This window comes from Panicum virgatum, chromosome 6N, assembly GCF_016808335.1.
Source record: "Panicum virgatum strain AP13 chromosome 6N, P.virgatum_v5, whole genome shotgun sequence".
Classification (NCBI taxonomy): Eukaryota; Viridiplantae; Streptophyta; class Magnoliopsida; order Poales; family Poaceae; genus Panicum; species Panicum virgatum.
In genome coordinates, this window is record NC_053150.1 from 31,274,263 (window position 1) to 31,344,609 (window position 70,347).

The following is a 70,347-nucleotide window of genomic DNA, read 5'->3' on the forward strand; positions in this document are numbered from 1 at the left end:
ACTAAAAGGACAGGGGCTGCCGACCAAAGGTCGAAGCCAAAACACCTTCGCCCTAAAACTTAAGTGCAACAAGCACTAAAAGGCAAGGGGCTGCCGACCAAAGGTCTAAGCCAAAACACCTTCGCCCCAAAAACTTGAGTGCAAAAAGCACCAAAAGGCAAGGGATTGTCGACCTAGCATCGAAACCAAACACCTTCGCCCTAAAAACTACAGCACAACAAACCACAAGAACCTTCGCGCAGCTTCAATCAGCACGTGCAAGGTGGGGGAGACGTTTTTCTCAAAATAAAATTGCCCGTGCCGCTTAAAGCACGCGGACTTTCACAGCTTCGACTAGCATGTGCAAGGTGGGGGAGACGTTTTTCCCTCGAAAATAATTTGCCCATGCTGTCTAAAGCATGTGGTTACGAAACCCAAACAGCCTTCACTCATCCCCAATCACCACGAACTCTCGAGGGAGACATTTTTTCAAAGACCGGCAGTCGAAGCCAACAAAAACAGCCGCCACGCACAAAGCAAGTGCAAGAAACCGCGAAAAAGAAGAAAGCAGAACAAACACAGCGACTATTTACATAAGACTAATAGTGTCTTCCCTAACTAAGATATCGTCCGTCACAGTTCAGATACTCCTAGCACCGCTAGCGTTCAAAAACTTGCCAACACTCACACCCGGGTGGGCGAAGCTGAAATGCTCCCAATCTGTCCAGAGGGCAGCAACACCATCGCGCCCGACTCGAAGCAGCGCCAAAGAAATCGTTTGACCTACCGGCACAACAGCCTGGCCAGGGTGGGAACATTTACATCAGAATTCACGTCACAAAATATCAAGTTCATTTCACAAAAACTGCATTCCTAGACCTCCGGGTTGTCCTCTTCTTCGTCGTCGTGTCCAGATTGACCAGATGTTCCCGCAATCTCTCCAGCCTCTAAACCTTCATCGACGAAACCCTTCACGGCCTCGCGAGCGCGCTTGGACTGCAAAACAGTACAATTAGATCACATTGAAGCACACAAAGAAAACAAACTCGAAGGTTACCGCCCGAACCTCCTCAAGGCGTTGACGTGCTATGTCCCGCAAGGCTTGACGTCCCGTGGACAGCCAGAACTTTCGCAGAAAAGTTTTCTTCACGGTTTGAATCTGGCTCGAGCAAGCCTCCAACTCCGAAGACTCTGAAAGCTAATATCCGGGAGCGGCAATCTTGATCAGATCTTGACAGCCTTCATGCTCAAGCAAGGCGAATGCATTCTTGCACGAGATAATAGCCGAGTTGTCTGAAATATCAGTCAAGATATTTCCCAAAACGGCGAACTCTTTCAGCATCCAGTCAAGAAGCCCATTTAAGCCAAGACCGTCGGACCTTAGCAAAGGCTCAGGCTCAGCCCCGAAGGTCGCGAGCACATCTTTGTAAGCCTCGAAGATTTCAGAGCTTTTCTCAACAATTTCATCAGTGGCCTCGGTCAGCAACTGCACGTTATCACGGGCCTCCTCCTCCAACTTTTCAATAACCTTATCCTTTTTAGCACATTCACCCGAAAGTTGAACAGCAAGACCCTCCGCCTTCCTGGTCTTATCAACACTCTTCTTAATCTCCTGCCTTAGACCCTCGATGGTGGCCTCCTTCGAGTCCAATTCTTTTTGCATTTCATTAACAACAATGTCGTCGCGTCGCGCCCTCTCCTCTAATTCCTCATTCTGCTTTTTCCGGGAATCTTCAAGAGTTTGAAGCAATGACAGTTCCTTCTTCAGCCTCTCATTTTCCTCAACTAAACGAAGCCTCTCTGCAGAGCCTTCGAGCATCTTGTCAAACTCCACCTTCGCTCTCTTCAAAAGAACCCTTCCAGCAAGAAAGGCCTTTGCATTCATGGCCGCAACCACACAGCCAAGATCTCCGGTCCCATGAGCTTCAAGCTCGCTTTTAAAACCTGCACAAGCCATAGCTGTTAAGCAAACCAATAGTGTGCAAACCACTAGAATAAAGTAAAAAATACCTTCTACATCAAAAAGTTCCTTCTCAAGTTGACGCTTCTCAACGGCCGAAGAAGTCCCCTCCGAAGGTAGAGGAACCTTCGTGGATCCAAACTCGATCTCATGAGATAGCTCCGCTATCATCTCAGCAACTTCTACTTCACAAATCCAAGGAAGATAAGGATCAATATCTGGTCCTTGAAAATTAAGAGGACGAGGCAGTAGAATCCCACCTAGTTCGTTGAAACGAAGGTGACCTTCGTCGCGTGTGTCATCTCCAATCAAAGCCTCCCCCCCCCCTCGTCCCTCCGGGCCTCGGCACCAACGGCACCAGCGCCTTCGGTTTCCATGCCTTCCAAAACCCTCGAAGGCTGTACGCTCGGGGTAGCGACAACCGTGCTGGCAACCTTCGTAACATCCTTCACCGGGGCCGGAGCCGGCTCAGCATTGGCTGCTGGCGAAGGCAAGATAGGATCGACGGCAGCACCCTCGTCATCCAAATCAAGCAAACTAACGCTTCGAAGCCCACCACCCCTTGAGGGATTCAGCTTGACAACTACATCCCCGACGTTGTCCGGTCCTGAAAGAAGAGACCCAAACTAGTCAAGGTAAAGCTCCATCGACTCCCCTCGGAGCGGGGAGTGACTTATTGTCTCCTCTAGCACCCGCATAAAGGACTCGCTACACATCTCCCTAGGGCCAACATCACGAAGGTATCGAACTAAGCGATTACCTTTCTTAGTCGAAGGCACCTTCGGAGGCGGTCGGGGCGGCCTCGAAGATGAAACCTTCGGTTCAGCTTTTGGGGCCTCAGCAGCCGCAGAAGAAACTTTCCTCTTCTTAGCGGCAGGATCTTCGCTCGAGGTGCCCTTGCTTCTTTTTTCCGGTTTCTTGGGCTCCATCCGGTCAGGGTACCTCACTCCCATAACCGCAAAAGAACGATTCACCCGAGAGCCACTAGAGCAGCAGGCAACTAAAGATTCATGCTCTTTCAATAGATAGGGACCTGCTAGTTCCACAGCCATTTCCTCGACCTCCGCAACAATGGCCTTGTCACTCTTGCCAGGCGGCTTCACAAGCTCAAGCTTCAGAAAGGGAACACTTTCCTTCAAAGCGCGAACCTTAACCTTCGCAAGGGGATTTGGATCCCAGCCGGCAGACAAGGGCCAGATATTTGCACAAATAAACTCCTCAATCAAGTCCCACCCTCCAATCAACCCAGCCGCTGACCCAAAGGCACCCACACAATCTTTGTAACCAACCGCGGACCTCCGGAAATCGGCCTGGCTGATGTGTTCAACCGGAAGAACCTTCGATGCCAGAGGATAAGAAACCTCGCCCGTCTCGTCGGCACTCGGAAAACCAATTTTGGCATAAAACCAAAATTCGGTCCAGTCATCATCCCATCGGTTCTTCTGGCAATATGAGAGCTCCACCCGCTCGATCCTTTGAGATTTGTTGGGTCGTCGCGGCATGAAGGTGCAGCAGCCACTCTGAGCGCTAAAAACCTCATCTTTGTCCGCAAACCGCACCTTACGGCCCTGTGGGTGAAGCTCGTACAAACGACAGAAGGCATCAACCGAGACAGGTCCCCCGAAGGTCTTCATAGCCCAGAAGAACTTTGAGAGCATAACGATAGCATTTGGTGTCAACTGGTGAATCTTCACTTTGAACCTAGCGAGAATCTCCGGAACCACCGGATCAAGGGGGAACCGAAGCCCGGCGACAAAAAAGTCGCGAAACACCACACACTACCCATCCTCGGGATTGGGTGTTTCCTCCCCCTACGGCAGCCGGCAGACACCCACCGGAAAATACCCCCTCTCAACATACGACTCAATCAGAGCCGCGGACATGATCGAAGGTCCAAACCTCAGAGTCGGGGCAGGCTTCTCTTTCTTCATCAGCTCCGAAGGATCAACGTCCACGTCCGAAAAGGATTCTTCCCCTCCCGAAAGATGCTCCGCCTTTTTGGGCAAAGCAGCACCTTCGGTAATGTCTTTAGCAGTGATCTTAACTCTAGCCATCCCTGCGCCAGCAAACAATACCAGTAAAAAAAACTTACAAATGATGCAGACAATGCGAAGATCTCCCGGCTTGCAGATCACCAAACCAAATCGCTCGAAGCTCCCGGCAAATCACAGCACCCCACGTAGCAAGCTCAAAAATCCGGCAGAGCTTCGCTACGATCAGAAGGCGTGAAAGCGACGCCTCACCCCCCCCCCCCCACCTTATATAGGGGGGTGAAAGTGAGCAGTAAACAGCAATGGTAAAATCGAGAAGGATACCAAACGTCACCCAATGAAAAATCGACACGTATATAAAAGTTACCTTCGGCTCGTCCCAACCTCCGACGGAGGGAGACATTTTTTGGTTGCAGGTGATAGAGGCTTCGAGGGTTCTGCCCGTCGGAGTCGGCCCTTGCCCGCGAGGGGCTACTGTTGGGGATCACCACCGCACGTACCGGAGGTTACCCTAGACTGCAGGACGGAAGCCGAAGGTACCGAAGGTCGCCAGAGCCCGGAGGTCACCCTTCCGGCCGAAGGTCAAGTGATGCGGCCGAAGGTCAAGTGATGCGCCCGAAGGTTTTCGGATGAAACCAAAGGTCCTCGAAGCCCGAAGGTCACTCCGAAGGCCCGAAGCCTCAGGGACTCCCCAAAGAATCAAGAGGGCTTCCGAAGGTCCAGCGCTAATCCGAAGGTTGCAGAGGACCTTCGAGATAGCGTCCCGACCACAAATCGGATAGAGTAGACAACTTGTACATTCTAACCCGTAAAATGACCTACGGGCCGGGATATTCGTAGAATATTCTGGGCAGATAGGGGGCATTGAGGTCATTATGTAATAAAGGTCGGGGGTATAAATACCCCATAACCAACCTGTACTCGACACGTGTTTACATGAGGGCGAAACTCTACTATTTTGCTCAGTGACACCTTCGTGTATGCATTTTGGTTGGGCTGTAAAGAAACAAAGAACCCAACAACCTACATCAATGTACAGCCGGTGTACAGCACAGAAACCGAAAATATGTATACATGCATTGATGGAACATAATTCAGACCATCCAAAAGGACAAAATCAATCCCTAGGATCAAATGGACGGTCCGAATAAGATCTATTATAGCTCCCTGGTGTATATTATCTTAGTCCCTAGGAGACGAGCCCTGCCCCGTTGGTCCTATCGTGATTTGGGTTTCTTTTTGCAAGGAACCACAGGAACACCTCTCCTATCTCACATGAAAATGGGAAACGGAAGGGAGGGAAAAAGCAGTTGGATAATCCCATATTTTAAAAAAAAAAAGAAACATGCTGGCCAAGTCCAAGGCAAGGAAAGTTGGCTGTGAAAGCTGAAAAGAATCCAGAAGGAGAATTTTCTAGGGATTTTATTTTTCGCAGCATTATTAAAGGACGCCGTCCCGGCACCTTCGGATTCAGTATTGGATTATTGCAGTACGATTTCGAAACTGAGAACAGGGCAGGGAGAGATTGTTAAAACCACAGGATAATCATTCCAAGACAAATGGTACGTTCTTGATACGTCGTGTCCGATTGTCCGTGATGCGGCGACACGAGTGCGCCACGTGCACAAAGTTGGCGATACACGTGCAGCCTTTGCCGGGGGTCATGTACACGCCCGACAACGCGAGGCCGTGCGCGAGCGGCGCACCGTCGCACCAACCCAACCTGGCCAGCACGCATGCCCCGTACCGACCTCTCCCGATTCCAGCCACGCGACGCCTCCACGTACACCACAACAAGACGAAGGCGCAAGCGACCCTGTGCAGGGGAGGGGCAGCTGGATTCAATAGCTACTGGTAGCCAGAAAATTCTACCTAGCCGTCGACAGCACCAACAAGTGTCTCGCTCGCTGGAACAACTCTATATAAGTAACCATTCACTCATTCTGAAAGCAACAGAGATTAGCCTTTCACCCAACACGAATCCCATAGCTTGAGGTCGCTCGATCGTCGGGTGCAGCAGCCGCTTGTTGGAGCCTGCAGGAAGCAGGAGGAAGAGCAGTGGTGGTGTAGCCATGGCGCAGCCGCAGCCGAGAAGGGAAGACCAGGAGCTGCGCCAGGCGCAGCAGGGCAGCAAGGCCCCGCAGCAGGAGCCCATCAAGTACGGCGACGCCTTCGCCGTGAAGGGCGAGCTGGCCGCGCAGCCCATCGCGCCGCGCGACGCGGCGGCCATGCGGTCCGCCGAGGACAGCGTGCCGGGCGTGCAGGTCCCGCAGGAGAGCGGCGGCGGATTCAGCGCCGCGGCCTTCATGGAGTCGGCGGCCCAGTACAACGAGGCCGTCGGCGCCGTGCGCCCCGGCCAGGCCAGCGACGCCGCCGCCAAGCACGGGATCAACGTCACCCAGGACGCCGTGCCCGGCGGGCGCATCGTCACCGAGTTCGTCGCAGGCCAGGTATGTCGTGCTCTGATGATGATCGATCATGATGAGGCTCCGAGCCAAGACCGCGCTTGCTTATATGGGTGCTCTGATGTTTTGGTTCTGGTGTCCAGGTTGTAGGGCAGTACGCCGTCGCCGAAGCGGCGCCGGCGCAACCGGACGCGGCGGGGGCTAACAACATGGCCACCGGCGGCGCGGGCCAAGGTGACGCTGGCGGAGCTCCCGGAGCGCGCGGCGGGCCAGCGTCGGCGAGGGGCAACTGAGATGTCGCTCCTACATATGTAATCAACATGTTCCGGCCCAGCGTATGAAGAACTCATCATGTGACTGCACAGTGTCTGGACAGACCGATCTACGCAGTAGCTAGTGCTTAGTAGAAGCTTGTTGTGTATCAGTTTGGCGATGTATTCAACTGTGTACTGAAATAAGCAGCAACGGGGTGACTGCCACTGCCATTTTACCCTACCCCATATCGTTACTTGCTTGACACGTTGGGTAAGCCCCCGGCCAGGCACACCGCACACATCGTTCTTTTCATTTCATCAGCTTGCCTGTATGTTGGCCCACTAACGTTTTTTCATTTTTATATTAAAAAAATAAAATTTCAAAAATATATGCCGAATAGGAAAATTTTCAAAAATGGGTGCTTGTCGCCACCCTAATGGGCGACAGGTTGCCTGTCGCCCATCCAGTGGGCGACAGGACCTGAAAGTAAAAAAAAATTACATTTAGGTCCTGGCGCTCAGGGCACATTAAATAGTGAACTTGTAAAATCAATATAAAATCTTAAAAAATCAAAAAAAATACAAACTCAACTGTTCTGGATTCTATAAAACAATATCTACAACTTTTGTTAAATAAAGTTTTTTATTTGATCAATGTATCTTGCTCTATTTTAAATACCAGTTTAATACATTTTTATTTAAATCTTAAGATCCATTGGATGTATATCATATTTGACCAGAGTGTTGAATATGGTGAGCATAGGCTTCTACAAAATTCGTAGGCCCAGAAAATATTTCTAGAATAAGTTTCTAAATTAGATCTTGCAATATGTCTAGTTTAAATGGGTTATTTATCCATGCTGCTATACTGAGTATTAGAAGCCATAACTTTTACAGTACCATTATTTTATTTCCTAAGAGCTATAAAAAAATTTGGTAAATTTTAGATAAGCACAACTAGACCAAATGAATTATTTAAGATTTTTCTAGGTACAAGAACTATTTTTCTTGATTTAGATACATTGATCAAATGAAAAACTTTATGTAACAAAAGTTGTAGATATTATTTCATAGAATCCATAACAGTTGAGTTTGTATTTTTCCTATTTTTCTACGATTTTATATCGATTTTACAAGTTTACTGTTTAATGTGTCCGGGCGCCAGGACCTAAATATAATTTTTTTACATTTAGGTCATGTCGCCCACTCATTAGGAGGGCGACAGGCACCCATTTTTGAAAATTTCCCTATTCGACATATATTTTTGAAATTTTGTTTTTTTTAATATAAAAATGAAAAAGATCCCCAACGTCGATGTCCCGCTAATAATACTTTGGGCTCCCTTTGTTCGGTGCCTGAACAGGCTGGTCGGCCCATTTTTCTATGTCCTTACTCCTTCCTGTGCTTAGCACTTCGGCAAACTAGTCCCGTAGACTCTCTTGATTCTTCGCGCCCCCTTGCTATGCTACAGTTCAAAGGGGCGGTGAAGCAGCCATTCCGTTCCCAGCCTTTATCCGACCGTTCCGGTGCCAGAGGTGAAGAGGCGCCGCAAGATCGAGGGCTAGTGTACATGTTTCTACTGTTCCAAAATAATTTCATATCTAGAGTTTTATCCCACAAAAGATTTTTAATTTGGCCTAACTACCCTAAAAGATAATAGTATTCGGAGTCTTTTTATAAAAAAAACAAAACAATGCCTGGATCCTTCTCATAATGATAATATGTAATTTTTGTAATTTTACGTCGTGCATTGATTTGCGTGTCCGATCTTAGAATTGCATTTATTTTTGGACAAAGGGAGTACTCTTTGCTATTTTAGCGAGATTAGGATTAGAGTCTTGCGCTTTGTCGACACTGATGTAAAGGCGAGCTCATCCTGGTGCCCTAGGGTTCCGAAGACAGGTTCTTTTATACGTCCATAGCATCTCCGATTATTGCAGCAGTTTTTTAGTTTAAGAAACTGCTCCACCAAAAAAGTCGACACCAATGGAGCAGGAGTTGTTCCATAAAAAATTGCTACTTTAATCTAACTACCATAAAAATAAGGGTATTCGGAATCTTCTAATAAAAAAGACATGACAATGTCTGAATTTTCTTCACAAAATATAAAACATAATTTTTCTAATTTCACATTATCCATTGGTTTGTGTGTCCGGTCTTAGAATTGTATTTATTTTGAAAACGGAGGGAGTGCTCTTTTCTATTTTAGCTAGATTAGTGTTAGGATCTTGCGCTTCGTCATGGTGCCCTAGGGTTCCGACGATCAGTTCTTTTATCCGTCTAGAGCATCTTTGATTACTGTAGCAGTTTCTTAAACTAAGAAGCTGCTCCACCAAAAATGTCGGAGCATGAGTTGTTTTTGAAGGTATCGCAACCATACCAAAAAGAATCTTACCAGTATACTCATATATTTTAGAAAATGCTAAACCAAACAAAATTAGTTATGGATGAAATTTATTGTGGGCCCTATAATAACAATGCATGGCGGCCCATCTGGTGCAGCGCAGGAAGAGCCAGTCCAGGGGACGGAAAATTTGGCCAGGGGAGGGGTGCGGTTATATATCATTAGAGGTGATATTTCCACCATCTATGATCTCATATCCTCCACCAATAATATTCACTCTATTTGCTTAGCTGTGGCTAGTGGCTAGTGCTGATTTATTATGAGATAACAGTACTACTGGCTGTCTGGTAGGCTGGTGCTGAATTAGTATGAGAGAAAAATACTGCTGGTTGATTGGCTGACAAGCTGAACTGAGTGATTGATTCCTCCAACGATAATATTTGATGAGCCGTCAGCCCAACAATCCTGTGCATGGCCTGTTTATGGGCTGCCCACACTCAATCCAATGAAGGCAATAAAAATATAAAATTATAAATCCTCGACAAGATTTTGAGTTCACGCAATGTTTCTTATGACAAGTTTTTTCAAGTCAATACCACACTTAACTATATTTGAATATTTTTATAAAATATTTTTAATACAAGATATTTAATTCTAACTATTGCCAATAAATACTTTAATGACTAGAACAAATAATTTCTTTACAGAAAAAAATATAACAAAATGAACAAAGTTATTGTACATGGTGAACATTTGAAAACTAAATATCTCGAACAAATGAGTTCACATCACATAACAATTTAGTCTTATAAATCCAATAAATAATTTAATATTATAAAGAATTTAATATTATGAATAAAATAGTCTACAGAATGAATAGAATATTATCTTTACATGGAGCACAAATTTATCTGCAACATGAAAATATCATCCTTACACGCGAAAAAAATTATGAGCATGTGCGTGAAAGGAAAGGAATTTATGGGCCGAGATGATTTGTGAGTCTTTGACATACATGCCACTAAGAAAGTTTGACGCGCCGTGTATGCCACTAAAAAGTTGAGTGGGTCATCTATGCCATCGCGCTAACTTCTTGTGACACTCATGCCATTTTGGACGGAAAGAGAGCTAACAGACACTAACGGAGATGAGAAAAGACTGTTTTGCCCTCCATGATCTCGAGAGGAGATTGTGCGCTCTGGAGGGATGGACCGTGCGTGCGTGAGGTGAGGAGACAGTGAGTGGACTGTGCGTGCGTGAGGTGAGACTGAGCGCTACGACGGAGGAGAGCGCTGGAAGAGGACGGGGCTCCGCCGCCGTCTCTGAACAACTTGACCGGACAAATCGGTCAAGTATTGACCGGAGAAATCGGTCATCTTGACCGGACAAATCGCTCATCGGTTTTCAGTTAGCCCTCTTTGCGAGTTGTTCGTAAAGATTTTTGCATATAAGCTTTAACCACAAAGCTACAAAATGGAAACTTGGATGTTTAGGCTTCGCAAAGGTACCATTTACTCTCATGGAAAAGGGCAGCATGGTGTTTAAATTTGGATGCAAAAACGGAGCTTGAATGCGTCGGTCAACTGACAGGACAAATAGGTCAGTTTCAATTAGCAGTTAGCCCTCTTTGCATGTTGTTCGTAAAGATTTTTGCATATAAGCTTTAACCACAAAGCTGCAAAATGGAAACTTGAATGTTTAGGCTTCGCAAAGGTACCATTTACTCTCATGGAAAAGGGCAGCAGGGTGTTTAAATTTGGATGCAAAAATAGTTAAATAGTTAAATCCCGGAATGGGTCTCGGTTTTGGGTTCGTGCTGTTGGAGATAGCCGGAGGGGCTGGATTTTGCGTCCGCGCTGCCCTCGCGGCGGCGGCGTGCCTGGGTCGCGCCCGCGCGCCCTGGCTCCTGGTGCGCGCCATCACAGCCGCGGGGCGCCCCTCGCGGCGGCCTGGCGGCGGGCACCCGGGATGCGGCGGCCGGGCAGGCTCGCGGCGGCTGCGCGCCTTCGCGTCGCCGGCGCGCCATTGCGGCAGTACCTGTAGATCTGGAGGAGGCCAGCGGCGGCACCCTGCAGGGGGACTCGATGGGAGGGCTGCAGCGGTCAGGGAGCAGACCCCATAGGCATAAGGGTTACGTTTCCTTTTGCTTTCCACCTAGGGGTAAAAGAGTCTTTTCCATTGATGGGTCCCACCTGTAAGGGTTCCAACTCTGTTAAGTTCTAACAAAATATGGATGGAATGGCATGAGTGTCAGTTAGCGCGATGGCATAGATGACTCACTCAATTTTTCAGTGGCATACACGGTGCGACAAATTTTTTTAATGGCATGTATGTCAAAGACTCACGATTTGTTGGGCTGAATTAGTCTCAAACTACCTTCGGGTGATGGAAATAGAATTTGTCACACGGGCGATCCAAAGGTCTCCCGGGCGAGGAGGACGCGTTGAAGCCTCGCTCCACGCGTGATGCCCATCCAACCGGTCAAATTGGATCCACATATCGTCGAGAGAACAAGCCAAGCCACAAGAGGTAGGCGGCCACGCGTCTGCCGCTTTACAGAAGGCTGAAATGCTCCAGCATACACGTGGCACGACACCACAGGCGAAATAGCGCCAAGGCCATCGTAGGCCTCTCTGCTTCAGAGCAGGTATTCAAGTTGCAGGCGGGGCGGGTTCTTATACGAGCCCGCAAACCCGCCCCGCAAAATCGCCGTTCGCGACTCAAACGCCCCAGCTGCAAAATAGATGTGGGCCTATGCTGTCCACCTTACCAAGTCCGCTGGACCCGCAGGTGCCCGCAAGAACCCGCAGTCTCGCAAACCCACGCCGCCGTCACACTCTAGTCCGCCCGCCACCGTCGCATTCCTCTACTGCTCCGTCTATCTTCCCGGGAGCGGTGCACACCCAGGCTCCCAGCGTGCGCCCCTCTGGCTGCTCTCCCCGCAGGTGCCCGCTCGCGGCACCCACAGCGTCGGCCGGCCCTGAGGCCTCAGTCCAGCGCATCCTCCCTCTTCCCCAAAGGTGATTGCTGGATCTGCTCATCTAGATGCTCGCAAATGTGATTGATCCATGGTTGAACTTCTCAGATGTGCTTTTTTCACTGCCTGCACATTTCGTGCTTCCCCTTGAGTTGCGATGGCCTGAATCTCACGAGAAGTACGATTTGGGAAACAAAAGATCCAGCTCAAACATTGCAATTTCAGGTCATTTTCCCAAGCCAAGGTTTGGGATATCTTACAACAGAAAAAGTTTGTTTATGATTACTTGGATTTTAGGAAGATTTGCCTCTGAAAATGTTGGCTTGTAGACTACTAATGTCGTGGACTATGGAAAAATGTTTCTGACTACTTAGATTTAAGTGCTGCTGGCTAATGTACTGCTTTCAGGAGGATCATTAGTCCTTCAATCATTATTTTTGTACGCACTTTTTTTAGGGTTTTTTTATCCATGCCATTACAATTTTCTAACTTCTGAGATACGCCATTACAATTCACGTATTTTGAAACTTACCATTACAATTCTTCGTTTCTTTGAATCGTGCCATTTTATACGTCTTTGATGCCCTTGGACCCACCTGCAGACTCTCGTATTTTCGTATGGCCTAAAATGCCCCTACTGCTTCTCTCCCTTCAACTCACTGACGTGTGGGCCCCACACGTCAATTTCTTCTTCAACCTCTGGGCGTTGTTTCTTCCCCACACGGCTCACTTCAGCCCTCCCCCGCCGCTGCCGGCGGCCTGCTCCCCTCCGCCCTCACCCCCCCTCCCAGCGAGCTCCTCCCGCCGCTGGCGGCCTGCTCCCCCTAGGGCGAGCTCCTCCCCCGCCTGGCTTCGCACGGGCAGGCCGCCGCCGCGCCCTCGCCCGGGCTGCGGGTCAGCCCTTCTTCAGGCCGCCGCCCCCGAGTGACCCACCGGGGGCGGGGCACAACCGCGCGCCACCGTCGGAGCACCCCTCGCCCAGGCCACCCTATGCAGAGCGCCCCCTGTCGAGGTCGTCCTCCGACCACCCCGCGCCCACCGCGCCCGGCAGGGGGCCTCCGCAGCACGCGTACTCGGCGGCAGCAGAGCACCCCCTGCGGCGGCCCACCAGGAAGAGGTCGTCCTCCGCGCTGGCGTCGTGCCTGGCCGCGACGGCGTTCCTGGTGCTGTCGGCGGGCGGCGCGGGCGCGGCGCTATTCCTGCTGTTCCGGCCGCAGCCCCCCGACATCGCGGTGGCGGTGGTGCGCCTGCCCTCCTTCGCCGCCGCCAACGGCACCGTCGCCTTCACCTTCCAGCAGACAGCGTCGGTGCGCAACCCCAACCGCTCCCCGCTCGCGCACTTCCACAGCTTGCTCCGCGTCGCCTACGCCGGCGGGGAGCTCGGCTCCGTCTACATCCCAGCGGGCCTCATCGACGAGGGGCGCACCAAGGACATGTCCGCAACCTTCGACGTCCCGGCCATCCCCGTCACACAGCAGCAGCAGCAGCAGCCGCAGATGGGGATCACCGCCGCGCAGCAGCAGCAGCCGCAGCCGGTGGCCATCGAGGTGGAGTCGCTGCTGGTTGTCAATGGAAGGGTGAAGATGCTGCGCTTGCTCACGCACCGGGTGCAGCCGTGCAGGCGGCCAAGGTCTGCCGCGTCGCCCTCTCGCCCCTCGACGGCAACGCGGTGGAGGTGAGGTTGAAGGAGGAGCTGACGTGTGGGCCCCACACGTCAGTGAGGGAAGAGAGAGAAGTAGCAGGGGTATTTTGGACCATACGAAAATACATGGGTCTGCGAGTGGGTCCAAGAGCATCAAAGACGTATAAAATGGCACGGTTCAAAGAAGAGAAGAATTGTAATGGCACGATTCAAAATACGTGAATTGTAGTGGCATATCTCAGAACTTCGAAAATTACAGTGGCACCAATCAAAAAAACCCCTTTTTTTAAGGGGGGTGGATCCCCACCAATTATATTTCAGGGAGCTTCTTGCAGCTCAATAAAACCAGGAGTTCAGCAATTTCACAATTTCAATAATAAAGTATTTGTTTACCAATTGTTGATAATAATATTGTTTTGCTTCTAGTTTTGCTATATGGTTCAGATGTCAGTAGCAGTACAAACTCAAGTCTGCAGAGCTCAAGGTTTGTTTCACTATTAGTTTATGATAATTCTTTTGATTTCAATGTACTCCCAGATTAGAAGAAAGGATGTGCTTGAAGTAACAAGAAGCTTTGAAGCTACACCTTTTTTGAAGGAAGAAGAAGAGGCTTTGTGAGATACTAAGTTGTATTGCATGGATTGGATCAGACGTCTTCAGTATACACAGCAACTAACCAAAGATTAGCGTCCAGCATGTAATTTTATTTGTTGCTTTTTCAGTTAGTCACCGTGTAAATCTATACGTAGTGAAGATCGCGGTCGCCGGCAGTAGCGGCAGCAAAAATCTGTCTGCCTTCTCTGCCTGTATGGCAAAAATCGGCCGCAAAAGGCAAGCGGCACTATGCGGGTTTGCCGCTTATGTCCGCGACGGCACTTGCGGCTCGTGCGGACGCGGGGCGGGCAGCCGCAACCCGCCCTGCTTGCAACTTGAGCAGGTATTATAAGCGGTGGGGAGGTGGCTGAATCCGACTTGGAAAAAAGAGGAGTAGGAGAGAGAAGAAAGCGGGCAAGTTTACAGACGCCGACTGACAGCGGGCGAGATGCTCTTTTTTAACCGCGCTCCCGATCCCATCTTTCAACATTCCAACTGAAGAGTGCAGCGCATTAACGGACAAGGGGCCAGCCACCCACCAGCTCAGCAGCTCGGGTGAGCTGGAGCTCAAAACGCCGGCGAGCAGTCAAAATCTACCCTTGCTCTCAACGAGGCCTCTTTGCTTCAACGATACACTCATGTCGTTGAACCTGACGCGAGTACATGATTGAGCTGTTCGGCTGGATATTTTTCGCTGATTTTTGGCTGGGCTGATGACCGTTACACAGTGGTAGCTTGTTACCGTTGTCTCTCATATCTACTGTACCTACAGTAGATTTCAGCCCAGCAAGCACTGGCTGATCAGCCAACCAAACGGCCTGGATGTTGTTATAGATAATTTTTTCAGTAATGCTACCGCTAGAACGTCCGATGTCCATGGAAAAATATCGGACACTACATGGCCGCTTTGTATCCACATCATCCACCTGTGAGAATAATACATTTTCTTCCCCACCGCTAATCACTTTCACCCATCGCAATTGTTTTCTTCCTCGCAACCACTGCTGCACTTCCCCACCTATGATGCAAACTCACTGCGCTCTCCTCGTGTGCAAGGATGGATCCGGATGTCTGAACATCCGAATTATCCGTATTCGTATCCGCTTAAAATATAAATATGGATATCCGTATCCGTATTCAAATTTAATATGGATGTCATATGGATGCATCCGAATTCGATTTTAAGAACTTTTCTCTATCCGATTTCATATTCGTATTCGAAGAATATCCGATCACATCTGTATCCGTCCGTATCCGCAAAGAAAAAACGACTAGTGAGACAATCTTAAACTTATCTTTATACCTATTACTTAATGATGAACACTCTTTAAATTATTTAGAAATCTAGATAACTAATAATATATTTATTAAAATTAATAATGATATAAAAATTAACTTTAACTATTTAATATATTTATTTCATGATTAAAATTATTTAATTCGAGTCAAATTATTTATTTATTTAATGATAAAATCTTTTTTTATATATCTTAATTATTAAGTATTTAAATATTTATTTATTTTACATTTATAATTAGTATTATATATTTAATATAAAAGTTATGCATAGATAATTATATTCTTTTTATTATTAGCTATATCCTAATCCTTTACTCCCTACTTGTATAATGATTTTGATCCGATATAAAATTATTGACAAAATAAACATACTTATGATAGCTCTATGTTTCAAATCGAGAAGGTATCCGAATTCGTATCCGGATTCGAACTATTCGTTTTGTATTTGTATCCGATGAGATCCGCATTCGTATTCTGATTCAGATTAAAATGTGGTAAAAAGTGACATCCGGATCCGATTTCATCCGTATTCAATCCGAATTCATCCTCACTCGTGTGCCTCCGCTAGCAGCCTAGGCTTATCCGTGGCTAGGTCACAGTTGTCTGCTATCTGGTAGCCACTAGCCATCCAAGTCATGCACTCTCCTCACCTTATCAGTTGACCAAGGTTTGCAGCTGTCTTTCCGAACAGTGCGCGCTTGGTTTGAATCGTCCTGTGCCGCAGGCAGCTATCGTCATTTCCAAAACCAATTGGAAGCAGCTAGTGGGGAGGGGAGCTGGGGTTTGCCGGATGTTGATGCAGCTGATGCCCTCAATGGTGGCCCTAGCGGGCTGCTTAGAGCAACTCCAGCAGGATGACTAAATAAGCTTCCATCTCTAAATTTACTTGGTATGTGTAAAAATTTGATCTCTTGCAGGAGGAGCGAATGAGCTGTCATTTTAGTAGTCATTCCAAATTTCTCCCTACGGCCCCTCCATTTTGTGGCCTTTTATTTGGGCTGCCAACCATGGGCCCCATCGATTTCTTTTTTTTCGTTTCCACATAGCTGTGCCCGATCCGAGTGCCAGGGCGAGCGCCCCCGCCCCGCACGCCGCCGCCGCCGCCCCCGCCCCGCCCCCGCCGACGCCACGCCGCCGGCCTCCCTAGCCGCCGCCGCCAGCCCGCCGCCTCCGGTCTGCCTCCTCCCCGGATTCGCCGCCGGAGCCGCCGGCACATGCTTCTTGTCGGCCGCGAGTGCGGGGAGGCGGTCGCGGTGCGCAGCCTGGACCTCCGCGAGAACGACCTCGCCGACGAGATCCCGCAGGTGGGCTCGCTCGTCAACCAGGGGCCCACCGCCTTCAACGGCAACCCGCTGCTGTGCGGCTTTCCGCTCAAGGTCGAGTGCGCCGGTGGGTTGAGGGACGAGCCCAGGATCCCGGAGCCGAACTCCGGCATGAGCGACCCCACGCGGCGGCGGAGGTGGGGATGTGACAGAACTGCCAAGTTAAACGGCTTAATTAAGCGTAATGGCCATCATTTGAACGCATCAGGCGCATTAACTTAATTAAGTGTAACCTGACAGCCTGTTTCCAACCCACAGACCGATCGAAACACACCAGAAGTCTCGCGCAACGGCGAGCACAGACGGTACCAGCATAATATAATTTCACAAAAATAAATAATAATATAAATATTTACAAAATAGCTTTAAATTTAGAATTTACATAAAATAAATGAAAGCAGCGGAAGAGAATATGACCTGAGAGAAGGAAATTTGATTGAGAACCAATAAAACAAAATAATAACTATGAACACGTGAGGACGTCACATCGAGCCCACTGATGCGAATCCTGGTTAGCTTCTATACCTGAAACAGGGTAAACAACAAACCCTGAGTATACTAATACTCAGCAAGACTTACCCGACTATGGGTATCCATAGCCCATTATCTAGACATGCAAGGCTTTCTGGCTGTGGATTATTTGCAGAAAAGCGTCTAAAGGTGGATCCTTACTTTCAATATTTTAGCTCACATTCTATATAAATTAATATCATCTAGGCATTTGCAGAACCCTTTCTAAAACAAACATAATAGAAGATCAATTAGTAATCTCAACATTCCCTTCAACATATACATTAATATTCCATCTCATTACTACGATGTGGTGCTGTGATAAAGGTGCTCATATCCGAGAGCGACTGTCGGCGAATCGATCCGATTTAACCTTGCAAGGTGGACCTAACCAACACGGCACGTATTTGCCCCGTCAGACAATACAAACCAACCATTCCCCTCCCCGCCTCGAACTACAGGACCGCCCCACCATCATATGGTCAGACGAGCTCAACGTGAGACCACCAAAAGTAAACATGTGCAATCACATTTCTCCGCGACTACTCGACTACCCCAGGAGGTGAGTTGGAGTCCTGTACTTTCGAAGCAAGGCAGTACTCGGCTTACCGGTTTCGACTACCTCCTACTCCCAGCATGCAGTTAGTACAATTCAAACTCGATCACAGGGCCAGACAATGAACGGTCCTTAATCGACACAGACGGGCTAGCCTTTCCCCCCCCCCCCCGGTCTCCATTTTCTTTTCTTTCTCCAACCTATTCCATTATTCCATATACTCAAAATAACGATACATTCTATATCTCGCGAGTGACCAAAAATCACTCGACTTCTACCGAGATCTTATTAAGCATAGCATTTCTATCGTCATATACATACTAGTATAACTACAGGGAACCTAGGGATCATGCAACTAGAGTTTCAAGTAATTCCTAAACCTAATGCACAAATAATAGAAACATATATAGATGTCATAAATTGAAGTCATAGGATGTGTACCGGGGCTTGCCTGGGATTAACACTGAGTCAGTGTTAGTTAAATGATACTCGCTTGGCGAGCATCTGCCTTCGGTCATGCACATCGGGATCCATCCATCCATCTTCTAGATGTGTCCACCATTCACCGTCTTCTGGCTCGGCTTCAATGTCACATCCCTCACGTGGTTCATCTATCGTACCTAAATGAAATGCAGCAATGCATATGTATGAATGCACAGTTCTGAGTTGCTCAACAATATAGATGCTATTATTTTTCCTTCACGGTAAAGTTGTAGTCTAACAAGTAACAAACAATCGTATCACATGGGCAATCGTTTATAGAGTAGTTAACTACATTTCTAACTACTCATGGCATCATGATCAACGGCACAAAAGAAGTTCACTAACTGCACAAACAAGCAGTAGTTGATTCCTATAACATGCAGGTCGTGGCCTACTAATAATTAAATAACTCAGTACATAAACAACAACAATTTCAGAAAAAATATTCTAAACAGAAGGTACAAAGAGAAATCTACTCTGTAAAAATCATATCATTTCATGCATCCATTTAATCCAAACAATTCATTCATTCAGATAACTCCTAGAACAAGATTGAATTATACAGGTCAGACCAGAGAAAAACAGAAGCTGAAAATTTAACAGTAGATCGACACAGGGATAAATTAGCTACTGTGAATTTTTCATGATTTTATCTACACAGAATTAATTCTGAGAAAATAAACAAAACAGACATCAATCTAACAAGATTTATTTTTAACTTATGTTCTAGTCATGAACTGGTGCTCAAAATTCATGGACAAGCTAAGCTATTCAAAAAGAACACTCAGAAATATTTTCATGATTTAAAATCAATATAAATTATTTCTCATAATTAAAGTCTACTAAACAAGGATTAAATAAAATAAATAGTTACAAAAATCTATAATTAACTAAATTTTGATAGTGTTGTTCATTTAGTATTGGTAATACACAAAAAAAGTTTCATACATATATCCAAATCAGAACATCCATAAATAAAAGAATATATTATTCTACTAGATCTAGCCAAGACTAGGGTTTCATCTAGTTAAAAGTAATAACTGGTGGTCAAATTTTTACACAAAGCTAAGCATGGCATGAAGTAGCTACCCACCAAAAATAACCCATAGATAGGGAGTAGAACTCCTAGAATAATTATAACCTATGTAATCTAATCTTTTTCCTAGATTAAAATACAGAAAGAAAATAAATATGTGCATGTAATGAAAGTTGTAGATCTTGTTGCAAGTATTCCAAAACATTTTGATTTGAATTTTTCTTATTTTTGTACGAATTTCTAGGTATTTTCAAAGTTTGCTGTTTTTGAAAACAAAAGAAAAAGGAAAGGAAATCTTGCATCTAGACCCCTGGACTTCTATTTCCTTCTCACTGTGGGTCCCTGGCCGGGTTGGAAAACAGAGGAGGGGCGGGTGGCCGGAATCCGGCGCTTGGGCTCGTCGGCGGCGAGGGGGAAGTTGGGGGAAAGTGTGAGGGGGCTCGTGCGCACCTGTGGGTGGTGGTTTGGGGGCTCGGGGTGGTCTGTAGTGGTGGCGCCACGGCGAGCGGCGGGCCGGCGGCGAACTGAGCCGTGGTGGCGGCGCTCCGGCGAGGTGTAGAGGTGATGGCTGGGCCCGGGAGCTTCGTTGGGACGAGTGCAAACGGATTTGGGGGTTGGTGGGGTTCGGCGCTGGCTCGAGCGGCGGCTCGGCGTGGAGGTGCGGGCGGCGGCCATGGCGGCGGGGCGAGACAGCGCGGCGCGCGCGGCGACAGCGAGCGGAGGGCGAAGGCGTGCGCATAGCGAACAAGAAGGCGAGCTCGAGAGGGTTCGGGAACGGGCGACGCGGCAGCAGGAGGTGAAGGCGCTCGGCGCGAGCGGCGTCGTGGTCAATTCATCCACGGTGACCACGCTCGGAGAAGAGAGAGCTACACGTGTGGCTTGATATTCTTGACTCAATTTGAATTTTCAAATCTTGTTTAAGACTCCTAATTGAGTGCTAATTGAGGGGTGTTACAATCCTACCCCCTTAAAGAAATCTCGTCCCGAGATTTAAGTGGAGAAGAAGTAAAATAGAACAATCGATAAACTCAGGGACAAGGATCGGCAGATGTGGTGCTAGTTTCTAGATTAATCAACGTAGTTGGGTTTTAATGGTATAAACATTGCCAGCTGATTTGCGAATTCCTTGCTCGACATGGTTCCGAAAGACATAAGTTTCATAGCAACTCTACTGTCATTGGCTAACTGGAGATTAACCGCGCCACTATGCGAACTAATCAATTATTTTTCCACACTAAAAAGCTCCAGGGCTTCAGCTTTTGCAGCAAGTGACTGTGGATAATATATGTGGACACAATCACCATCAAAGTCGGCTGAAAAGGTCCGGTTGATTATTCCCGTACTAGCAGAAAGTAGGATTTTTACAAAGAAGAGAGATTCTAAGCTTCTCAACGAATATGAATCAAGGAAATTTCTGAGAAGAATCAAATTCTCAATTTGGTGGTGAATCTAGATAGAAAAGACATCAAGGTGACTTTTAAGGAACTCAGGGAAACCGGAAAGAAAGGACATTAAGACAAGTTTTCTCAGGAATATTCTTGCTCGATATTGTTTGTTAATTAACTTGCATGATGCAGGATGCACATGTTGCCATGCATGTTAGTGTACTATTATCCCAGAAACTCAAACCTAAAACAACCCGTTCACGTCGCTATTTGTCTAGGGCCTACCCCCTTAAAATTCGACGAAGTAGAGAAAAATATTTTAAGGGTTGCAGGAAAAGATAGTCGTAGCAAATCATATCCACACGCACTTAAGCACCAGCGCGCACCCAGTGGCTCAACGTATGGCTACAGTCCACACGAGGCCCTAGGTCCCATCGCGGCACTATAGTTCGAGGGACAATCACCACCACGTACAAAATCATAGGGAGCAACTCAAATAACACAAGTAATCAGAAAAGATTTACGGATTTTGAGATCAATATAAGTTCTACAATTAGTTAGTCGGCCACCTGTATTTCCCATGTTAAACCCATACCTATGCACCGTGGGATTATGCCATGCAACAAATATGCGACCTCATTCATGTTTATTGAGCAAGAATGTAAGCAGATCGGAGTTAGGTGTAGGAATCAAGACGATTAGAATTGAACGAATATGAACGCTAGAAGAACATCATGATGCTTCTGATCATCGAGAATAGCCGGAGGTGCGCTGTGGAACAAATGGATCACCACTAGAGTCACTGATGAGAGAAGCAAGACGGTCGGTCTCAGACATGGCAATGAGGTTTTGGTCCATGACAGCTGGGCCCGAGCCCACGTATCAGGTACAAGTATCTACATAAGCATAAACTACCTGCTCCATCCTAAGAGATAATATTAATACTAAATATTAGTACTCTACTACTCAGTTATTAGAACTACTAGCTTACTCCTTAGAGCTGACCCTGAGGCTGAGGCCTGACCTACGTTCAAATAAAACTAGGGCGCCAGAAGCTGATCGAACAACTATTAAATACTCTAGTGGAGGTATTTTATGTGCATGAAGTACTAAACCAAGAATAGCTAGTCGAACAAATGGTCCCAAAGATGAGGACATACGATTTCCAATTAACACTGACCAAATGTAAAAAACACCAATATTTGAATAATTTGGAAGGATCATTGAGCCACAGATAGGAAAATTTTAGCTCATGCGATGGTATGTTAAGAAAATTGGCTAGGAGATTCTTCTTAAGATAATATCCTTATTCGGACTTTCGAAGATAAAGAGAATGTTAAGAAAGACCTTACCATTACTACCGAGTCGTAACTATAAGCATCGAAAGCACTTGATCAAAGGGCCAAGTTTAGTATGGGGATCCATATAAACATTCCCCTAAGGTCGTTAAAATTTCTATAATATGTAAATCTATAATTTCTCACATCTTTCTCATAATCAAGTTTTTCAGGAAAAATTATTTGGATAGCTAGAAGTTGGACCGATAGTAGTGCAGCGCAAAATTTCAAAACAACGATATATGCTCTTAATGAACGAGTGAGTATTGGATGCACCAGAAAAACCACCCAAAACTCCACACATGATGATATGATGATGCATGCTCGTCTAATTTCGTCCTCTCCAAATTTGCCAACATAATTATATGGCAATATACGTGAATATTCGGTGGCATACATACGTACTCTCCCTATTATATATCTAGTCGTTTTGTACTCATTCTAACTCACGCAATCGTTTGTTAGTGTACCTGTAGAAAATCACATGATATACATATATATATATATATATATATACACGGTTTAATTTGACAGTCCTTTCGAAACCGACATTCCGATCGAAACAAACACCAGTAGTCCCACGCGAAGGTGAGCGCAGGCAGTACAGACATAACGAGTACATATAAATACGATTACAATACCGAGTAGAGTACATTAAGTTCTACAGACCTGGTTTAATTACATAAATAATGTACAAGAGCAACTTTATTTTAAAACAAAGTCCGATATGGAAAGCTGACGTCTATAATACCTGAAGCGCCATATCGAATCACACACTCAGCCCACGGGTGTGTGATTTGGAAACTAGCAATGACTAAGCATCTGGTCCGGCCACCTCCCAACCATCCGCGCCAAGCTGTACAAACTTAGCACAACAAGGGCAGAAGTCGATCCCATCCTGACCTGAAATAGTTTGAGCCACAACCCTGAGTATACTAATACTCCGCAAGACTTACCCGACCATGGGTATACATAGCCCACTATCTAGACATGCATGGCTCGCTGGCCGTGGGTTGTTTTGCGGAAAAGCAATTAAGAGTGAGTCCTTACTTTCAATATTTTAGCTCAAGATTAGGAATGGTTACCTGTTTTCTACGGTTTGCATTTCTATACCAATCAGTGTGGAAAAACAATTGATTAGGTACAACTATACTGATCATCTCATTCTCTTCCATATCCTTACTACGATGTGACTCGGAGATCAAGGTGCTCATGTCCGCGAGCGACTGACGGCGAATCGATCCGATTTAACCTTGCAAGGTGGACCTAACTAACACGGCATGTATTTGCCCCGTCGGACAATACAAACCAACCATTCCCCTACCCACCTCGAACTACAGAACTGCCCCACCTACATATAGTCAGCCGGGCTCAACGAGAGACCACCAAAAGTAAACATATGCATCCCAATTCTCCGCGACTACCCGACTCACCCTAAGGGGTGGTGATGAAGTTCTGTACTTTCGAAACAAGGCAGTACTCGGCTTACCGGTTTCGACTACCTCCTACTCCCGGTATGCGGTTAGTACAAATCAAACCTGATCAGCAGGGCCGACAACGGTACGGTCCTTAACCGACACAGACGGGGCTAGACAGTTCCCGTCCGGTCTCCAATTCTTTTCTTTTCCTCCATATTCCAACATTCTATAATCAAACCATAAAGACATCCTATAGCTCGCGAGTAACAGGACATTACTCGACTTTTAACGAATCCTAATTTTAGCATGGCAAGGATAACGACATATACATACTAGTATTCCGACCAATGGAACCTAGGAATCATGCAACTAGGGTTTCATCCAAGCCTAGAAACTTAATGCATAAGTAAGTAAATACATATATAACATTTCATAAGTTAAAATAATAGGTTATGCTCCGGGGCTTGTCTGCGGGCTGCTGCTCAGTGCTGGTGTCAACTGGGCCTTGGGCCGGGTCGTCACGAAACTCCTGCTGGGCTGGCTCCGTCTGCTCCTGCGGCTCCACGATCACCTCGTATACGACTTCCTCGGTCGCGGATTCTATATGTATGCATATGAAACAATGAGTAAATGTCATGCATATGAGACAATGAGTAAATGCCAACATGACTTTGCCATTAGATGATAAACATTAAACAAATTAACAATTTACATAAAATGATGCAAGTATGGTGATAAATAACTTTAAACCTAAGTGCTAGGAACAATTAGAGGCCAAATTATCAATTAGAGCATGATTTACTATAAAATAAAATATGACTAGCAAGGACATTATTATTTGCCTCTTATAATTTGTATAAAAATATACATGTAAAATAAATATTATTATACCTATACACATATTTAAGTTTGGTTACATATCATATTCATATAATAAACTAGGTCCTATGAGTATGAAAATTTTATGGTGGATCACTCATGTTTAAAGTAAGCTACTGCAAAAATTTCATAATTTTTAGATTAACAGATCTATAGAAATTAATTAAGCAAGACTAAACACAATCTAAATTATTGCAGGGGTAAAAAGGTCATTTTTCCACTGTGGATATTTTTCCTCCATAGATCTTACTCTAATAAATCCAACAAAATTTATTTCATATTTTTCGCATTTTTCGTTGAATTTATATGGAATTTACAATTCACAGCCGAAATAAACACAAAATAAATAAAATCCCCCCTTACCCCACTGACCAGCGGGCCCCACTGGTCAGTGGGAGGGGCTTCTTCCCCTGCTCGGCCACGCACGGCGCGGCGTGCGGCGGCGCACTAGGCGCAGGCAAGGGGCCCTCGGCGGCGGCGGCCGGTGGCGTCCCGCGCGGCGGTGCTCCGGCGAGGTGTAGAGGTGATGGCTGGGCCCGGGAGCTTTGTTGGGACGAGAGCAAACGGATTTGGGGGTTGGTGGGGGTCGGCGCTGGCTCGAGCGGCGGCTCGGCGTGGAGGTGCGGGCGGTGGCCATGGCGGCGTGGCGGCGTGGCGAGACAGCGCGGCGCGCGCGGCGACAGCGAGCGGAGGGCGAAGGCGTGCGCATAGCGAACAAGAAGGCGAGCTCGAGAGGGTTCGGGAACGGGCGACGCGGCAGCAAGAGGTGAAGGCGCTCGGCGCGAGCGGCGTCGTGGTCAATTCGTCCACGGTGACCACGCTCGGAGAGGAGAGAGCTACACGTGTGGCTTGATATTCTTGACTCAATTTGAATTTTTAAATCTTGTTTAAGACTCCTAATTGAGTGCTAATTGAGGGGTGTTACAGGGGAGGAGGCCGCAGAAGCGCCAGTCGTCACCGACGGTGCCCATCGTCGTGGTGGCCATCGTGGCCGGCGTCGTGCTGCAGTGGCAGTGCCGGAGGTGGTGCGCCGCAGCGGCCAGGGACGAGGAGAAGGAGCCGCCGCTGCCGTAGCCACCGCCACCCTCGCGGCGCCCGTAGCTGCCGCCGCCGGAGCGCCGGCCGCCGCGGGACTGGGCCTCGTTGACGGTGATGCTGCGGCTGTCCAGCTCCTTGCCGTTCATCCCCTCGATGGCGTCGCGCATCGCCTGCTCGCTCGAGAAGGTGACGAAGCCGAGGCCGCGGGACCTCTGGGTCTCACGATCGAGGATGATCTGCTAGGGACGGCACGAGCTCATGTCAGAAAAAAAATAAAAACCAGATCTAGCTCAGCAAACCCTCCAGCACCACAGATCTGGATAGCTCCCCATTCCCCCTCCTTCAAAAATCTCGTTTTTTCTTCCCAACCAAAGGAAATCATCATACAGGGAAGAGGGAAGATGGATGACGGGGCTGACCTTGGACTCGAGGACCTCGCCGTAGGTGCTGAAGGCGTTGTTCAGTGAGTTGTCGTCGGTGGCCCAGGCAAGGCCGCCGACGAAGCAGCGGTACTCAACATCCGACGCCGCCATCTCTTCCTCTCACCCCCGAACGGAACCCCAAGAACATCAGGAACCCGACTCAACATCCGACGCCGCAATCTCTTCCTATCATCCGACGCGGCAGTGGTCAGGAGGCGTCCGTGGGTCGGCGCCGGTGGCGCAGGCGCGGACGCCCGGACGCGGCGGCGCAGGGCAAGCGACGCGCGGCGAGGGTGACTCGAGTGGAGAATGACAGGTGGGCTCCAGTTGTTAGTTGGAAAAATGGAAGTCCAATATACTCAGCCTGCTGGAGTGGAGGCCTATATTTGACTGAGTAAAATTTAGAAGTGAACTTCTAAATAGGTATTTACTCATCCAAATTTAGCAGATGAGGTGAGGTTCCTGGTGTTTAGGTAGTTACTCTTATACCCCCAATGTTTGTCTCGCTCTGGTTCTTGAGGATCTATTTGAAACCAAACTTTTTTCAGAAGTCCCTATCACATCAAAAGGAATCTTACTATTTTATAGTATTAAATAAAATCTGTTTATAAATGTTTTTTGACAGCTGAGTGCTTTTTCGCGAGACGAATTTAATGAGCCTAATTAATTCATAATTTACTACAGTGATGCTAAAGTAACCATTCGCTAATAATAGATTAAGATACCTCATTAGATTCGTCTCACAGTTTAGCCCCAGAATTTTGCAGTTAGTTTTATAATTAAAATTTATTTAATACTTCTAAATACTAAAAAGTTCCGGGGACTTAAAAAAAGTTCCTTGAACCAAACAACCAAGTTCCGGGGACTTAAAAAAATCCCTTGAACCAAACAACCCCTGATGCAGGTGAGGAGAGGTTGTGCTTAGGTACTGGTCCGGCAAGGAGCAGGGTGGTGGCAGGGGAAGCTTTTTGAGATGTCGCGATATCATTTTTGCAGATGTTGCGTAAATCGTTTTGGGATGTTGCAGTAACAGTTTTGTGGTGTTGCGTGATTCAAGCTTTCTTGTTTCATTACCTGATTAGTAGTGTTGGAGATTGTCATTTGGGATGTTGCACCATCACATTTTGAATGTTGCCGGAGATGTTTTTAAGATTTTACAAGTGACTTGTATGTTGCAACCCAAGTACAATAGCATACCTATTATTCGACTAGTTCTACTCTTGTACTGGTAGTTACAAGAGGATAAAGTAAATTCCATGTGCTATTTCTTATTCTAGAATATTCCACGCCTTTGATCAGTTACGCTGCCCCAGGTCTGATAGTGGATGCCTCTAGAGTAAGACTCCTGATAGAGATGTTTTGTACGACTCTAGAGTTATTAGTAAAAGATGATGTAGACATAGTGTCAGCCTTTTACCTTTGATTGTGATATAGCCTCACAATTTGTAGAGTTAGCCTACAGCTGGTGACAGCCCTGTTTTGTGCCAGTGAAACCCTCCACGTCTGGGTATATCGTAGTAGCTGTATTACCAGAGCTCGCTGGTCTTATCCATGGGACGCTGGGTCTTATCGAACCTTAGATATTATACTCACATTCCAAAATGGATACGATACCCTGGAATACTCATGGGCGAAAGCTACGATGATATCCATGTGCTTGCGGATTTATTTATGACACTACAAAACAATAACAATGAGGCAAAGGGAATGGAATGTACACCATGCTGTGATGGTTTGTCCGATATGATCTTAATATGTGTATAGGAGTTGACACATCTTGCTAGAGGCCACTGTCAACTTTGAGCTCAGTAGGAGTACTCGCATCATGTCTATGCGTACATGAGCCTGGGGTCGCACACTTAAGAGGCTAGAAACCTCATGAGGATAGGATCAGAATTAGACAAGGCTTAGAAGTACTAATGGGCCTCGGACCCAGAGGCTGATCAAGGATGCCTATATAATGAGGGGTGGGGAGCACATATTAGGTTAAGCAATCCTCGCTTAACCAGCCGCCGCACCTCTCACGTCGTCCATGCCTACGTTGAACCCACGGACCTAGCAGTTTTGTGTGTGACACTTCCTTCCTATACATGTGGACACCTTGGAGGTGCTCCATCTGTTGCACTTGGACAAACCGCACGAGAGGAGCAAGGAGCCACTCGTGGGATGAGGCGGTGAGGATAGGAAGGTATCGACTACACTACCTCGACGCGCAACAAGAAGTTCTACATCTGTGCATTTAGTGGTAATCTCATGATCTATAAAAGTAGTGATCCTTGTTTATGCTGTACAAAATTTTATTTTTCACTCACGTAGCCTACCCATATCCGTATAGTAGCATTAGAGCGGTTGCTCTTAAGTTATAGGTTTGGGATGTGTGCATATGGAGATATGCGTAGTTGTAGATTGATCTATGATCTGGTTTTATGGTCTTGCTGCGACTGCGAGGGTCGTGTAACAACATACTCCTACCGAACAGTTTTCCGCCATAGGAGTTATAAATCCGGCCGCAACAAGCAAAGATCAATGCAAATAGTCGAGTTGAAACCTAGGTTCATAAGCCAAAGGCATATGATGCGCGGGGTAGTCGATTGGATCTAATACCAGATCGGGTTATTTGCAAAACATTGTTTTACGGTAGAACGGCTATACTTTTTGCATATGAACCTCGGATTAAGGCAAATTTTGTATCCATTTGCATCAACAAAAAGAGTTATAGATGAAATTCAATGGCTTTTCCGTTTTTGCTAAAATTAGATTTGCAAAGTTTGGTCCGGATGTTGGAGTTTTTGGCTCTTTAAGTTTGAACGTTAGCATGTCTAACTTAGTTTTTGTAGGATATTGTGATCGGTATGGTCCCTATGTATATGTGATGTATGTGTGTAATTTTTGCATGACCTACGTGTCATGTACATGGAAATTTGGCAGGAACCATATGAATTACCACATTTGATGCAATGGCTTGCGTGCCAACACGTGATGATCCAAACCTAATATGTAATCTTGTTTACTAGTTTGTTTGGTGTAATAGCTTGTATTAGTTTTTGGAGATCTCATCACTTCAAGGATGACACACATGACCTAACATGGAGATGAGGATCTTTGTGGTAGGCAGGTTCTATGGCGATGAAGATTACCATATGATAATTGGCCATAGCGTATCACAGCTATATGTGAATGTTTTTCACGATGTTTTACTCCTACAAGCGATAATAGTAGAATTAGAACGATCCCTCATAAATTTTGAGTTTACATGCCGTCTAAACTAAACCACTTGATTTGTCCCATGTCTTGTACAATTAGTGATGGGTCTATGATATTAGGGCACCACTAGTTTTCCTTGACTAGATAGGTTTGTATTAGATACTTGTACAAAAATGATTTGCAGGAACACCTTGAATTTTTTTAAGAACGTTTAAAATTTGACTTGTTGCTACAAATGGATAGAGTTACTGTAGCAACTAAACCACCTCTAAAAGTACAATTTTAAAGGGGGGGTGATACCATCAACCACCACTACAAATGAGCCCATTTGTAGGGGTGGGTCATGACGTCACCCGACCTAAAATCTATTTTCAGGGGCGGGTGGCGCCCTCACCCCGCCCTAAAAAATTTGAACCTAGCTGGCGGGCTATTTGCACATCCCCAACCGTTTGGCAAGCGCTGCTCAATCACCCTATCTTTTCTTTCTCCAAGGCTCCTCGATCTGCTCCACTCCATATATGAATCTCTCGCCACTACTACAAATGATGCAATCAATGGCGGTTCTAAAATTACTACAAATGATGCAATCAATGGCAGTTCTAAAATTATTTTTAGTGAGAGTTTTACTTTTTTGACTGCATAAATGCTTTGTGCCGGCGGTTCCAAACATAACCAATGTTCAAAAAGGCGCTAGGCGGTTTCTAGGCGGTGACCCACCGCCTAGAGCCTAACCGAGCTTAGGCGAGCCTAGGCGTTTCAAGGCGATTTGCTAGGCGGTGCTATATATGTAGATATTTCTTGCCATACATATCAACTATCTCTAAAAAAAGGAAAACTTTAGAATAATGGGCCTAAAGTTAGATAAAAAGCCCATCAAGCAGTCCAACCCAAGTCTCAACCCTAACTTATCCCTAGCCTCAACCTTATCCTCCCCACCCACCCTCCTCCACCCGTCTCTGCTGCCCAGGCCGCCGCCACCCTCCCGCCCCTGCTTACTTCGTTGCCCAGGACGACGTCGCCCGCCCGCCCGCCTATGCCGCCGCCGCCGCCTCCTCCTCCTCCTCCGCCACCGTCCAGCGCACGCCGCTGCCGCCGCCTCTCAGGCTCCCACCTCCTCCACCGCTGCTTCCGCTTGATGTCCCTTCCTCCCTCGCCGGCGCATGGCGTCCCCACCTGGCGGATCTGCACGGCGGCCACCAGGGATGGAATTCCGGCCATCCTTTCACCGCCGACGAGCTGGCGCCGCCTAGGGGACCGCCTACCCCCATAGGCGAGGCGGGACCCCCTCGCCTAGAGCTTAAGCGCGCCTAGGCGGCCGCCTAATTCCGCCTTCTTGAACATTGAACATAACCCAACAAATATAGTATTTTTACAGTAGGTTCTACCTACCAACCGTCGGTATAAAACATACACGATTTTTACCTGAGGTTTGTATGAAGCACCGCCGTTATAAATACGATTTTTACCTGAGATTTTGCTAATAACCGCCGGTATAGATCACACACTCTAGTACTCTACCTAGAAATCCTAGGTTACCCCCGTCCCACCCACTCCCAATCCCATCCCCACCCTTTCCTTCTCCCATGCACCCACTCGCCGCCGCCCCCGTCCGACCACCGCCCGGCGCCGGCGCGCCCTTGCCGCATCCCCCCGCGGCACTGCCGCTCCCAGTTCCGCCATGCGCCGTCCGCTTCCCGTGCCTGCGCCATCCCCTCTCCTTGCTCGCGTCGTCACCTCGCCGTGGCTGCCTCAACCTCGACGACGTGCCCTAGGCGCCGCTGTTCCCGGGTCCTATGCAAGCTCTCCGTGAATCCAGGTGCGGCTCCTCATGCTCTTCTTCCCAATCTCCTTCAACACATGGCCCCTTTACCCTTTACTTGTCCCTTTTCCCTCAAAGTGCAAGACGGCAGTTCGTCCCCATGGTGCGCATCAGCATCTTCAGGTGTGCAGGCCCTTTCCAATCCGGATCCCATGGCATGCGGAGGCGCTACAAGCCCAGATCTGGTGGAACACTGACTTACATCATCATTCGGCAGGTGATCATGTCGTCTCTTTGTATTCCTTATGCTGCGGCAACAATGCAGCTGTTCTGAAATTATTGGGGAAAGCGATGTAGCAGCCATTGAAGAGAGAGCATGAGGGTAATTTAGATGTGTGAGGATTAGGAAGGGGTGCTCACTTTTCAAGTTGGGAGACACATCTAGTACATGGAGTTCCTTGCTATGTTGGGGGAAATTTTGAAGTCCTGATACTCAATTTATCTCCCTCTTTTCTTTCCTGCGCAACCCAACAAGTCAGAGACCCGACATGCAGATATATAGTATTAGTTAACTCATTCGTGGAATCAAGACTTAATTAGAGAGGAAAAAACATCTGCCAATAGAAAATAACCTGTTCCCAATAGATGCTCTGTTCTGTCCATTTGCAAATTCCTACCTAATGTACTGAATTGATACATCTGCAAATTCCTAATTGTAGTTCATGAAGACTACTTGCTTGATCCTTCTGTCCAATTGTACAGGGTGTGCATGTTTTTGGAAATTGGCATAGCTGGTGGAACTGAATTTTTATTGATTCACGCTGAAGTTGCTTCTGCATTTTTTCTATGAACTCACTTGGTACATCTGCATTGGTTTCTTTTGTAATCAGAATTCAGAAATAATGCATTTAGAATTCTAATTGGATCGCTGATGATTGATTACCTAGTCTATCCAAATGTTGATTTTTCCATTAGCTTACTGTCTTAACTGCCTGCAACTCTTGACCTTAATTGTAGCTAATTAAGATGGTTTGGCGCGGATGACCCAACCCAGTAAGAAGGGGACACCACCTCCCACACACCAGAGCCTGAGATTTGTGGAAGACACCGTGACGAGGTAGGTACCCCTCTCTCTTCTCTTTCTTCCTCGTTGTTCTAGTGGATGATTATTGTAGGCATGGATGATAGTAGTGGTTTCTGTTGAGCCATACATCAATTTGATGCATTGTTAATGAAATTTTCTGGTTGTGCCACATTAATAAAAGACTAGTGCTAGATCTGTGAAACCTTCATAGTGATCAACGTTATGTACTTGAACTAGCTTATTTGCCTTGCCCATATATGCAACTATCTTCATATGCTCATTCCGTTTCCCAAATCAATCTGGGTTATAAAAATTGACTATTATGATTTGAAGGTATAAAATTTGTTCTTATCTATCTGAACCATGTACACAGGAAGTGGCCTATGTAAATTTTATGGTTTGCTTTTGAACCGACTGAAATAAATGATCAGATGTTTTCTCTAATTACTGTATTCCGATCCTGGTTTGATAAACATGGTTGGTTAGTTATCCCTCTTAATTTTCTAGTCATCTGTGACTATCACTCAAAATTGGCCAGGGCATTTGCTTGATGCTGCACTATATGTGACAATAATACAGCCTACAAAAACTGCAGTTTGTTACATATTTACTTTGGTTCAACAATTTATTCTTTAAAAACTAATCCGGGTTCTTAAAACTCATGATGCAGATTTCTCTGGGTCGACCCAGTGACCCACTACCCAAAACAAAAATTTTAGTGTAAGTACTATTGGGTCGGCCCACTAAAATCTAGTGTAAAATGGTGCACAACACCCTGTCCGAGCTCGAGCAGTGGCACAGGCACTGTCGTCTGCTTCATCGATTGCCATCTCGCCGACCTCGCGCAGCCATTTCCCCCACCACTCGTTGCCTCCTTTGGTCGTTCTCCCCACCGCACCATCTCCCCACCGCTGTGGCGTCGCCTCGGCCAGGGCGGAGACCCCCGCGCCGCTTCCGGACTTGTAGTCCCCATCGTCGTTCTCCTCCATGTCCTCGGATGACAAGAGAACTTGAGGCACGTTATTGAATAAAACACTTGAAGGAGTCAGAGAACTACAGGTCTGCAGCGCGGCGAGCTCCTATGGGGTTGCTGCCCTACCGTGGGGAATCTTGGACAGAAGGAGTCTGCTTGCCTACTGCTGATGCTACGCTTCTCCTTCGCCACCTTTTCCTACTGCTGGCAAGACTGACTGCTGGTGAGTCCGCCGGGTGGTCGGAGGACGACGGCCGCCGCGTTGCTACTAGCGGTGGTGGGCCAGCAAAGTTTCTCGACAAGGTTCTGGTCCAAGATGAAGGGCCAGCCCCCCTGTTTGTCTCCAACAACTTCCTCCTCTAGCTGCTTTCGACGAACAGCAACAGGTATCCCTTTGGTGCGCATGCTTTGAATCATGAAGTCTGTTTTGGGTAACCCATTGGGTCATTTGGGTAGCCATCATAATGGGTCAGTGTAACCCAAAACACCAAAATAATCATCACGGGTTGTATGGGTCGATCACCGGTTGACCCAATTCCAACCCGCTTGCATCCCGACTTAAAACTGATGGATTACCTCATGCTTCAGGCAACTTGGACAACAACTGCACTGACCATGGAGTAGCGATGGCTATAAGTATCTTGTGGAGCGGACATCTTTTGGCCCTGGTACTATGCATTAAGGCAGCAGCCAGCAAATTCGAAGTATCTGTGTTGTATTCCGAGAGTTGTAGCCATGACTTGACTGATAACATGTCTATTGCTTTGTATTTGTACTCCAGGTCTGTGAGTTGTCGCCCAAGACTGGAAGACACACATAAGGCACTAGAGACTTCTAGCTTGAGAACATAAGGTTGGTTGTGCATTTTCCTTCAAGTTGTCCATCTGACTTTATTTTGAAGCTGAAATCTATTCTTTAGAAATCTATCTGGTTAACCACAATTTCAGGATACAGTATAAGGTGAAGAGCCAAACTCTGCACATGATGTTGTGTATTTTTTTGGTACAGTTTATCAAGCAAGTTATTTGGGGCATTCAATTAGGTGGTTCATGCCCACGATTTTCTTCAGTTTTGTATCAATTGGGTGGTCAAGATACGTGACAGAGTGATATGATATGAAATGGTTGCAATGGCGCATACTATGTAAATAGTTAAATACCATGTAAATTTGAATGCTTCGATTGAGCAATTCTACAAGGATTGTATAATGGTTTTATTATGACAATTTTACTGGCGGTTGTTCTGTATGTGCACTAAATTGAAATAGCTTGTTCTGTATGTGCACCAAATTGAAATAGCACTTAGACTTTTTACTGACGGTTGTTGACCATTTGTAATGGAGGTTCGTGTTACAAACCTCAGCTATAGATACCATTTATAATGGAGGTTCTTTAAAATAACCTTAGGTATATACCATTTCTAATGGAGGTTCTTTAAAATAACCGCTAGTAATAATTGATTAATACCGGCGGTTCTAAAACCTACAGTACTAAACGCCATTTTTACAGTCACATGAGTAATGGCGGTTTGAAAATCTCCACTACAAATCCTCTAGAACCGCCACAAACTATACTTTTTGTAGTAGTGCGCTCTTTCTCCAAGGCTCCTATGCTCCACGCCATCTCTGAGTCTCTCTCTTTCTCCAAGGCTCCTTGCTCCATGCCATCTCCAAGCCGTGCTCCATTGACCTGCAAAGCAAAAGGATGAGGATGAGCGCCATGGAGGATGGGAATATGAGCACCGAGGAAGAAGCGGAGAACCTGCGTGGGTTCTCACCGCGCATGGTGGGCACCGTGCTGGAGGCGCACCGCTGTGACGGGGTCCATGAGAGCTGCTAGTGCGGGGTTAGAGGCCAGCGTGGGACTGGTCGCCAGCTCGTACAACCGGGATGCGCTCGTCGTCATCCGCCGCGATTGCAAGCCACGTGTACGTGCTCCTTGTCTCGCGAACTCTCTGGTGTGGAGCGGATGCTAATTTTATTTGCTAGTTGTCGGGCTCGACAGACCAGGATGAGCGGGTGGTCAGGCTTTCCACGAGGCCATGGCGCGCGGCGGTGGTGTGGCGCACGGCGTGAGGCTACACAGGGCGCTGGCAGCGGGCCGCGGCGGCGGTGCGGCAAACGGCGCGAGGCCGCGTGCGAGGTGGCATCACGGGGCTGCAGTGGGTCAGGGCCATGGTGCTCAGCGGCGATGCAGGGCTGTGGTGGCACGGCACATAGCGCTACACCGCTTACGCGGTGGTTGGCTGGTTGCACGGGGAGCAGCGGCGGCTCGAAGGAGCTGCTGCCAGTGTTTTTATATTTTTTATTCGATCTGTTGGGGTGGGTCACGGCGTGATCTGCCCCTAAAATCTATACAGGGGCGGGTCATGGCCTCACCCGTCCCAATAAATCGATTTATAGGGACGGGTGAGGTCTCGATTTATAGGGACGGGTGAGGTCATGACCCGCTCCTATAAATTGGTTTTAAAGGGCAGGTAACGTACCCGCCCTTACAAGCAGCTATTTTTAGTTGTGCTGCAAATATCTATTTTTAGCTGTGGAAAGTAGGGGCGGTTGCTATACCCGCCTCTAAAAATATGTTTTTACATGCCCCTACAAACTCTTTTTTATAGTAGTGTCAGCTTAACGAGTTCATCTTAACTGTTAAGGACCTTGGGGCATAAAGGTTGGGTAACGAGACATAGAGATGTCAACCAACAACAAGAGTTATATGTGATATGATTTGCAAGTTGTTGCTTACAGATCTAGCTCATCTCCTAGTAGTGATCCTAAAGCTCACTAGTAGACTTGTTAGTTGTGGGTCTTGAATCACTAAGTATCAATGGAGGGATATTGATTTTAGTGGGAGTAGATTCTTTTAATTGCTTCATGAGATTTACTTTGTCATGGATATTTTGTCTTATTATTTTGCACTATATTATTATTTGTTGTAAATCAATGGAACCTAGCACCCAACAACCTTTTGCTTTGCGTTCAATACATGAAAAGGATAAGTTAAATGGGACAAACTATATGGAGTGGATCCAAAACCTGAGAATTGTTCTAGGGATGAGAAAAAGAATTATGTTCTAAACACCCCATTATCACCAAAACCTGCATGCATGAAACTCGAGCTGCAGATGCAGTTTGAAACAAACCATGAAACATAAGATATGATCGTGGCACTGAAAGACATGTTCCAGTCACAAGCCAGGACTGAAAAGGTTCAATGTCTCTAAGACCTTGTGGAGACCAAGCTAGCAGAAGGCGCGGCTGTGGGGCCATATGTGCTCAAAATTGTTGGTTACTCCCAGCGGTTGGAGATGTTGGGCTTCCCACTAGGCCAAGAGTTGGCCACTGATGTCATTTTGGCATCTCTTCAACCTAGCTATGGTAACTTCATCTCAAAGTACCACATGCATGGGGTGGAGAAGGGCTTAAATGAGTTGTGTGGTATGCTCAAGACAGTAGAGAGCAACATCAAGAAAACTAGTGGTGTCCATGTGATAGCAATACAGAACAAGCCTAGCTTTAAGAGGAAGGGCAATTCTTGGAAGAAGAAGAAGAAGAAGAAGAAGAAGGGCAAGGCTAAAGATGCGATCTCCAAGCCAAACCTAACGCCCAAGACTAAAGCTGAACCTGATCCGACCAAAGAATGCTTTCATTGTAAAGAACTTCATCACTAGAAGAGGAACTGCAAGCTATACCTAGCTTCCTTGAAGAATACTAGACGTAAGAGTACTTCCACATTAGGTGTACTTGTTGTTAATATTATGGACATTTTGCTTGCTATTTCTTTTATCAATTCTTGGGTATTTGATACCGGATCAGTTGCTCATATTTGCAATCCGATGCAGGGGCTGATAAGAAGTAGAAGTGTGCAAAGAGGAGAAGTCGATTTTCGCATGGGCAATAATGCAAGAGTTCTTGTGTTGACTGTCGGGACGATGCAACTTCACCTCCCGGCAGGATTTATTATGGAGTTGAATAATTTTTGTTTCGTTCCTAGTTTTAGTCGAAACATTATATCTCCATGTTTGATGGAGGATGATTATTCATTTGCGAGTAAAAACAATGGTTGTGTGATCTCTAAGAATGTTATGTTTCTAGCTTTTGCGTATATAAGAATGAGCTATTTATTTTAAATCTTTATGATTCATTAGTCTATAGGCTTAATGATTTGAGTCCTACCTATATGTGACATTGTCGTTTGGGTCTTGTAAGTGAGAAGCACATGAAGAAGCTACATTCTGATGGACTTCTAACTTCATTTAATTTTGAATCATATAAAACATGTGATGCTTGTTTGCAAGGCAAGATGGCTAAGACACCTTTCACATGTTTTCTTGAAAGAGCATCAGATTTGTAGGAACTCATACATACTGATGTATGTGGACCAATGAGCACAACAGCTAGAGGAGATCCCAATACTTCAAAACATTTACGGATGATTTTAATAGATATGTCTATGTCTACTAAATGAAGTATAAGTCAGAAACCTTTGAAAAGTTTAGGAAATTTCAGAATTAAATGTTGAAAATCAACATGGCAAGAAAATTAAGACTTTATGATCTGATCATGGAAGCAAGTATTTGAATCACGAGTTTAGCACTCATCCAAAGAGTTGTGGAATTGTTTCATAACTTATGCCACCTGGACACCCCAGAGAAATGGGGTTTTCGAGCAATGTAATCAAACTTTGTTGGACATGGTTCGATCAATGATGAGCCAGTCGGACCTACCGTTGTCATTCTCGGGTTATGCTTTAGAAAAAACAGCTTTCATACTTAACAGGGTACCATCAAAATTTGTAGTTAAGACGCCATATGAGATGTGGACTAGAAAGACACCCAGTTTGTCTTTTCTAGAAATTTTGGGTTGTGAAGCATTTGTCATGTGACTCCAGTCGGACAAGCTTACACCCAAATTAGATAAGTGCATTTTTGTGAGATATCCAAAGGAGACTTTGGGGTATTACTTCTATAATTGATCCGAGGGCAAATTATTTGTCGCTTAGAATAGAGTTTTCCGAGAGAAAGAGTATTTCAAACTGACAAAAGTAGAAGAATGGTGCAACATGAAGAAGTTCGAGATGAACAGATAAGGCAAGACTCTACGAGTGATGCTAATGTAGTAGATCAAGTTGAGGTACCCATGGATAAAGAAGCACCACCACAACCACAAAGGCCAGCGAGGCTCCGCGAAGCGTGAGAATTATTATTGTTGGATAATGATGAGCCTATGCCATATGCAGAAGTAATGTCGGACCCTGACTCTGAAAAGTGGCAGAGTGTCATGGAATCCAAAATAGAGTCCACGAGAGACAATCAAGTTTGGAACTTGATTGACACACCTGATGGTGTTAAATCCATAGAGTGCAAATGGATCTATAAGAAGAAGAAAGGTATCGATGGAAATATTCACATCTATAAAGCTCGACTTGTTGCAAAAGGTTTTCAACAAGTTTGAGGAGTTGACTATGATGAGACCTTCTCACCCGTACCAATGCTTAAATCTTTCGGATTCTTCTAGTTATAGCTGCATATTTTGATTATGAGATTTGGCAGATGGACATCAAGACAACTTTCCTAAATTGAAATCTAATTGAGGACATGTATATGATGCAGCTCGAGGGTTTTGTCAATCCAACCAATGCTGGAAAGTTATGCAAGCTTTGTAAATCTATTTATGGATTGAACCAAGCATCTCGAAGTTGGAACATTCGTTTTAGTGAAGTTGTCAAAGGGTTTGGCTTCATTAAGAACAAAGAAGAGGCTTGTGTTTACAAGAAGGAAAGTGGGAGCTCTGTTGCATTTCAAATCTTGTATGCAGATGACATATTACTGATTGAAAATGATATTCCTACGCTTGAGTCCATAAAGACTTTGCTGAAAAAATATTTTTTGATGAAGGACTTAGGGAAAGCAGCATACATTCTGGGCATGAAAATCTATAGAGATAGATCAAAATAGCTTATAGGTTTAAGCCAAGATACTTATATTGACAAGGTGCTGAAATGGTTTAGCATGGAAGAGAGCGTTCTTGCCTATGTCACATGGCATACATCTTTGCAAGACTCAGTAACCTTCGATGACTGATGAGCGGGATCGCATCAGCAGAGTTCCTTATGCCTCAGCACTTGGATCTATCATATATGCAATGATGAGTACTCACCCAGATGTTTCATATGCACTAAGTGTTATGAGCAGGTACCGGTCTGATCTAGGAGAAAGTCACTGGACAGCCGTGAAAAATATTCTGAAGTACTTTAGAAGAACTAAGGATGTGTTCCTAGTCTACGGAGGTGAGGAGGAGCTTGTTGTAATGAGTTACATCAATGCTAGTTTCCAAACTGACAAAGATGATTCAAAGTCCCAATAAGGATTTGTGTTCACAATAAATGGTGGTGCGGTTAGCTGGAAGAGTTCCAAGCAGGGGACATGGCCGATTCTATCAAGGTATTACAGTTAAATATGTGTAATGGAGTTCCTATAGTGAGTGAAAATACACTACTACAGAATAGGCCTTTGTTCCAGGCCATTTGTCCCGGCTGCTTTTGGGCCCGGGACAATAGGTGGTTTTTGTCCCGGGTCCAACGGCTAGCCAGGCCAGCGGGGGGGGGGGGGGGGGGGGGGGAGCAGGGGCCTTTTGTCCCGGTTGGAGGCACCAACCGGGACAAAAGGACCCCCTTTTGTCCCGGTTGGTGGCTCCAACCGGGACAAAAGGCTCTGGACATTTAGTCTCGGGTGGTAAGACCAACCGGGACAAAAGGACCCCCTTTTGTCCCGGTTGGTGGCTCCAACCCGGATAAAAGGGGTCTTTTGTCCCCGGTTGGTGGCTCCAACCCAGACAAAAGGATCATTCACGTGTTAGTTTAACAGAAATGCATTCATTCTAAAGTCACATGTGGTGTGTAGGTGGGGTGGTAAAGAAATTACACGCGAGGCAAGACATCTCGAGTTCGAGTTCTGGGTTGCACAGAATATTTTTTTACGTTACACATGTCCTTTAGTCCCGGTTATTTCACCCGGGACTAAAGGGTCCGGGCCTTTTGTCCCGGCTTCATTGTCCCGGTTCCAAAACCGGGATGAAAGGAGGATTTGGAACCGGGTCAAAAGCTTGTTTCTGTAGTAGTGATACTACTGATGATGCATTGGTCTGATTGTGTTGTTTTACTGAGTGTGAACATAAGTCTAAAGCAAACATAAGTTGTTAGCGGTGAATCAAGTGGGAGAATGTTGGATATTTGTGATCTTGGCTAACCAAACCCAACATGATTACTTTTGTTCCACCGATAGAAATAAAATGTAACAAAATAAGTGTGTTGTGATCGGCGAGCACACTAAACGCAACCAACTAGGAGTCGACCCCAGCCCCACGGTATTGTATATAAATATGAGGAGGAGGATACCTCAAAATACCAATCCAATCTAATCTCATGATTAGACTAAACGCCCACTCCGATCAGTTAGGGCACAGCTAGAGGCTAGAAGCACGACTGCCTCATGACGGGAGTTGCTACTCGTCATCGACAACAAGAACTTCATCAACAGAGATCTAAATCTCACTTATTGGTGAAGATCGAGTCTACTTTATCTACATAGCTCTACTACTACAATTACAGAGGTGTTCATGGATTCGAGAGGCTCTCGTCGGTATTAATCTAAGATTTCCATGTTAAGTTAATGATTAGTGATGATAATTATGCTAAGTTAAGATCCTGTTTATATATGGTTAATCAAATCTAAGACCTACTTGCAATCGTTGTGATAGCTTCAGTATCTCTGGCAGATATAAAAAACGTTCCTAATAGGGACAGTGGGGGATAATATTTCTTCAATCAATTTCCTGGTCTCAAAATATTTGAAGACTGATTTTCCAACAAAAAGTATTTCTAGATATAAAAACATATATGCTTATTGTTGAAATAGTAGATACTAACTCGGATCAAATTCTAACGCTCAGTTAATATATATACTCTAATGCAGTAATAATCGGATGAAATACAACATGTGAAATAAGATATTTCTATTCTATAAAAGTTGAAACATTTGAAATCTTTTCTCACCAAAGTTAGGCCCACCGTACCCCTCACAGAGGTCCCACTTGTCAGGCCAAAAGTTTTGACGAAAGAGAGTATAGTCCCATTTTTTGATAGATGGAAAATGTTTCCACCCAAAAGCCTTTTTTCACCAAAAATTTTACCATACCCACACATCATACTCACACTATACTTTCCATTATTACTTGCAAAAATCAGGCGCAAGTCCCCTTTTACTTTCCATTGTTACATGCACTGATCGGGTGCCTGCTGCTTTTTTGGTAAAGACGATCCTTTCCATTATTGCCTGACCGGGCGGCTGATGTTTTGGCAAAAATTCCTTCCCATGACATGCACTGATTTCCTTCCTACTTCTGAGCTGATTTCGTTCCCATTTACTGACGATCTCTCCCTGGCACACCTCACATGCAAGCTCTTCGTGGCCCTAGCGGTTGGAGGTGTCGCTGACCTGCTCCTATTGCCGAGCAGATGCATGATGCCGCCGATTAACCTATTGCTGACACACGACGACGAACAACGACGGCGAGTATCGACTGTTGTCGGTTCACGATGACGCCGATGATCCACTGTTGCCAACGCACGACGACGCCGATCACCCTACCGGCCTTCAGCAGAAGTGCACGCAGAGCGGAGGCGTCCGCCCCTTCGGCCTCTCCACCCTCGTCGGGTTCTACCCCTGCACCAACAAGCCCGCCCTGTAACAGCCCAACGCCACCGGCCGCAACTCCAACTGCATGCGCGAGTGCCTCGAGAAGAACTACAAGAAGACATCAGGCAAGGAGACCATCAAGCTCGCCATCAGAACACTCCTCGAGGTATATACTTGCCACTGAATTATCCCCTACCACTAGCTCCCCTCCCAGTTAGATTTATATTGCCACGAAAGTGATTATTTAGAGAAAGATAGATGGTCAATTGGGGTAACTAAGCTACGTGGCACTATTGGCAGCCAGCCCGACATCAGGCGCGTCGTCTCGGAGGACGTCCTCGCCGCCGCGACCTCCGCCTCGATCGGCAATCACGCCAAGCAATTACGCAACTGCCTCACGCCGGCAGTGCGCCCGGCGGCAGGATCACCATCGCCGCCGTTGTTTAAAAGGTCACAGTTCCGGGGTTGGCGATCACGTCAGGCAATTGGGCCACAGGCCACAGCCTCACGCCAGCAGTGCGCCCGGCGGCAGGGTCACCTTCGCCACCATTTAAAAAGGTAATGCATTCTTTGATCATCAAAATACTGCTTTTGTGATCCCTACAAGCAAATTACCCACTGGCAGCAGTGCGCCCGGCGGCAGGATCACCTTCACCGCCATCTTTTTTGTTGTGACATATTTCGGTTGAAGCAAATGGATGGCCGTCGACCATTTGGAGATACAAATACATTGAATCGTCGTAAGCGACATTCATATGATCTACATGATAACCAAGCTGTGCAAAATGGTATGTTCATGTGATCACATTATAACTGTTTCATTTTAGTTTTGCACATAATTCATAAACCATAATATTTGGAATTCCAGTTGATTGCACCGAGCAAAGGGAAGTTAAGAGGCAAAGGGCTAGGGAGAAATATGCAAGCATGCCAGCTGATAAAAAAGCCGAGTTGAATGCTAAGAGGCGAGAAAGTTATTATCAGAAAAAGGCCGAAAGAGAAGCTGCTCGGAATAATACAAAGAATCTCGGTATAATTTTTACAACCCGACACATTAGTATGTGAGTCTGCTACTCAAAATGTATTGACCATATGTAGGTGTTGCTCCTTTGATTAATGAAACAAATACATTCAATGGCGTTGTTGAGCAACCGACTTCTGAGTTAGACGGGACAACCACAATAGGTATACTTAAAATAAATTGTACCCATCAGTGTGTGAGTCTGCTAACTCAAATGCATTTATCTTATGTAGGTGTTACCTATGTGATTAATAAAACAAATACGTCCAATGGCGTTGTTGAGCATCTAACTTCTGAGTTAAACGAGAGAACTACAGATGATTCTGATGATTCATGGTTGCATCACAATGATACTTTCCAAACAATTCCAATGGAAGGTACGAGCACTCTATACAGAGCATATGGTATTGTTAATTATTCATATTATAGCTAGATCATATGCATACTATCAATTCACTAACGATCTTACATTTTTCGAACCATGTGATAGTTCTTCCGGAATTGTCTCTGGTCGAGCGGCGGAGGGCGAAAGACAGAGAAAGGTGGAGCAAAAGGTACCTTAATATGACGGATGATCAGAAGGCTAAGAAAAATGCCAACAAACGATCAACTAGGACTATCAGTTATTCTGATATTATGGCCAATGTTGCAGCCAACGAAGGTTTGCACATTTCTTGAAGCATCATTATTTCTATTACAGCATATATGGTTTATTTCTTAATCTTTTATGTTTATATATTACGTTTATGAGTGTAGAAAGAATAGAGGGTACCTCTGTCACGCCATATGGTACCGGCACATCAGTAGTTGAGGATGAGATTACTCCAGAGGAGCTGAAAAGGGATTATGATAGGAGAAGGTATCTTGAAATGACAGATTTAGCAAAGCATGAGAAGATATTAAAAGCTAATGAATGCCAAAAGCAAAAAAACATACCCAATCAAGGTACTATAATATATAATCCATTGTGAAAATAACTATTAATATGTATGTCGACCATAATATTTGGCCTACAATTTTCAGGTGAACATATTGATACACCTGTTGCTGGGACCTTACAATCTGCATTGACGCAACAACAGTCTGGTCGAATAACTAGGGCGCGCACTAGAAATATTGATCGAGAAGATCAGTTTGACTTTGGTTTATGGGAACCAGATGACCCGATGCATGGAGTTGAAGGTATGACTATTGCTTTAGCATGCCTATCTATTCTTATTTGAATAATGAAGTGACTTGTTGTTTGTTATATTTATTAGAACATGATTTAGATGTGCAGAACCCAGTGGATTATGGACCTGCTAATATAGAGGACGATGAGGCACGCGTATTCCATCACCATGGTTAGTTACTGATCCGAATGAACTCACTAATATTAATATATATTTAGTGATTATAATAAATATATATCACAATATACACGCAGATTTCGAGTACGAGTATGTTGTGGATGCTGATATTGGATATAGATGTTCGGATTCATATGATGCAGTGTACAAGAATCTTCCTAAGAAACACCATGTTCTGAAAAAAGCAAAAAACTATCAATTCTGCCATGCAAAGAGGTTCCCAGGTGAAGGGCCGGCCTTCTGTTGCAGGAAAGGGAAGGTTAATATATATATTCCGGAGATATCAGCAGAGCTGCGCTGCTTGTTTGCCAGTCAGTTTGACAGGGATGCAATATATTTTAGGAAGCACATTTGGTATTTTAATAGTCGCTTCTCATTCACAAGCTTTGGAGTTTCCATTGATCATAATCTTGCATCTACAAGAGGTACTGGTGTCTATTGTTTTAAAGCACACGGTCAGATATATCATAGGTTGGATCAACTTGTTCCTGGTGGGAGAGGGCCGCACCATATGCAGCTATACTTTTATGACACCGATGAGACCATTGCACATAGGGTCAAAAGGTCGCCTAAGCTTGATACTTCATTGATCCGGTTGATTTTGAGGATTCTGCAGAACAACCCATATGTGCTTCTATTCTAGAATCTCGGTTCGGTGTCTAATATTGCAGAGTACAACATTGAACTTAATAAAAGCATATCTGTTGATCAGAGGAGATATAACGCCTCTGGGATGGATCAGGTCGCTGCTATATGGACGGACGGTAATGACCCTCAACAGAGGTTTTCTCGAAGCATAATAATATAGGGCAGAGAAGATCGACCTCACTATGTCAGGGCGTTCCATGGTTGCTACGACCCATTGGCCTACCCTCTGTTGTGTCCTGGTGGTGAGACTGGATGGGAGAATAAACAAATTAAATATCAAGATCCACCTCCTGCTAATCCGAAGAGAAAATATACGAAGCGTAAGAAGCAATTTTTGTTTTGTATTATTGATTATTTATTGCTGTTATGGAGAGTAAACATATATTATCTCATTCACATATGATCTTCCTGATGGGGAATCAGGTGCAGTTCAGTTGCAGCCTTCTAAAAAGGGAAAACACCGACATTCGGTGTATTACAATTTTGAAGGGGAAGACAATGATATGGATGAGCAAAGTGGGAACGAGGATGATCCCAATCTTGAGCTCGATGACATAGGTATGAACACACTTTCCATTTATTGTTTTATGTTATGTATTATACAGGTATTATATATGAAAATAATATTAAGTAATGATATGGACTCATTTTCCTACACTCTCTACATCTAACAGCTGGTGGAGGATCTCGGCGTCACGTCACTGCGAGAGAGTACTATTGTTTCAAGTTACAAATTCGTGAAGGTCAATTCAATGTGTTCTTTCATGCTGGTCGGCTCTTCCAACAATTTGCAGTAGATATGTATGTCAAGGTTGAGTCAATGTGTCTAGATTGGTATGCGAAGCTAGCAAATCAGGCTATAATTCATGCAGATTTATATTAGGTGAGCTTTGATTAAACTATGAGCCATCAAGTCACAATTGAATGTAATTCCATCAATTAGCATCTAAAATTTTACAATTCTTCTGTGGTCAGGGTCTGCTTGACACACTCGCCGCCGGAGAGGCTGATGCTTCGAAGGCTGGGCTCAGGGTTGTTTTGAGTAAGGATTTTTCCGGCAGTGATCGTGATGTGCAAAGTAGGTTCATGGATGCAATGACACTGGTTACACGGTATGGGAAGCCAGATTTCTTTGTAACAATGACATGCAATCCATATTGGGATGAGATAGTTGCAGAATTGCTGCCAGGGCAGACACCCCAAGATCGACCTGATGTTGTTGCGAGGGTGTATCATGCTAAGTTGCTGGACCTTCATGATTTTTTATTAAAAAGGGTCACTTGGGCATGGATGCTGCATGGGGCATGTAACATAGTTTCAGAAGAGGGGCCTGCCATATGAGCACTTTCTACTGGTTATGGAGTCCGGGAGTAAGCTAAAGAGTCCTGATGATTATGATAGATATATTTCAGCTGAACTTCCTGACAAGAAAAAGTATCCTGAGTTACATAAGCTTGTATGCAAACATATGATGCATGGTCCATGTGGAGTTCTAAACAAGGTCTGTCCATGCATGGTTGATGGTGAATGTCGCTTTCGGTACCCTCGCCAGTTCATTGAAAGTACGCAGTAAGGAAAGGACTCTTATCCAGTATACAGAAGATGAGAGGATGGGCAGAAAGTGAAGGTGCGTAAGGAATGGCTTGATAACCGATGGGTGGTTCCTTATAATCCAGTCCTGCTGATGAGGTATAACTGCCACATTAATGTAGAGATATATTGCAGTATTAAGTCTGTTAAGTATCTATACAATATATATATATATATATATATATATATATATATATATATATATATATATATATATATATATATATAAAGGGCATGATCGTGTATCTTTATCTCTTGATCCTAAGGATAATGGGAAGAAAGTAATCAATGAGATAAAACAGTACAGAGATTCTAGGATGATATTTGCTATCGAGGCTGTGTACAGATTATATGCATTTAAGTTGTATTCTATGTCTCCACCTGTACTGCAGATGCAGGTGGACCTTGAGGGTATGCATATGGTTGCCTATAAGTCTACTGATAACCTGAATAATGTTGTGTAGTCTGAAAAATCACAGAGGTCCATGCTTACAGAGTATTTTAACGTGAGTAGATCAAATCCTACAGCTCGCCAATATCTCTATAGAAAGTTTCCTGAGCACTTCACCTGGAACAAGTCAAAGAAGTTCTGGAAGCCTAGGAAGGTTAAAAGGATTCAGATTGGCAGGTTGGTCTATTCAAATCCTGCCGTAGGTGAGAGGTACTACCTTCGAATCAAGTTGAACCATGTTAGAGGTGCAACCTCGTATGAGAATCTGAGAACATGGCAGGGTGCTATGTATGCGACATTTAGACAGGCATGTGAGGTTATGGGGCTTGTTGAATCAGACAAGTCACTTGATGACTGTCTCACAGAGTCGGCTCAATTTAGGATGCCTTGTTTGTTGCGGAGGCTTTTCGCCACTATAATGGTTTTTTGTGAGTGTACTAATATACAGCGTCTTTGGGACAACCATCTCAACGCTATGTCTGAGGATTTTCACCGTACATGTGACAACAGCTCGAGAATTGAACAGATGGTGCTTAGAGATATATCATATCATTTGACATCTATGGGTAAGGATATCAGGCACTACGGTTTGCCGGAGCTACACCTGACAGGTGAGTAATCTCGAATGCTTCAGTTATACATACATACATAAATATGCTTTGAGTACCACTACCATCTCTAATAATTTCAACTCATGCAAATTTTTGTCATATATTCATATTTTACAGAGGAAGAGCGATCAAGGGATCATTATAGGGAACTTACTGAGGAGCAGAACCTTGGGTTTGGTGAGGATCATCTGAAGATTGTTGAGACACTTAATGCAGAACAAATGGTTGGTTATGAGGAAATTCTTGATCATGTTTTGAAGAACAAAGGACAGGTGTTCTTTGTAGATGGTCCAGGAGGCACCGGTAAAACTTATCTAGAAAGCTTTGCTTGCTAAGGTGCGGTCTATGGATCTTATTGCTGTTGCTACTGCTACATCTGGTATAGCTGCTTCCATTATGCCGGGTGGGCGCACCGCACATTCTCGCTTCAAGATTCCAATAAAACTGAGTGGCAATAATATGTGTAGCTTTACAAAGCAGAGTGGCACAGCAGAGCTGCTTAGAAAGGCATCTCTAATAATATGGGATGAGGTTGCAATGACTAAGAGGCAAGCAGTTGAGGCTCTTGACAGGTCACTTAGGGATATAATGAGTTGTGATATGCCGTTTGGAGGGAGGTTATGTTGTTTGGTGGTGACTTCAGACAGGTTCTTCCTGTGGTGCCGCGTGGAACAAGAGCTCAGATTACTGATGCAACCTTACTGAGATCATACATATGGGAAAGTGTTCGGCGGATCAGGTTGACCCATAACATGCGAGCTCAGGCTGATACATGGTTTGAAGATTACTTATTGAGAATCGGTAACGGGACTGAGGAAGCATTTGAGGGTGACTACGTGTGGCTTCCTGATGACATTTTGATTCACAATCCTCTGGAGGATGATTCCATTTACATCCTTATTGATCAGGTGTTCCTGAATCTTGTTTCTAATTGCACTTCTGCCTCTTATATGTGCGAGTGTGCGATACTATCCACCAGGAATGAACATGTTGATGCTGTGAATGCACTTATGATTGATAGATTTCCAGGGAGCAGAAGATTTTCTATAGATTCGACTCTGTGGATGATGACTCACGTAATAATTATCCTCTTGATTTTCTCAACTTGATTACCCCTAATGGGCTGCCCCCTCATGAGTTGAAGGTTTAGAAGAATTGTCCTGTTATATTGCTTTATAATCTTGATCCTCATAATGGTCTTTGCAATGGAACTCGGCTGGTGGTACGGGGATTACAGAATAATTCGATTGATGCTGAGATTGTTAATGGGCAGCATGCAGGAAAGAGAGTGTTCATACCGAGGATACCAATGTCTCCTTCCAAAGACCTCACTCTTCCATTCAAGTTTAAGAGGAAGCAATTTCCCGTCAGGTTGAGTTTTGCGATGACAATTAACAAGGCGCAGGGTCAGACCATACCTAATGTAGGTATCTACCTCCCCGAGCCTGTCTTTTCACACAGACAATTGTATGTGGGTCTTTTCACACGGACAATTGTATGTGGCTCTGTCAAGAGGTGTATCTCGTGAGAGTACGTGGGTTCTTGTAAAGAGAAACATGAACATCGATCCTGCTGGAAAGAGTACGGAGAATATTGTATACAAAGATGTCTTGTAATCGTGAGGTATGTTTCTGCAGCAACTTTATATATCCGTAGGATATAGTAATTGCATTTATGTACTCATAGTCGTTTGCAGGCATGCTCTTCTAAGCATATATGTTGTTCCTGCAGGTAACACGCTTGGAGATTATGAGTGCATAACCTCCTGGATTATCTGAATGTTTTCAGCTGCTACAATGCACTATGATTGAATAAATATTTGGTGTACACGTGTAAACATACCTATTTTTAATCTTGATCTATGACATGTCTATCATGAGATTATTCTTATATATATATTCTTGTTAGAATTTTGTTGAGTGTGAACAAGATTATATATATTGTGAAGTATTTTTAAGTTTCATTATTCTAAAACTATATTTATGCCTCAGTTACAATTACTCTTATTGGTATTACTACTTATTATTTTGTACTCTATAATATAATAGCTACTGCATAATAATATATTTAAATATATTTATTTCTTTAACATGTGATATCTTTAAATATAATTTTTCTTTAAATACGTGCCACAGGCACGTGCACATCTACTAGTAAGGATAAAAAGTCAAACGAAATCGGATGAAGAAGCATTAGATTTGAAAATAGTTAATTTTGATGCTTCAGCACAGGCTTAGGTCATACATTGAGTTTGGTTCTGCGGTGATGACTAGACTTCTGACTTTCGCGTGGATCTTGGATTAAGATTTTGAGCTTTTTTAAAATAATTGTAGTGATGAAGCATCTCACTTGAGTACGTATGACCTTCAGTAAGAACGTAGCCCCTATTTTTTGCATTTTAGCTTTTTTAGTGAAAGATTTGCACATTTGGATCTTTTGAAAAACAAATTGCGTTTTTGGACCCTAGGGGTCGGCGCCATGACCTACGCCGCTGAGATAACACGTCTCGGCGTCATAAGTCATGGCGTCGAGCTTTACGACCCGATTTAGCATGGCAGCCGATGTGGAGGTGATGTGGCACCACCTCGGTGCCACAAATCTTGGCATTGAGCTCGGCGCCAAGATCTGTGGCACCGAGTTCGGTGCCGTGGATCTCAATTGCTGTGTACCGAAAAAAATTTGGCTTACTAATTATATAAATAAAATCGCTCTCTAGAATTTAAACAACTTGCCTTATAGCTCAAGTTGTAAAGTCTCTTAGTTTTCTCCTTGCAGACCCAGGTTCAAATCCTTGTTTTGCATTTTTATCTAGTTTTTGCTTTTTGTGCTTAATAATTCCTTTTGCAATGGGGCGGCTGGCCAGAGCACCCGCTGCTGGTACGAGCAGCCAACGCTGCACCCGCAGGCACACGGAGTTAACATCTAAAAATGATGCAAACAAACATGTTCCAACTAGGTCTCGAACCCAGCTGGGGAGTGCACCCGCCCGGGTTCGAGCCCGGGCGCCTGCACGCTGGGGCGCGGCCCCTCTGTGGCGTGTTCCCAGGCCGCCTCTGGTGGCACCGGCTGGCCTCTCTGTGGCGCACCGGCTGGCCCCTCTGTGGCCTTGCCTAGTGAAAAAAAAGGTCTCGAACCCAGCCCTACTAGCAAAGAGGAGAGTATGTTAACCAGCTGCGCTACAAAGTTCACAAAGCTTAGAAATAATTTTTCTTGTATCTTTATGCCAAAATCAGTTGGGTACCATCTATGCCCTAAAATCCATGGATCTGAACACAGCGCCGAGATATTGTACATGTATGCGTCACATCACCACAACGTTTGATGAGATGAAAAGTAGTTCGGCGCCATGAATCATGGCACCGAGCAGTGTTAGTTTGGCGCCATGAGTCATGGCGCCGACTCCCAGGGCCCAAAAAATGCAATTCGTTTCTCAAAAGGTTCAAAGGTGGAAATCTTTCACTAAAAAGGTTAAAATGCAAAAAGTGCGGGAACGTAGCTCTGTTTCTTTTGATATATAGAATTTGTTTATTTAGATTCGAGTTCTCGACTCAGTATGAGTGTTTGTATTTTTCTGAATTTATAGCAGAATTTAACCCATTCTTTCAGCAATTATAAGCGATGTGCTTGTGAGGCACGTGTGGTGACTTCAACTCGATCTGCCGACTTAGTCTCCAAGTGGCGTGTATCATTGGAGTAAATGCGCATGCGTACACGTGAGCATCTGTACTGTGTTAAAAAAATGCTCATCATATAATTGGTAGTTGTGCCAAAACTTCAGTTTCCAATCTGCCTAGCTCGGGTAAGAGTTTACTCTATTTAAGACATTTTCTCTGAGATTGAGCTCACCAGAGCAAAGCTTGGGAACATTAGCTGATGAGTGAAGAACAGAGGTTTACGATGGTTGTTCAGCAGGGAGCACGAACAATGCATATCGTCCTCCTCGTTCTTACCATACTCCGCCTCGCCAGCTCAAGCCCTCCGCCGGATCCGGTATGGTGCTCAAATGGCATGTCTGATTGCACCATCACCAACGCTCATGGCTCCTTCTCAGACCGCGGCATCTGCCGCGCGGCCAACGCCTCGTACCCACACACGGAGGAGGAGCTCCTTGCAGCTGTGGCGGATGCGGCTGCGGCCAAGCGGAAGGTGAAGGTCGCCACCAGGTACTCTCACAGCTTGACGCCGCTGGCCTGTCCGGGCGGCCGCGACGGCACGGTCATCAGCACCCGGTGGCTGAACCGGACGGTGCGGATCGATGCCGAGAAGCAGCTCTTGACCGTGGAGAGCGGTATGGTCCTGAGGGACCTGATCCGAGTCGCCGCCGCGGCGGGGCTCGCCCTGCCGAACTCGCCGTACTGGTCCGGCATCACCGTCGGCGGCCTCCTGGCAACAGGTGCGCACGGGAGCTCTCTGTGGGGCAAGGGCGGCGCCATGCACGAGTACGTGGTCGGGCTTAGGATCGTGACGCCGGCGCCAGCAAGCCAGGGTTTTGCCGTGGTTAGGGAGCTTGGAGCTGACCACCCGGATCTGGACGCGGCCAAGGTCTCCCTTGGTGTTCTTGGTGTCATATCTCAGGTACTCGGTCCTTTGCCTAAAAGTTTGTAGTTTATGATTTGGCCAATCAAAATATTTATCGTCACGCAAAGGATTTATTTTGGGCGCACAAGAATACTAGCGAAATATTATAGTTTTTGTACATATATACATATCTGAATCTCTCGTTATGAATCTTAATAGTTTATCTCCCAATATCAATACCATATATATGCACATCATTCTGAAACCTAATCTGTCTAGTTTTTGCAAGACAGTCAAGCTGTCATGTTCCCTTGACTATTAGGATGACTAAAATATATGTCTATGGGCTATATCTTTCAATTTACCATTATAATTGATCTTAATCTGGAATGGATAATATTGATTCATTTTGTATAGAAGACATCATGATTATGGAACCTTATTGTTCGGAAAGGCTATACCATACTTGGGCAATTTGGAGAGTTCTCACACCCAAATTTTGTTTCTCCTCTTTACCTTCTTCTACCTCTCCGGCGAGAGTGCGAGACCATCCCACACCCGCTCGGGCAGTGGGGGTGGCAGTGCGAGGAAGGAGACTTGACGAATAAGACGAACAACCACCATTAGATTTTGATGCAATGGTCCAAAATTCGGGTATGGGAAAGGAAAAAAAATACCTAGGTGTGATATAGACAACCCTTGGATAGATTGCAAAAAGAAAACAAAAAGAAAAAAAAAGTGGAGACCCTATAGTAGTCGTAAATTTAAGAAATCTTTGGTCTTGGTAGAATTTACAAAATGTACACTGGAAATGTTACACAAGTACCAAAAGATGACCCCTTATTGGTGGCACTTGTACAGTGCTACATGACAAAGGCCACCTGGAACATGAAAAATACTGTGTTGCCACTCATTCAATCACCGCACAAACCGACTTGGAACATTTACATCGAGGCTACGCGGCTAGCAACGCATTTTCCTTATTTTAGACCAAAGACCATTGGTCCTGCTTATATTGAAAGCAGAGCGAGTTATGCTGGGGACACCATCTTACAATGTTTGGTTCAGCAAAAAGCAAGACACCTTCAGAACAACCTCAACCAACTAGAGAAAACGAAGGAAACATGACAGTGACCAAAGCCTCCTAGAGCTCAACTAGCTGAAGAAACAAGCAAGAGCCTACGCAAAGAAAGAAAGCGGCCAGCGAGCCTTTGTAAACTCAGATCGTCGAAACCGCGCCCTTCACAGTCTTTGTAGTCCGAGGAGCATCTCCGCCTTTACCCTCTCTTGGATGATAGCTGGCACCAGTACCGAAGGAAGCCAAAAACTGTGAGCAATGTGAGTCGGATGCGAGACGACGATATTTGAAAAAACCAAGTCATTCCTAGTGCGCCAGAGCGCCCAGCTCACGCCTGCAAAAAACAAAGATTAAAAGGTGATTTTGTTTGGCCCCTGGCTTTTCCAGGATCTTGGTTTGGAAACTTTCCACACAAGTGGGAATCCCTCTCCACTCTAAACTATCCCGCACCCAGCACCAGACAAAACACAGCCACTGGGCATCTAAAGATGAGATGGGTAGTGTCTTCCTATTCCCTGCAGAGTTTGCATTGGATCTGCCCATCCCAATTCCTTATTTACAGCCTAAATGCCGCCGATCGATGCTCGTACAATTTTTAACTAGGATTCGATCACCTGCTTGCTATTCATTATTTGCCCATCTTCTTGTGTGGCACGTGCAGGTCACTCTGGCGTTGCAGCCTCTGTTCAAACGGTCGGTCACGTTGGTGCCACGTGACGAATCGGACATGGTGGAGCAGGTCGCCCTGTGGGGCGGCCTCCACGAGTTCGGCGACATCGTATGGCTCCCGCAGGATCGCAAGGTCATCTACCGCGAGGACAACCGCGTCGACGTTTCGACCCCGGGCAACGGTCTTTTCGACTTCCACTTCTTTTGTTGGTCGCTACCAGCACACCAGATCATCGCCATGGGAGTTGAAGGTGCAGTACCTTCGTTGCACACAGTAGCTACTACCTCCATTCCAAAATATAACAACATTCTAATTTAATTAAGATCAAATATTTTCATCTTTGATCAATAAAATCTCTAATAAACATAACTCCCTTTTTTAAATAGAAAACATTACATGCTCTGATAGTTGATTTCATTATGAATAAACTGTTATCACTTTTATGTTATCAATCTTTATAGTTTTACTAGGAAATTTTAAAAGGTTTAACTTTGTGAAAACATAGAAGTAGAGATATTCTGGGGCGGATGTAGTAGGTTTAATGGCACAAAGATTTGTAAGGACGAGAATATACAATGCACCGTGTGTATTACATACTGACAGTAAGTTTGTTGTTGTAACATTGTGAGTACGTACGCCACTGCAGAGAGGCGCATGGAGGAGAACGGCACCGACGCCGCCCGGTGCTCGGCGGGGCGGCGTTCAGCCAAGTTCGAGGAGCAGGGGCACGGCGGCATCTTCACCAACGATGGCATCTCCTTCACGGGGTACCCAGTGGTGGGGTACCAGCACCGGATGCAGGCGTGCAGCGCGTGCATCGACAGCCCCGAGGACGGGCTCGAGACGGCCTGCTTCTGGGACCCGCGCATCCGGGGCCCTTCCTTCTACAACTCAGCCTTCAGCGTCGCGCTCTCCAGGGCGCCGGCGTTCCTCGCAGACGTGCAGAGGCTCCGAGACCTCGACCCGACCGCGTTCTGCGTGCTGCACAGCTCCATAGGCGTGTCCATGCGCTACGTCAGGGCCTCCTCCGCCTTCCTCGGCAAGGCGGAGGACTCCATCGCCGTCGACGTCCTCTACTATCGGAGCCACACGCCCGGCTTGCCCCGGGCGCACGCTGACATCGTCGACGAGCTCGAGCAGATGGCGCTGCGCAAGTATGGAGCCTTGCCACATTGGGGCAAGAACCGCAACTTCGCCTTCGACGGTGCGATCGCCAAATACCCCAAGGCCAGCGAGTTCCTTAAGGTCAAGGACAGGTACGACCCGCACGGGATCTTCTCCAGCGAATGGAGCGACCGGTTGCTGGGCATCAAGGGCAGCCCCAGCATGGAGAAGGGTTGCGCCATTGAAGGTCTCTGCGTCTGCTCCGATGACTCGCATTGTGCGCCGGAGAAGGGCTACTTCTGCCGGCCGGGAAAGGTGTACACGGATGCCAGGGTTTGCAGGTTCGACGCCCCTGCCACGCGGATTAGTGATGAGCTATGAACCAACCCATTGCATGCCGAATGGAGATGCCAGTCATAAATACTTCGAATAATTGGGTTGAACCGAACTAGCTAGTAGAATGACATTCTATACGAAAGTAGCATGACTAATCTGGAAAACATCGTTGATACCTACTTGAATCCCTAATGCCGAGTTTTAATCCTTGTTACTTTCGATGTTAGTTCGTTCACTGCGTTTCAAGTGCTGGGAACAATATGGTCAGCGGCGGATAATTAATGTGTTTCATTTGACACAAAGTAGTAGGGTGCACATGCGGCACGCACATGTTAGAAGAGCGATGTTATGAAAAAAATGATCAGACCAAATATGGTGAGAAGAAGTATGTGTGGATAATTATACAGGTACTTAGCATAATATAATACTAACTGTCTTAGTGGTTCAAACAAACTACAATAAGATAAGTTTGTGTTAAAGGCACTAAAGAAGTTTATCTAGGCAGCATAGCTTAAGATTTTTACAAATTGACCATCAACTACCAACAAAATCAAGCTCTTGATGATCAATATTTTGCTACGCATGGTTTATGCACCCAGATCATTGGCAAAATGTGCATCATGAAGGATGTAGTCCACAAGATAGAGCTTGATGCTTGCCATTGACTTCGATGTTGCGCCAGAATACCGAATATGCATGCCTGAATTACAAGATGCTGATTTCATGGGTTGCTTCAGAAAGTTCAGTCTGACAAAACTGAACTTCAGTCCATGCACACATATAAAAGATGCAAGCATTATGTCTAAGGTTCGTGCATAGAATAATACAAATGCTTGTTGTTGCTACTGCTCTCACAACCACCACTTGGATATAAAAAATAACTAGTCACAACACCATTGCACACAGTTGGAAATATTGTCGTTTGTACTCATCCTAGACTTCAAATCCTTGATTCCACAGTGTTACGAAATCTTCCATCAACGGTTCCAAGAATACATCTATGTCATTTCCGGGTTGCTTTGACCCTTGTATTAGTATTGGCATCATTATGTACTTGCGCTTCATGCATATCCAAGGAGGGAGGTTGTACATAGAGAGAAGCACTGGCCAGGTGTTGTGTTTGCTATTCCAATCACAATATTAACAGGTGCAGCCGATGACTCTGGATCTTTCCGATCATCAGCCTTCGGCTTGACACACCAAACCTCAGACCTGACTTCCTTCTTCTTGGGAGCCCCCTTTCTTTCTTCTTCTAGCAGCTCTGTCTAACGTAGCTTCTGAACTCGCCTCTTCTGTGATCTAGTCAAACCTACTGGACAACACTGAGGCCGATCAACATTGTCATGAACAGGCTCTCTTTCCGGATCCCTGCGATGCGGGTATTCACCTGGAGCTTGAGCATTAGCCTTCCGCTCGACTCGTTCATCAGCAGAAATCCTTCCTCCTGCAGGATCACGTAGCATGGTCCTGCCCCCCCAGTCGATCATGCACTGAAACCATGCCCTCCAGCCGATTTTGTACAGGAATGCGTCTGTCATCATCCCTTTCTCTGATGATTGGTCCACGAGGCCTTTGGTCGAATCGTGGCTTCTTGAACGACCGGTCTTCACGGAAAAAACCGTTGCACTCTGGACAGTTATCCACTGTCGGTAGAGTCAAGCCTTCCTCCCAACAGTACACAAAGAAAGGACATCTCCAATGCCCTTCATGGCATCGTACAGCTTCCTCTCTGTACTATTGCTTCTCCTGGTCACGCTGGAAATTGTTCAGCAGCATCTGAGACATGACCTTCTTCTTTGGTGCCACAGACTCTTCAGCTTTTTCCTGCAGCTCCTTACCCTTGGCTTCATCGGCCGATATCTGAGCTTTGGGATCAACAGCTCCAGACTCTTTGGCCGATTGCGACGTGAGCACTTTGGTTTGCAATGCATTTCTCTTTCCCCCAACATCTACCATGTTAGTAGGGAACGGGTGCCCACTATCTTCATCGGCTTCTTGGGTGCCTCAAATTTGAGCCTGCCCTGCTCTATAGCCGATTGTATCTGCTAACGAAACACTTTGCACTCATTTGTGTCATGAGACGTTGCATTGTGCCACTTGCAGTACTTGATGTTCTTCAGGTCTTGATCTGTTGGGATCTTGTGATACGTCTTCAGCTTAATCTGACCCTCTGATAACAACATATCGAAGATCTTGAAAGCCTTGGTAATGTCAAACCCATACTTTTCGGGTTCTTTGTTGCCAAGCGAGCATGAGATCGGCTTCTTGTTGTTCTGAACCCACTCAGCCGATCCCACCATCTGGTCATCATCGAAATCGGAGGAATCTGAGTAATCAGCAAAATTAACTTTCTTCTAAATGTTACTTCTTTTCTGCTCATAAGGTTTGATCTCCCCCGTCATCCTATGGGCCATTTGACTGATGCTGTAGAACTCTTGGGAAGCATACTTCTTCTTGATATGTGGCAAGAGTCCTTGGAAAGCAACTTCAGCAAGCTATTGATCAGACAGAACCAAACTGAAGCACCGATTCTTGACATCCCTGAACCTCTGAATGAAAGCAGCGACCGATTCATCATTTCTTTGCCTCAAGTTGGTCAAATCGGTCAGCTTCATCTCTTGTATGCCAGAGTAGAAGAACTGGTGGAACTGCTTCTCTAGATCGGCCCAGAACAATATGGAGTTGGCTGGTAACATTGTGAACCACGTAAAGGCCGATCCTGAGAGAGACATGGAGAACAAACGCACCTTCAATGCATCATTCTGTGCTGCTTCTCCACATTGCATAATGAATCTGTTGATGTGCTCTACTGTGGAGACCTCCCCTTACCCAGAAAACTTAGTGAAATCTGGAAGCTTGTATTTGTGTGGCAGAGGGAGCTGATCATAAGCAGCTGGATATGGCATCTTGTACATCAGATTCTGCTGCTTTGGCCTTGAGCCAAACTAATCTCTCGTCACCTTAGCAATCTTGGATGTCCAATCAATCTGCTGACCAGCGGCTGAACTTGATTGTGACGCTGGTGAAGCTATCGGTAAGGCTGCCGATACTGGTTGTGAACCCGGCGTAGCCATCGGCTGAGCAGCCGATGCTGTCTGTGCAACATGCTGAGTGATCTAATTGGATGATGGCTGATAGAGGACCATCTCATTGCCATGACTGGCCTGCGCTGACCCTTTATTAGCTTGCTGTTGTGCCACAGATGTATGTTGGGCACATTCACATGGCGAACGAGCTAGTGGCAGGGTCATGGAATATCCAAGTAACTCCATTGGCATGAGGAAGTCTGGACACAAGGACCTCTGGACTTGGATTGTATCATCATCGCCAGATTCTGCTATTGAGGTGTCAACCCAAAAGCCAACATGTTGGTTGGACTGCTGCGGAGCGGGCGCGGCGTCTTGAGACTAGGTCGGCTGTGGAGCCGACACATTAGCTTGTTGATTCATCGGCTATGAAGCCGATGAGCTTGGATGCCCTATCATGAATCCTCCCTGTGCATGTGTGGCCATTGGCCTGGAGTTTGTATACACAGGAGAGAACTGAGACGATGTTGTCGTACCAATTGGCCGTGTGGCTCCAATATCCCCCTCTGCCTGAGCCTGAGGGTTAGTCGAAGGTGTTGCAGTAGCCGATCCAGTAGGGGTGAAAGCCATCTGACTACCCTGCTGATAGGCTAGTCCCATGAAACCAAGTAATCCCCCTTCTTGCAGCGTCTTGAGTACAGCATAGTGAACAGAATTAGCCATGGTTGAAGCATGGTTTATGAAAGCCTGCCTGACTGCTTGATTCACCACATGTACCATCCTGTCCTCTTTCTATGCTTCATCATAGGGTGGAAGAGTAGGAAAATCGTACTTCTTGATCACCTCTCCACTCCTATTTGTACTGAAGGATTGTTGATATTTCTTAACGTTCACAGAATAATCCTCAAGCGCGCGGAAGATACCGTTGTAGAACTTCACCCGGAGAGTATTCAGGGTATCGTATTTTCTCAGGGAACGGAGGTGTAACGATCTTCATGCTAGTTTAACCCCGGAGAACAAGAGGTACGAGAGCTTTGGGTAGTGTGGTTTATCTAAAGATTAGGATCAAGGTAAGGTAGACTTATGCTTTCACTCGTTTACTTTAGGCACCGGTCTGACCCAGGTACTGTTAGGGACCTCCGACTTGTTGCTCTACGCCGTACTCGGACAGGGGGGGAGTGCACTAACCACGAAGCAGCTTCATAGCGGACCGACAGGGCTGTCACCACCTGCGGTCTACCCCGCAATACTATGGAGTATGAGGCAAACAAAGGCAATCCAGGGCCTAAATACCATGTCTAATCCTTCGATTACTACTCTAGCAGCGTACATGGTTACCCGTCTTTATTAGGGGCCCTCTATTAGAGTATCCGTTACGAGAACGGACGATGAATCTGTAAATGAAAGAATAACTCAAGAATACTGAACCAAGAACTTAACAGAAGATGAACTCCGCATACTTACTCAAGTGATTCGTACCCGTCGAGGTACAAGACGAAGAGAGGCCGACAAGTCCGGCTCTTCTCCGATCCTCCTCCTCGCACACTCCCTACTCTAATGATATAAGTGGAATTCCAACCACTATTTCTCCAACAAGTGAATGTGAATGGAATTGTGAATGCCTTGAGAGGGGAGAGGGAGGACCCTTTTATATTCCTAATAGGTCGGTTCCTGGGTGAAATAAGGGCGGGAATGCTGATAACCGCTTTCTAGAGGATAAGAGGGATCTTCCCACCAAAGATGAGCCTGAACCGCCTTAGAAGGGCGCCGGCCCATCCATGGGTTCGGCCAAACCCCGACTGAGGAGGTTTGGGCCCATCTTTGGCCGGTGCACTCCTTGTGGGCCCCTTGTTCAGGATTCGCGGTGCCCGGCCTTGGTTGGTCCGTTTGCTCTGTCAAATGGGTCTCTTTTGGATGTGTAACGCAGGCAGCGATGTTCTGTGTATTTCTGTTGTGTCTTTTTCTTAGTTCCTCCTTATTCCGCATATGGGTGTCTACAAACCAAGAATCACCAAAACTCATGGAATTGATTAGAATTAAGTCCTACAACTACATTTGGTGATTAAATGTTATGAAAAGATGCAGAAGTTGACGGTGTTATTTCTGACTTAAAGACCATCAGCAACACCCCCACACTTAGCCTTTGCTCGTCCTCGAGTAAAGAGGCAAAGATTAAGGTGGATGCAACTCCTTTGATGAACCTGCATACAAGTTATTCCAAGTTTCCTCCCAGACTTGTGAACTTTTATGTGTCTACCACGCTTGTCATGGTAATTGAAACTTGGAATAATTTAAACTTCAGGTTCCTTAGTCTCCCTTACTCCGAAACTTGGGTTTTATGAATTTTTGAAATCAAATATAGCCTAGCTCTCAGTTTGTTCTCTCAGATCTCTCTTTTTACTTTTTGGTTTCCTCACCATGGCAAATTATTGCCTTCTTTTTCTCCTACCTCTAGAAAGGTTTTTATGTGGTGCTCAGGGTAGGGAGAAAGTTGAAGGCATACTTGGTCCTCATATGTTGCTAAGTCAAAAACCGGATCCGAAGGAGAAACAAGTCATAAACCTTGATCAAGATGTGCATGTGTGTGAATATTTTTGTATGGATGGTGTGTGGACTCCTTTCATGAACTATCTCTCTCTCTCTCTCTCTCTCTCTCTCTCTTTCTTTCTTTGGACATGGGCTATCTTTCTCTCTCTCTCTTTTTGAATACTTATATATATATGTATATGTATATATATGTATATATATATGTATGTATACATATATATATGTATATATATATGTATACATACATATATATATACATATATATATGTATACATATACATATATATATACATATGGAGTTTTATTTACTGGGATGAGCATGGCATTTATTGAGCATGGCATTTATTTCTTGAGCGTGGCATTTATTTCTTTTTGCATAGCCCATGTCCTTCATCTTGAAATAATAACTTGGAGAGAGTAGTCATGAATAAAATGGAGTTTTATTTACTGGGATGAAAATGGATGGATGGGTGAAATATTCTCGCACAACTTCTAGTGTAGAAGTTGGCAGAATATATGTGGAGTGTACGTGATCTTGATCATGGGAGTATGAAATGTATCTCACAAAGGGTCACAACAATTTGACAAAGCTCAATGAGATAACAAGTTGCATATGTAGAGGGTTTTCAATTTCGAACAACATATGGCCTTGGATAGAAATTTCATAAACAAATGAGGAGCCATGCTATTGAATTTTTAAATTTTATAAAAGAAATCCCAAGTATTTTGCAAGGAAGAACTAGGTTCTATTCGTTCAACCATATCTCAAGAGCAATTATTAGATAGCATGGGTTCCCTATCATGTTTTAGTTCACAAGAACAAGGTGAAAGTCAAGGAATAAAGAGTATGCAAGTTTATCATGAAGTGCATGGAGTACATGAGATTAGCAAGGTTTGTTGAGTTCAGTTTTAGCGTTCATCATTAAATCCAATCAAACTCAAAGATTTATAGAGTATGAGGAGTGTGTTTGCACAAACCATCATTTGAAGAGGAAGAAGAGGGAACCTAAATCAGAGTTGGGTTGGTCGAACTAGAGGTTCGGTCATCCTTCTCTGAATCCCATCTGTCCTATTCTTTAGTGTGCTGGACAGTCGATGTTGTGCAACATGTTAGGGGAGAGGTCTTCAAATATGTTTGTAATTGGTGTCTTTGAAAGATCTCCCCCACACTTATTCTTGTACCTGCTTTTATTAAAAGAAAAACAATACAAACAAGGACTCTGCCGGTTTTGAATCACCAGGGAGTCAAATTTTTATTGAGGCAAGATGCATGAAATGCTTAAACGCCTAAGTTTCTTTTTGTTATTATTTTCATTATATATATTTTTTTATTATGGCAAACTGGGCATGATGGGTAACTTTGCAGGGTGAAGAAATGAACGAGGATGCACAAGGTATGTACAATGTTTACTTGATGGAACTTACCAATTACTGAACAAAGATGCAAGAGTTAAGCTCTATATTCATAAAGCCAAACCTTGCATTTTGTTCTGCTTGGCTCCTTGTGCGTCTGTCTCCTTCTTGGACTATGGAGGGTTGTTTGGGTGTTTAGGGTGTTCATGCTGCTCATTAGTTGTTTTCATTTCCTGCAAAAGGTTAGTGGACAACAAATATTCGAGAAAGGTCTAAAGATCTTTTTTTTTGAAAGAATTTCATCTTTTTTTATTTGTTGTTCACATCCATGCTTAATTGAAATCAGATTCAAAGGTTCAAATTGCATGGATCCCAAGTTGCTTGCCATTATTTTATTTCATTTTTTTCAAGAGAGATATTTTCCTACTTTTTTTGTTTTATCAAAAGGTATTCATTTCTTTTTGTTGTTCACCAAATTTGTATTTTTAAACAAGGCTGGGATAAAACTTGTACAAACATGAAGGGGCATTTTGATAATATACTCACAGCGCACCTGGGAAAGGTGATCTATGCCTCCCTTGCTTGTTGTACAATTTGTTCTGACGTGCGTTCCGCGCCTTTGTTTATCTCCAACATGAACTTGAGGACTTACCCACCAATTTTGAAAATTTCCTGCAGGGGTTAGTCCACAGAAAGTTATGCATCCAAAGTTCATGATAATATTAACTCAACAGTTCATTAACTAAACTTGACACCATGTCTAATTTGATTGAAGAAGGCTATTTTAACCTAAGCACCATGCTTAATTCAAAAAGCCTATGGATGCACAATGTTGATACATGCAAACCAAAGCATACGAGCAAAAACAAAGGAAGCATGAATTTTGAAGATCAAGTTATGTTCAAAAGGAGATTGGGGAACTCGGGGTAACATACCTGGGTGCACTTACCACCTGCATGTAGGATGGATGTCTTGATATTGCTGCAGTGGTGGCATGGTCATACTTTGTTGTCGATGACTCCTCCATTTTATGAGAGCTGAAGTAGACGAGGGCACATAGACCATGCTGACTCAGGTAACAGCAAGGCTGGGTCATACACACGGCTAGTGTGTAGGAACCCTGAGCTTTGATGGCATGCTCCATTCGCATGATGATGGGTGACGCAAAATACATCTCCTTTCTTGTGTGTGAGTGAGTGCCAAATGGACTGGAGTAGCAAAGCTCCGGACTAGAAGAGGAGCATTCCTCTAGTATGTGAGCTCGGGCTGCTAGAGCGGCGCTTTGCAAAGCTTTAAGCGGATGAGGACTATGGCGAGGTTTTGCAAGCGCGTGTGAGAGCAAGGTTGGGTGGAGTTAGGCGGCGAAACTGGGTTTTTCTTAAGTATACTGCCATGGGTAGGAGGCATGTACACTTGGCAGCCTCTGATTCGTGTGGAGATTGCTGGCCTTCTCTCACTCTTACTCCCTTCCTCGCTCACTTCTCTTTTTTTATCTGTCCTTTTTTCTTTCTTTTCTGCCTCCATCTCTTTTTTTTACTCCCTTCTTTTTTTACTCCCTTCTTTTTTTTTCAAGTAAGCGAGAGTTGATCCTTCTGTAAACTAGGATACTCCTTGAATAGAACTTGCAGTGATTTGCCCACCAACTTCCCCCACACTTGAACTTTTGTGTGTCAGGACACCAAGAGTCAAGTGTGTGGTGTTGGTGTTTCCTTCAGAGTAATCCCCAGCATCCAGTTGGAGCAGTTCCCATGTTCTTGGGCTTCGCATGTCCTTCGTTCTTTTTAATTTTAACCTGAAAGGGTTAGCGACCAAAAATACCCGATGGTGCATACTACCCTACAAACATGCTCTTATTTTTTTAGAGAAGGATTTTTTTTGATAGTCGGGTTATCTCCCGGTAGTGCTTTGTTTAAGGTCATAAGCTTGACCATGGGGGGCTTCTTCCTGCAGCTATCAATTTGTGGAGTAGCCCCATTTTCACCATCATTAGTTGATTGTGCTTAAGCTGCAGACCTGCAGTATAGTGCGAAAGTGCAACCACAAAATTTACAATGCTTATGATAAACAAAGGCGTCTACAACCATCCTTCCAAATGTTTTGCTAGAGAGAGCTTTAAGGAGGTTGCAGCTCGCAATGGCATTCATAGTGCAACGAGTGCCTGACTCTGGAGGGGTGCTAAAGAAGCATGGTGGTGGTGTTTCAAGGATAAAGCTATCATGCTCATCTATAGAGTCATTCCATTCGAACTCCAGAGTCAGTGCCGCATTAGTTTTCCTAGCCCAAGGGTTTTCTATCTCAAGAGGTTCGTCATGGAAGATCATGGTTGCATTCTGATCGTGATCGAGAACAACAAAATGTGGGCTAGAAAGAAGAGGCTCAAACTCGATCGAGGCTGATGAGGGTTGCTCGTGCATCTTCTCGAGCGGGTTCTGTTTGGGACAAGGCTTCGTTGTAGGATTTTGTAAACAAGGTATGGCGGAAGTCAAATTCCCAAGCTCTTCAAAGAGGCTCCCTAGAGGTGAATGATGAATGTTTTCTAGGGGGTAGGCTATGAGGAGATCAAAATCAAGGATATCAAATATGTGAAAGTCTAGGTTGACCTTGATTTTGTCTATTGTGATTGGCACGGCACTTGCAATCCCCCGACATTCAAGAATGTGTTCAAAGGGACAACTTTCAAAAAGCTTGCCAGATGGTTTTAGAGAAACACTACCCAAAAGGTTGTGTGCCATGTGCCAAGGCATGATATTACCCTCTATATTAGGGATAAGCTGTGCCTCTACAGCGATTCCCTTTATGGAACATGGAATGGTTATGGAGGGTGAATCAATCCAAACTGCTTCAGAAAAGTCTATTATTCCATTTGACCATTCCTCCTTGATGTCTCCCGTCAGAAGTTTTTCATAGAAAGGGTCGGGAGGAGAAGCAATATTTGGAGAGATGGATGGTGACTCAAATGTTTCTTCCTGATCGTCTTCTTTTTGAATGAAAAATTTAGCATTTTTTTTCTAAAGAAGACTCAGGAGTTTCGGCAGGGAAAAAGGCTTGCACTTCATCAACTTGTTCTTCTTGGGGCATCGAGCTAAAAGCTCTACCCCCAAGAGTTACGTCGAGGGTTCCTGATGAGGAGATGATTTGGAACAACTTCTCGACAGGTTGCCCGATTTAAATGTTGAAGTCTTGGACTTCAAAGACATGGAAATCTAGGGCAATTTCTGTTTTTTCATACCAAACGGGTATGTTGTGCAAGATTCCAATCCCTTCCATGGTGGCACATGGTCCAACCCACAGGGATCTCAAGGTTGGGAACAAAGGGTTGTCGCTTAAATGGCTAAGCGCAAAGGACATAGACATGATGTTTGCTCCAATCGTGGGGCTATAGAGAACTGAGACAGTAGTTCCTTGGATGAAACAGGGAAGGGTGTATGAGGGGGTTTGAATTCGAATTGCTTCGGGTGACATTTCCCCTTCGTATACCCAATCCCTATTCAAGACAGCCGTTACCCCTTTGACTGCCTCTTTCAGGGAGGCTTTATCCGGAGGGGGTATGGGTTCTTTAGGAACTGGTGGTCTCTCATCACAAGGATACATCAAGGTATTTCCAAAGTTTTGAAAAACGTCCTCCTCGATGTTGAAAGGAAACTTAGGAAGTTGAATTTCTTCTTCCTCCATCATTTCTAGTTCGGGGGAAGGTTCGGTGGTTGGTTCTATTTGAGTAGGTGATGGGGTCGTAGAAACAACCAACGGAACTTCCTCGTGGCTTGAGGATTCCGCTGACGGAAGGGTTTCAGTGAAGGATGTGTTCTCTAGGATACGATCTAAGAGAGCTTCTCCTTCGGCTGTGGTTTTATGTGTGAACGACCCTCCGGCGGAGATGTCAAGCTGTTGGGCAGATTCCTTGCTAGGCCCTAACCAGAAGTGTTGAAGCAACACGTGGTCAGGGATAGACAAGTTTGGACCAGCATGAGTTAGCTTTGAAAACCTGGCCCAGACTGCACCTATGGACTCCTTCTCATCCTGACAAAAGTCGAGGATCTCTTTTCGTAAGGAAGCAATGCGAGAAATCGGGAAGAACTCAAGACAAAACATGTCTCTTAGCTCTTCCCATTCTCTGTGTACCTTCCCTACACTATGGGGGTACCATTGTTTCGCTTTCTCAATAAGGGAGAAAGGAAATAACTTCCACTGAAGTGTTTCTTGTGCCATTCCTGCGATTGACAGAAAAATCTGCAAGCGCACAGAAGATACCGTTGTAGCACTTCACCCGGAGAGTATTTAGGGTATCTTACTTTCTCAGGGAATGGAGGTGTAACGATCTTCTGGCTAGTTTGACCCCAGAGAACAAGAGGTAGGAGAGCTTTGGGTAGTGTGGTTTATCTAAAAATTAGGATCAAGGTAAGGTAGACTTAGGCTTTCACTCATTTACTTCAGGCACCGATCTGACCCAGGTACTGTTAGGGACCTCCGGCTTGTGGCTCTACACCGTATTCGGACAGGAGGGAGTGCACTAACCACGAAGCAGCTTCGTAGCGGACCGACAGGGCTGTCACCACCTGCGGTCTACCCCGCAATACTATGGAGTATGAGGCAAACAAAGGCAATCTAGGGTCTAGACACCACGTCTAATCCTTCGATTACTACTCTAGCGGCATATAGGGTTATCCGTCTTTATCAGGGGCCCTCTACTAGAGTATCCATTACGAGAACGGATGATGAACCCGTAAACGAAAGAATAACTCAAGAATACTAAACCAAGAACTTAACAGAAGATGAACTCCGGATACTTACTCAAGTGATTCGTACTCGTTGAGGTACAAGACGAAGAGAGGCCGACAAGTCCGGCTCTTCTCCGATCCTCCTCCTCGTACACTCCCTACTCTAATGATACAAGTGGAATTCCTACCACTATTTCTCCAACAAGTGAATTCCTACCACTATTTCTCGAACAATTGTGAATGCCTTGAGAGGGGTGAGGGAGGCCCCTTTTATAGTCCTAATTGGTCGGTTCTTGGGTGAAATAAGGACTAGAATGCTGATAACCGCCTTCTAGAGGATAAGAGGGATCTTCCCGCCAAAGATGAGCCTGAACCGCCTCAGAAGGGGGTCGGCCCATCCATGGGTTCGGCCAAACCCCGACTGAGGCAGTTTTGGGTCCATCTTTGGCCGGTGCACTCCATGTGGACCCCTTATTCAGGATTCACAGTGCCCGGCCTTGGTTGGTCTTTTTGCTCTGTCAAATGGGCCTCTTTTGGATGTGTAACGCAGGCAGCGATGTTCTGTGTATTTCTGTTGTGCCTATAAACCAAGAATCACCAAAACTCGTGGAATTGATTAGAATTAAGTCCTACAATTACGTTTGGTGATTAAATGTTATGAAAAGATACAGAAGTTGATGGTGTTATTTCTGACTTAAGGACCGTCAACAAGGATAGAAGGCACCGCTACTCATAAACGTCAGTAGCTGCCTTGAGCTCTGCTTTCTGCTCCTCCTTCAGCTTGTCCTTGTCGATCGGGATCTGATTACTTGTTGAAACCTTGTCCTTCTTGTCAGACATCTTGATTCTTCTGGTCCCACCAGGCGTGCCAAAAGATGTATTGACGCAAAACGATCACACACCAAATCCTGAGAGCCCGTACACCAAGCTCAGACTGCACTTGATTCAAACCAATGCGTGCCAGTCAATTTGACCTGTAAATTGACAAGGAAACAGCAAACCGACAAATACAAGAGCGTATCGGCTGGATTTCCGAATCACTCTTATGCAGCGTATCGGCAAGGCTCTGCCGATACAGAAAACGACAGCAGATCGGGTGTAAATAACGTGTATTAAAAGCGATCTACAGGGAATCGCCAAGAAGCTGCCGATACTGGTATGCAACTAGATGGCTAGATCTAAAATGGACACGTGCCAGATGACAATGGACAGACCCACGATTGTATGGATCTATACAAAGCTAAGCTTACAACCGATCTAATCAGCTTTTCAAGATCTAACACCATAACAAAGGAACTAGTAGCCGATTAAACAGATTGCTAAGCCGGGTAAATTGTGAATAGATCTAAACGAGAAATTAAAACAGCGATGCGCTCGAGATCAAAGCTTAGATAAATTCGATAACTTTTGAATAGATCTGAACGAAGCCACAGCAATGCGCACAGAAGCTAAATCTCAGATTTACTCGATAAACAAAGACTTACCAGCAACTCAAGTCGCTCGAATGTGAGGCGTCCTTAATCAGCTTGAAAGAACTTGTGAAAAAAAAGATGGCGAAGCTGCCGACGGAAAAGTAAATTGCAAAAAGAGTAAAGTTTTGTTGGTTGGATGTGTATCAATTTTCTACAATAACCGGGGGCTCATATTTATACCATACGCTAACAAAGTCCTAGCCGATCACGGCAAAACATGATCTTGCCTTCCTCCGGTCAACTGGATTTCCATCGGTGATGCACGATCACCTTCCAAATCCACCGTTCGCGCTAGACAGAACCTTTTCTCCTCTGCAACACTTTTTTGTTGACACGTGTTAAAATCCGGTGTCAACAACAATCATGTTCTCCAACTACATAACTTTATCCAAAAATTGAAGGTAAATCCACCAAATGGAGATCTACATCTAGCTAGAGGGATGAGAGCATAATTTGAGCCTTAAAACTAACCCAAAAGCTTAGAAAAAAAGATAGAATTAGCATCTACTTACCTCCTAGAGCCACCAACTCCATGGAAATCATGTTTAAAACCTTCCCTCCTCTATGTTTGTTTTGTTGTATTTTCAGACAGCACCTCCCCGAGAGGACGCTGTGCTGTCGGGAGGAGGAAGAAGGTCTGCGCCCAGATATTATGGGCATTTTCAGGGGCAGGTGGCGGCATCAGCCGCCCCCCAAAAATGGGGCTCATCTTCAGGGGCAGTTGATGGTGCCACCCACCCCTGAAAATGAGCCCCATTTTCAGGGGCGGTTGATGCCGCCACCCGCCCATAAACATCGATTTCCATGGGCGGGTCTAATGCTATAGTAGCCTCACTCCTTTTGTAGGAATGTGATACATTTGGACCCGCCCCTAAAAAAAGAATGGACATTGCTACAAATCGTTTCTGTAGTAGTGCATTATGCTATTATAGAGCCAGAGGACCCTCTCTGAATAGTATAGAAATTGGTGCTGTGGTAAACCTTAGCCTGACATGTTCAATAAATGGTAAATGGTGCTTTCACGCATTCAGTATTGCTCTGACCAATATTATCAAATTAGGCACTAAACGACTGCCCACCACTAAATAAAATCATACTTTGAAAGATGTTATATTAAACATGTCAATTTATGCCACTTAAAACTTGAAATTCATGCCCTCTATGGATTCTTGCTACCTTGACCCGTCAAAGCCACTCAGGTTCAGTGTATTTTTTGGGCAGAGTGTCAGCATTGTCATTAGGGTGCGTGCAGCTTAAACATTGGTGGACTCAAACTGTTTGGCAAATTTCAGGTATGATATTGAGAATGCCCACTCCATTCCTTTTATCTTTCCAATGATTATTTCCTGATTCCCAAATCCTCGTCCCATTTGAAAATATGTATTTACCAGTTTACTAGGTTTAAAGTGCTTCTCACACTGCGTTTTTTTGTTAGATCCTCTGAATTCTGAATTGCTTGCTTCCTCTTTGAATATACCTCCCAATACCAGCATGAGTAAAGAGTCACATTTTTTTAACTTGAAATTGTTTTATAATATTTTATTTTGCATCTAGTAATTTCCATAGGTCCACCATGGGTCTGCCAGATTCATTGAGTATGGACGGAATGAATCCGTTTGTTGAAAGGACTAGCACTCATAGCACATGGCTGGTGATCTTGACGATGTACAACCTACCTAGATGGTTGCACCAGAAGAGAAAATATCTTTTATTGTCCATCCTTATACAAGGACCCAAGCATCCTTGCATCGATATTGATATTTTCCTTGAGCCTTTGATGCAAGAGATGGAAACTCTATGGAAGGAGGGTATCCATATGTTTGATTGTTTTACATGGCAGACCTTTAATCTAAGAGCTATTATCTTCACCACCATCCATGATTACCAGGTGTTGCTATTTCTTAACTCGTAGAGAGAAGTCTGCAAGCGTACAGAAATACTATTGTAGCACTTCACCCTGGAGTATTCAGGGTATCGTATTTTCCACGGGGAATGGAGGCGCAATGGTCTTCTAATTAGTTTACCCTGAGGAAAAGAGAGAAAGGTGGCCTTTGGGTAGTGTGGTTGTCTAAGAGAAGAGATACTTGAGAGAGATAAACCAGCTCTCACTTGCTTATTTCGGGCTCTGGCTTACTCTTGGTATGCCAAGAGTATCCGGCTATTAGCTCTACTCCCAACCCTCACATGGGGGACTACAAGGGATGGACAGGGTTGTCACCACCTGCCGCCTACCCCGACAGACTATGGAGATGGTATGCAAACAAAGGTAACCTCTAGTCTAGACACAACATCAACGCTATCGATTACTGCTCTTGC

At 45.2% G+C, this 70,347-nt stretch overlaps 6 protein-coding genes, 2 long non-coding RNA genes and 1 pseudogene across 9 annotated transcripts; 8 read left to right on the forward strand and 1 right to left on the reverse strand.

Moving 5' to 3' along the window:
- Positions 1-5,859: 5,859 nt before the first annotated feature.
- On the forward strand, positions 5,860-6,850 carry LOC120678567 (late embryogenesis abundant protein D-34-like). Its single transcript, XM_039959813.1, has 2 exons — positions 5,860-6,380; positions 6,479-6,850. Exons 1-2 carry the CDS (start codon positions 6,003-6,005, stop codon positions 6,626-6,628), a joined length of 528 nt encoding a protein of 175 aa, XP_039815747.1. The 5' UTR covers positions 5,860-6,002; the 3' UTR covers positions 6,629-6,850.
- Positions 6,851-10,725: 3,875 nt separating this feature from the next.
- Positions 10,726-14,083, forward strand: LOC120678061 (annotated as a pseudogene).
- Positions 14,084-25,252: 11,169 nt separating this feature from the next.
- Positions 25,253-26,153, reverse strand: LOC120678568 (glycine-rich RNA-binding, abscisic acid-inducible protein-like). Its single transcript, XM_039959814.1, has 2 exons — positions 25,829-26,153; positions 25,253-25,645 (listed from the first exon to the last, which is right to left on the reverse strand). Exons 1-2 carry the CDS (start codon positions 25,940-25,942, stop codon positions 25,268-25,270), a joined length of 492 nt encoding a protein of 163 aa, XP_039815748.1. The 5' UTR covers positions 25,943-26,153; the 3' UTR covers positions 25,253-25,267.
- Positions 26,154-30,576: 4,423 nt separating this feature from the next.
- On the forward strand, positions 30,577-34,098 carry LOC120678569. Of its 2 annotated transcripts, XR_005676633.1 has the most exons (7): positions 30,582-30,851; positions 30,933-31,071; positions 31,812-31,911; positions 32,549-33,237; positions 33,440-33,519; positions 33,633-33,703; positions 33,799-34,098. It is a non-coding gene; the product is annotated as an uncharacterized LOC120678569 (long non-coding RNA). The 2 variants fall into 2 exon arrangements; XR_005676632.1 differs by having other exon boundaries at positions 30,577-30,851; positions 31,812-33,237.
- A 7,467-nt stretch (positions 34,099-41,565) lies between these two features.
- Positions 41,566-44,720, forward strand: LOC120678062. The gene is made up of 10 exons (XM_039959222.1): positions 41,566-41,708; positions 41,843-42,330; positions 42,411-42,727; positions 42,797-42,940; positions 43,054-43,224; positions 43,320-43,508; positions 43,587-43,745; positions 43,823-43,906; positions 43,990-44,136; positions 44,584-44,720. The coding sequence occupies exons 4-10, from the start codon at positions 42,934-42,936 to the stop codon at positions 44,718-44,720; spliced, it is 894 nt and encodes a 297-aa protein (XP_039815156.1). The 5' UTR covers positions 41,566-41,708; positions 41,843-42,330; positions 42,411-42,727; positions 42,797-42,933.
- Positions 44,721-46,474: 1,754 nt separating this feature from the next.
- Positions 46,475-48,273, forward strand: LOC120678570. Its single transcript, XM_039959816.1, has 2 exons — positions 46,475-47,212; positions 47,330-48,273. The coding sequence occupies exons 1-2, from the start codon at positions 46,636-46,638 to the stop codon at positions 47,545-47,547; spliced, it is 795 nt and encodes a 264-aa protein (XP_039815750.1). The 5' UTR covers positions 46,475-46,635; the 3' UTR covers positions 47,548-48,273.
- LOC120678064 lies at positions 47,558-48,362 on the forward strand. Its single transcript, XM_039959223.1, has 3 exons — positions 47,558-47,859; positions 47,952-48,120; positions 48,234-48,362. Exons 1-3 carry the CDS (start codon positions 47,558-47,560, stop codon positions 48,360-48,362), a joined length of 600 nt encoding a protein of 199 aa, XP_039815157.1.
- A 332-nt stretch (positions 48,363-48,694) lies between these two features.
- LOC120678571 lies at positions 48,695-49,148 on the forward strand. The gene is made up of 2 exons (XR_005676634.1): positions 48,695-48,835; positions 48,944-49,148. It is a non-coding gene; the product is annotated as an uncharacterized LOC120678571 (long non-coding RNA).
- Positions 49,149-51,108: 1,960 nt separating this feature from the next.
- Positions 51,109-55,016, forward strand: LOC120678572 (L-gulonolactone oxidase 2-like). Its single transcript, XM_039959817.1, has 3 exons — positions 51,109-51,787; positions 53,470-53,728; positions 54,125-55,016. The coding sequence occupies exons 1-3, from the start codon at positions 51,110-51,112 to the stop codon at positions 54,961-54,963; spliced, it is 1,776 nt and encodes a 591-aa protein (XP_039815751.1). The 5' UTR covers position 51,109; the 3' UTR covers positions 54,964-55,016.
- The last annotated feature ends 15,331 nt before the right edge of the window (positions 55,017-70,347 follow it).

Excerpts from the sequence above, each read along its gene's own strand:
- LOC120678567 (XM_039959813.1), top strand. The coding sequence starts at position 6,003 with ATGGCGCAGCCGCAGCCGAGAAGGGAAGACCAGGAGCTGCGCCAGGCG. Across the intron at positions 6,381-6,478 it reads CCGAGTTCGTCGCAGGCCAG|GTTGTAGGGCAGTACGCCGT; the intron begins GTATGTCGTGCT and ends TCTGGTGTCCAG.
- LOC120678568 (XM_039959814.1), bottom strand. The coding sequence starts at position 25,942 with ATGGCGGCGTCGGATGTTGAGTACCGCTGCTTCGTCGGCGGCCTTGCC. Across the intron at positions 25,646-25,828 it reads GCGAGGTCCTCGAGTCCAAG|ATCATCCTCGATCGTGAGAC; the intron begins GTCAGCCCCGTC and ends CGTCCCTAGCAG.
- LOC120678062 (XM_039959222.1), top strand. Across the intron at positions 43,746-43,822 it reads CCCGATGCATGGAGTTGAAG|AACATGATTTAGATGTGCAG; the intron begins GTATGACTATTG and ends TATATTTATTAG. Across the intron at positions 43,907-43,989 it reads ACGCGTATTCCATCACCATG|ATTTCGAGTACGAGTATGTT; the intron begins GTTAGTTACTGA and ends ATATACACGCAG.
- LOC120678570 (XM_039959816.1), top strand. The coding sequence starts at position 46,636 with ATGCTTACAGAGTATTTTAACGTGAGTAGATCAAATCCTACAGCTCGC. Across the intron at positions 47,213-47,329 it reads GCCGGAGCTACACCTGACAG|AGGAAGAGCGATCAAGGGAT; the intron begins GTGAGTAATCTC and ends CATATTTTACAG.
- LOC120678064 (XM_039959223.1), top strand. The coding sequence starts at position 47,558 with ATGGATCTTATTGCTGTTGCTACTGCTACATCTGGTATAGCTGCTTCC. Across the intron at positions 47,860-47,951 it reads TTGGTGGTGACTTCAGACAG|GTTGACCCATAACATGCGAG; the intron begins GTTCTTCCTGTG and ends TCGGCGGATCAG. Across the intron at positions 48,121-48,233 it reads TTTACATCCTTATTGATCAG|ATTTCCAGGGAGCAGAAGAT; the intron begins GTGTTCCTGAAT and ends TATGATTGATAG.
- LOC120678572 (XM_039959817.1), top strand. The coding sequence starts at position 51,110 with ATGGTTGTTCAGCAGGGAGCACGAACAATGCATATCGTCCTCCTCGTT. Across the intron at positions 51,788-53,469 it reads TTCTTGGTGTCATATCTCAG|GTCACTCTGGCGTTGCAGCC; the intron begins GTACTCGGTCCT and ends TGGCACGTGCAG. Across the intron at positions 53,729-54,124 it reads CATCGCCATGGGAGTTGAAG|AGAGGCGCATGGAGGAGAAC; the intron begins GTGCAGTACCTT and ends ACGCCACTGCAG.